Source organism: Dreissena polymorpha, chromosome 5 (assembly GCF_020536995.1).
Source record: "Dreissena polymorpha isolate Duluth1 chromosome 5, UMN_Dpol_1.0, whole genome shotgun sequence".
Lineage (NCBI taxonomy): Eukaryota > Metazoa > Mollusca > Bivalvia > Myida > Dreissenidae > Dreissena > Dreissena polymorpha.
Window position 1 is genome coordinate 46,464,519 of NC_068359.1, and position 54,203 is coordinate 46,518,721.

The 54,203-nt window shown below is 37.5% G+C and overlaps 1 protein-coding gene across 11 annotated transcripts; it reads right to left on the reverse strand.

Annotated features, from left to right (window-relative positions):
- Positions 1-1,604: 1,604 nt before the first annotated feature.
- LOC127880494 (uncharacterized) lies at positions 1,605-27,964 on the reverse strand. Of its 11 annotated transcripts, none has more exons than XR_008049555.1 (10): positions 24,038-27,963; positions 23,535-23,711; positions 20,934-22,994; positions 19,505-19,765; positions 17,276-17,444; positions 11,235-11,364; positions 9,160-9,372; positions 3,400-7,815; positions 3,084-3,173; positions 1,605-2,965 (listed from the first exon to the last, which is right to left on the reverse strand). XR_008049555.1 is itself a non-coding variant. In XM_052427786.1 (8 exons), the coding sequence occupies exons 1-8, from the start codon at positions 27,933-27,935 to the stop codon at positions 7,675-7,677; spliced, it is 6,954 nt and encodes a 2,317-aa protein (XP_052283746.1). In that variant the 5' UTR covers positions 27,936-27,964; the 3' UTR covers positions 1,605-7,674. The 11 variants fall into 11 exon arrangements, 2 of the variants coding, with proteins under 2 accessions (XP_052283746.1, XP_052283745.1); XR_008049554.1 differs by having other exon boundaries at positions 3,257-7,815; XR_008049548.1 differs by having other exon boundaries at positions 1,605-3,489; positions 3,520-7,815.
- Positions 27,965-54,203: the final 26,239 nt, after the last annotated feature.

Genomic DNA, 54,203 nt, shown 5'->3' on the forward strand with positions numbered 1-54,203 from the left:
TGGTGAATACAAGCCCTTGGCCCGTATTCACCAACCCATTCTTAGACTTAAGAACAAAGAATAGGCTCCCCAAAATAGGCATCAGATTGTCGGACACACTGGCAAAGTTATCGCCACAAAATGTTGTTTTAGAGCTGCAGTCAATGTAAAACACCCAAAAATATTATCAGTATGTATCTATATACAGTCTACCACTGGTGATTCTGCCATAAAAAAATTATTCTTCATGAAGAATGATTGGGGTGGTAAATGCCAAGTTTGACTTTGGAATAAAGGAGAATTTGAATATTCCAAGTTAAAGAGTATTCTTTATTCATAGACTTTAGTCTAAGAATTGTTTGGTGAATAGTGGCCCTGGTGGGTTAAACATGGCGAATACATAACTTATTCTGATAAGAAACAATGCATTCATGCTTTAACATTGTTTTGTTGAAATGTGTTGGGAAATATCTTGCTACAAGTTTGTGTCTACATACTTAACGACTGACCAAAGGACACACATCTACTGTGATTCAAGTATAGACACCTTTACTTTGTTGGAAGGGGGGATCATATTAATAAGTTGTTTTCTAAATATACAACTGAGGAGCTGCGCCATGAGCGCATGATACGCCCGTCGTTCGCCAATGAAGTAGTAAGGTAATAAATAACCCTTTGAATCATTTTTTTACTTCAGTTTATTTGTATTTGAATACATGGTTTATTTTATAAGTACATGAGCATGGAGCGCCGTCTCCTTGACATTCATACCATATCTTTTTTTGAGTATATGTATGCATTTCTTTAGAGGATATGGAGTTGAAGTAAACCTGTTATAGATATTTTGACCAATAATAAAAGAGAAATGTAGATGGGTAAGTGGTAGTGTACAATCGGAATAGAAAAAAGCTCACCTTGTTCAATTTTTCAGGGATACTAAAAAAAAAAAAAAAAAAATCCATCGAAGGATATTTGAGCTACAGTAGGACATTCAATGAAATCACGAAATTTTGACGAACAAAGTCCCATAACTCTGGAACGACAATTCAGAATTCCGTCAAAAACGAAAGGGGATCAGGGTTTATCAATATTAAGATTGTGTTAAAATTTGAAGAAAATCTGTCAAAGGATATTTGACGTAGCGTACGACATTAACAGACGGACGGACGGACGGCTACGGTAGGACATTCAATGAAATCACAAAATTTTGACGAACAAAGTCCCATAACTCTGGAACGACAATTCAGAATTCCGTCAAAAACGAAAGGGGATCAGGGTTTATCAATATTAAGATTGTGTTGAAATTTGAAAAAAATCCATCGAAGGATATTTGAGCTACAGTAGGACATTCAATGAAATCACGAAATTTTGACGAACAAAGTCCCATAACTCTGGAACGACAATTCAGAATTCCGTCAAAAACGAAAGGGGATCAGGGTTTATCAATATTAAGATTGTGTTAAAATTTGAAGAAAATCTGTCAAAGGATATTTGACGTAGCGTACGACATTAACAGACGGACGGACGGACGGACAGACGGACGGACGGACAGACGGACGGACGAACAGACGCGGGGTATACCATAATACGTCCCGTCATAGACGGGCGTATAAAAAGCAATAAGATTACCATTTCAAAACAATTTTTATTTTCTAACAAGTTAACAAATTATACAAAACAGAGATCAATTTACAGACTTTGGTTTCCCTAATACTGTTTACAGAAAACAAATTTAAATCTGGTATAAACAAAATGTTCAAAATAAAATCTGTATTTTTCAGAACACAAGATAACCATTATGTTGCATACAGAATTGAACAAACCAAATAACCACATTTAAACAACCCTTCAAAACTTGTGTAGCAAGAATAATTAGATAATTGCCCTAAATATAAACAAACTTTTTTTAAACGCAGGTATATTCCGACCGGCATAAATAGGCTGGCCATACAATAGTAACAGTAAATAAACAATAACTTTGCAAGTGTATTGTATGAAGCAGCGATGTTTTTCCTTCTTTATAATGTACTGAAAAAAGCACTTTTTGTGTGATTGCTTTATTTTGTGGTACATAAGCGCGCCTTATAGGTTAGATTTGTTAACATGGCAATCTGTTACCATTGGTACAACTTATTAGAAATAAAATATTTTTCTAACTCTGAATCCGAAAAATAATTCGGGTCGTGGCCATTTCAGACTGTTGGTTGAGAAGAGTAAAAGAACATCATTTTATTTTTGGCCTTATCCCACTACCGAATCGCAGCAGGCATTAAACATTGCCAAGTCTTCATGAACAAGAATAACTTTGGATGTTCAAAAATGTAACAAACTGCTAAAGCAGTAGAAACTCTTATTAATGACTAGAAACGATGCTTATTACTCTTCTGACTATGTGTTCAACATGGGCTGACACACATACAACAAAATTTATAAGAATAACACATGCTGAGTGCTTACATGTTACTTGAAATACCTCCTATTTAAGTTACTAATGGTAAACATTTTAATACAATTGATAAGCAGCATAACATATTAACACAATTGATAAAAGATGTATTATATATTTATAAATCTCACTACACACAAATATGTGTGTGTTTATGAATTGGCCACACAAGACTTTTGTTTAGATGTGTATTACAAAAGTATTGCATAATATGTACAAACCTCTGATTTGCAACGTAGAGGTCAATACATTCAATTATAAAGATATTTTTTAAAACATTGCATGCCTCTGTGACAAACACTTCTATCTCAGGAGGGTAGGTTTTTCTTTCACTCAAGACTATCCAGCCCAATGTGACCTTGACCTCTTGACTATGCAGCCCCATGTGACCTTGACCTCTAACTATCCAGCCCCTGTGACCTTGGCCTCTGACTATCCAGCCCCTGTGACCTTGACCTCTGACTATCCGACCCCTGTGACCTTGACCTCTGACTATCCAGCCCATGTGACCTTGACCTCTGACTATCCAGCCCCTGTGACCTTGACCTCTGACTATCCAGCCTATGTGACCTTGACCTCTGACTATCCAGTCCCTGTGACCTTGACCTGACTATCCAGCCCATGTGACCTTGACATCTGACTATCCAGCCGATGTGACCTTGACCTCTGACTCTCCAGCCCTTGTGACCTTGACCTCTGACTTTCCAGCCCCTGTGACCTTGACCTCTGACTATCCAGTCCCTGTGACCTTGACCTCTGACTATCCAGTCCCTGTGACCTTGACTATCCAGCCCCTATGACATTTACCTCTGACTATCAAGTCCCTGTGACCTTGACCTCTGACTATCCAGCCCATGTGAACTTGACCTCTGACTATCCAGCCCCTGTGACATTGACCTTAAACCATCCAGGCCCTGAGACCTTGACCTCTGACTATCCAACCCCTGTGACCTTGACTATCCAGCAACTGTGACCTTGACCTCTGACTATCCAGCCCCTGTGACCTTAACCTCTGACTAGTTAGCCCCTGTGACCTTGACCTCTGACTATCCAGCCCCTGTGACCTTGAGCTCTGACTATCCAGCCCTTGTGACCTTGAGCTCTGACTATCCAGCCCCTGTGACCTTGACCTCTTGACTATCTAGCCCCTGTGACCTTAACTTCTGACTATCCAGCCCCTGGGACATTAACCTCTGACTATCTAGCCCCTGGGACATTGACCTCATCCACACACGTTTCAACCAAGCTTCATGTTCATCAGGCAAAAAATGTAACCTTGGCGGAGTGATCACAAGCTATTTATAAAGCCATAAAAGGACAACTGATGGCCAAGTTTGTTTGCTTTTGAGAAAAATGTTTGGAACAATTTTAACATATGTCCTGCAATGTACACAATGTGAAGGCTAACTACAAACATGGCAGACAGACAAAAAGACACTTGGCTCGGATCGTTATTTTGAGGTTGCTGCAAAGATATCAACAGGTTCATACACAGCAAAATGCAAGAATGTTTTTTAAGAACATAACTATTCAGCTTTAGTCTGTCAGGGTCATTTACATTAATGTCTATAGACAATGTAATGGCATGAGTTTATATCATATTTATGTCATATTTCATAGTTTATGTTGACCCAAGGAAGGGTGATTATTTTTCTTTTTAACATCTTCTGGTGTACAAAGGAAGATTTCATAATGAAATGCACAACATAACTTGTCAAAGATGTGACATCTGCAGCATTTGCAACACAAAGTAACTTTGTTGACCCCTAACCTGTCACTGAAGACCATGTTGGTTTCCAATGATACACTGTCTAAACATAAATACGCAAGTGGAAGAGGTTTCGACAAGGAAATCCGGAAGCTAGCTTGTCACAAAAGTAAGGAAGAGTAGCTCACAACATGCCATAATATGTAGCAAGTTAAAACATTTGTTTTTACTCCTGATTCCTCTTTAACCCTTTACCACTTAGATACGTATTTTCAGGCATTTGTAGTCTCTCAGAAAGCAACATTTAATTAAAGACCTTTCTTACTAGATTCAAATGTTCAAGGCTTCATTTCCAATCCTTAGATACAGATGAGCAGCAAACAGCATAAAACCTGAACAGACTTCGAGTTACTCGCAGGCTGTTCTGGCTTTATGCTGTTTGTACATAATCATTTTCACTTGGCTTGTTATACAACATTGTGATTTCTGAGAAAACTATTCTTAAAAGTATTTTTAAGAATAGGTCTAGATCAAATATATGACCCTAGGGACATTGCCACTTTTGATCCTAGGGGCATGATTTGGATAAATTGTGCTGAGAACCAACAAGAAATATCTTTAAAAAAAATTGACATATCATAATTGCATCGCTGAATATTTTCATTTAACATATTTCTGGTCTAAACAAAATTCCACAGTCCAGGGTATATGCCAGATTCTTGAGTCAGATAGACTTCAGCCCTTATCAGCAATACAATAATGGTCTGTAGCTGTTAATGAGATAACATGCTGAGATTGACCCTTTGAGAAGGTTTACCCGAGAAAGTGATTTATTGCTGCTGACCACAAGTCTTCCAGATAACCCAAACACTTCACCTTGTTCACCCGATAGCGTCTATATTATATAACGATTATTTCACTGGCCGCGATTTGACCCTGATACTGGCGCTAGCAATCCTCTGAAAATAAAAGGTGCGTTGATGTCGAGAGTTGAGTGTAAAACTTTTCTATCTATCAAGCCTTTTCATTAGAGATACAATTGACCAGTCGCCAAAGTATCGATCGCTCGGCCCATATTTTTCGATCAGCCAATCAGATATTGATTTTTCACACACCCCTCAGCAACGCTTATCTGGCCGCCATTTTGTCCGACAAACAAAGCGTGTTGTACATATGGAATGGACGTAATTTTTAAGAGTTTACACAGATTTTATATCAAATGCATGATCATTACTGTTCGATCATTATTCAAAATTGTAGGTGCTATACGTACTTTATAAAAGGTTATTATTTTATCTTTATTTCTTGAACATATGAACGAGTAATGAGAAAACAAACACAATAGTTTAACCATACCAGGTGTGTGTTCTATAAAACGTGTTATACCGTTTGATGCACAATATTATTAAGCAGTTTGGGCAACATACCGGTAATAATTGCCACACGTGCTTATTAATCTCAGCGTTATTGTCGATGATTAATAAATAACAGTATGTTGCGTGGATCTCAGAATGAAGGAGCATTAAGGCATTGTGAGGTACTGTACACAAGAAAAGAAAACTATTTAATTACTTAAATGATTTCCAATTATATATTTATTTTCTGTGGATCATAAACAAGGGAAATCATTATAAATTGTTAACTAAAATATTGTTTTAACTAAAGTAAAAACAACAAAAAGGTGATTTCAACGCGGCTTAGCCAGCTTAAAGCGACTTCAAGTGTAAAATGTACGGCTTATAATACAACAACAACATTTCTAATACAACATATATTGATACAGGGAGAAATGTGAAAATTGCAATTAACATATAAGGGCCATCTTGTTATAAATAAGCAAATGCATAATATGCTAAATGCATTCAATTCGAATGTTCGTGAACAGCACCGTAATACCAACATTTCATCTTTTGATAGTGAAATGTAACAGGTTCGCATGAAACATTAATGAAATAAAATGCATATTAGACTATCTGTTAATGAAACCACGAAATTAGGCCTGTATTAAATTATGGTTACAATCAAAATTTAATTTATATCTAAATAAAAAAAATCGGTGTTTTTTTTTAAAATAACACAATAAAACAAAGATCTAATCATTTTTAATAAACAAAAAACCCATCATGATATGGATATGTCATTTGCATTTAATAAAAATATTTTCAAAATGATATATATGAATAGCCACCGGGTTCACTGTCAGACGATTGAATACAAGTGCAAAATCAATATGAAATAAATGCTCATTTTTACAACGGATTTTTAATCAACTCCCTATATAATATGTATAAGAAACGTTTCTGATAGTCAGTCTGCCGTTAACTCATTTTTTTTTATTACGCCATTTCTCTCTAAAGTATTTATGATTGTTTTAACGTTTTACAAACCAGTTTAGTTTAGTGTGCGGCTTTAATAATTTATATTATAGAAAAGAGCATAATACATCATTACAAATATAGAATTTCCCTCACGTAATCCGCTATAATTGCGATCTGCTTGTCGGAGTTTTCTAATCACTAGACCACGTGACTATGTGGGCGGAGCGATCGATAATTTGGCGACTGGTCAATTGTTTCATGCAGTAGAACAGTGTTACAAAGACGCGTCCATGTTTCCAATGTTCTGGTGGAATGTTCAAATCAGCCAATTGAATAAATGAAGTGTATTCATTTGTATCTAGCCGCGGGAAATTTTATTTGAATTTTATTGGACACTTGCAAAGGTCAGGTAAGGTGAAAAGCTGGCTTATACAGCTACGCCGAAAAAACACTACATATGACATATCAAACTTCTGTGCATTATGCTTTGTGAGGAGAATATTTTTAAGTTTAAGTGAAATATAGGTCTATATACATGTACCCTTATGGCAACTGGGCGGGGCAAGAGTTTAACCTAGGGGCATAATGTAACAAACCTTTGCAGAGGACTAGTAAACAGTGTTACACACCGAATATAAAAAAGTAAATCATAAGTTTCAGAGACATAATTTTGCTTATTGTATATAACAGTAAATATGAAGCAATAGAAAGGCTAAGTTGTAAAAGAGCCATAACTTTTTGTAATTTTTTCAAAGGATACTAAAAATGTCATATGCATAACTTCTTATCATAAGACACAATGCGTGCAAGTGTGAGTGTAGCAGGTTACAACCTTAAAGAGAAGACCTGAATACAAGTATAATTTGTGTCTACAGACAGACAGACTTCCATGTCTACCCCAATTATAATTGGGCCGTGCTCTGTGAAAAAGCTGTTTACTGCATGTGCATAAAGTGTTGTCCCAGATTAGCCTGTGCAGTCTGCACAAGCCAATCAGGGACGACACTTTCGGCCTAAACTATATTTTTGCCAAGAAGAGACTTTCTTGAAACGAAAAATATCAAACAAGCATTAAACCCCCTTTTCGCAGAGCACAGCCAATTATAGTTTTGGAACATTTCAAGGCAACAAAATAGCTTTTTAGTAATAAAATGCTCAAAATGCAACAATAATACACTAACTAGTCTGGCTGTCAAACAAACAGATCTGTTAATTATATGCATTTAAATGCCATAGACAAATTGCGTGTTGAGTCGAACTTGGTGCAGCAACTTAGCAACAGGAATATCCTGGTAACGTGCTATCTCCTTAGCAACTGTCACTGCAAGGCCAGGACTGGATAACCCAAGGCCACACTTTGGTATCTGAAAAGAAAACATGGAATTTGTGACACAATTTGTCTGAAGTCTTATCATGGAATTTATGAATTTTCTGTCTTCAGTATCACTATTGAGTTACCATATCTTTGTATGACCAATTAATATGCAAATATGAATTATATTAAACTATTTTTAGTACAATAAAATGAGATGAGCACTTAATTGTGGATAACCCGAATAATGACACAGCAGTATGAGTTTAAGTCACATAAATACTCAAAATCAATGAATATTTCGCAAAATATTTTGTAAATTAAAGTGAATCCATAAAAAATCAGTGTTCCATATAGCAATAGCCAAAATTTCAATGCGAGATGTGGTATGGTAACATTAATTTAAGGAGATACAAATTTCTTTCTTTTGGAACAATATATTCCATGTTAATTTCCTGCAACGGTATCTATTCATACAACACACGAACACTAACTTAGTACATGAACATGTGTTGAATGTATTGTCCCACAAAAAACAACATTTTGTATTTTGTTAATTCTATGATATCAGACCACATCAAGTGTTGAAGTTTTGGCTACATTGATTTTTTATGTGTAAACTTTATTTTTTGAATTATTGCATGAAATATTTCTTGATTTTGAGTGTGTATGAGGTTTCAACATTATTATCTTGTTTGAAACAAAATTTTTTAAAGACAACTTAACCATGACATTTGTCCGTAGGGCATGGATGCCAGACAATCTAAATCATAAATCATATTTCCTACCAAGGATGATAGCACTGGCTCTCAAATTTGGCTGAGATAGTATTATTACAATAATTTCATGATTTTAACTGCAGATGAGGTGAAAGCTCTGTATTTTTAACCTCAAAGGCAAAAAAACAAACGTCCACAATTAAGGGTACAATTTGACTGTTTTTCAAACTTGAACAGCATATATTGCCAAATTTTTTATGAAGCTTGAAGACCAAAGGAAATCTGCTGAACTTTTGTAAAGAAAGTGGGACTTTTAGGCGGTCAAACAACAGACCGACACAACATAAGCAAACCAATATACACTTTAATGGGGTTGGGTCGGAGGTAAGGCTGAAAAAATATTTAATGTAAAAAAATGCCATGCTCTGGGAAAACAGGCTTGATGCATGTGCTTTAAGTGTTGTCCCAGATTAGGGCATGCAGTCCACACAGGCTAATCAGGGATGACACTTTCCGCTTTATTGTATTTTTTCTTTACAGGAAGTCTCTGGTTAGTAAAAATCCAGTTTAAGCTGAAATTGTCACCCCTGACATTTAGCGGGGACAACACTTAATGTGACTTTACACACAGGTCAATTTAGCCATGTTTACACAGCGTTGCTCAAATAGTTACTCACTGTTCTGGGTACGAAATAGGGAGCGTCCGTTTCCAACAGAAGCCTGGTGATGGGTATCTTCATGGCAAGATCGTGGCTGGGTTTCGCCGAGGGGTAGGTCACAAGGGGAGTAACTCCGATGTAGAGGCAAGGGAAAGCATCCAACCATAGCTTGGCATTTTCATATGCACCCGTGAAACAGTGGCAATGGATTTTGTAATCTCGTGGGACAATCTAAAACGCAACATATGTAACATGTTAGTATATAATATAATCATAAACATGTTATTTCTAAATCTTTCTAATCTGTTAATACGATTTTTTATGTCGGATAATGTTTCAAATAAAAAACAGAATATCTTATATAATGGAGACGTTTGTTTGTTTGTGTGATAACCAAAACTAAGACAGTGCACATACTTATGCAGCCAACTGCCCAACTTGAATCAGAGGTAGGGAGAGAACACTTTACATGACCAATCTCCACACATATGACGTTACCAGGTCAGGGCACGAACCTGTGATCCTGAGTATTAAACCCACATACATACGTATTTTTACGCATTTGTAGTCCCATAGAAAGTTTAATTTAATTAAAGACCTTTCTTACTAGATTCAAGTTTTAAGGGCTTCATTTTCAAACCTTAGATGAGCAGCAAACAGCATAAAACCTGAACAAACTGCGAGTAACTCACTGGCTGTTCAGGTTTTATGCTGTTTGCACATAGCTTTTTCACTTTGCTTCTATCTGGGAAAGGGTTAAAGTCCAGCACTGGACCATCAGAACCAGCAGACAGGGTTCTCAATAAGAGCCGACCGCTGGCCAAATCGGCTGTTTGAAATCAGATTTTTGCCGGTTGAAAATCGCTCAGATTTGGAAAATTGGCAAATGACTTTTCGAAATTTGTGTTTTTTTGGTAATTTGGCTCCTATATGCTATTAAGCAAAGACGTCGCTTCATTATCTCCCTTAACGCATTACATCAACAACAATGAAAAGGCGCATATTGGAATCGGTAAAAGAAGTACAATATTTTGACTTTTTGTTCATCACATGTTGAGTTAAAATTTTATAAAAGTAATAAAGAGCTTTTTCCATTTGTCTTTTATTAGTCAAAAAAAGCTAAAATTCATAAAATGCACACAAAAATGCTAAAATTTAAGTGCCTGGTTAACCACTAAAATAGCCATAAAATGGCCCAAAATGCAGGAAATCAAGTGCTCAATTTTAAAATTTTCAGGGGGAACATGCCCCCTGGACACCCCTAAAAGGCCTGTTGGTTTCACATTTGGGCCTGTTGGCTCAAACATTATTGAGAACCCTGTACTATTATTGAGATAACTTTGATGGAACAAAGACTTTCCATATAGCCTCACTGAAATGCATTATAAAGTGACAATTAACACTGTTATGAACATTTTGGGTGAGTATATAATTAATGAATAGTGATTATGGTGGAACCTTAATGTTCTGACAGAATCCACTTTTTTACAATGTTTTCCTGATCACAGCAATGCCATCTTTAGGGGAGCAAAACAATTTAACAAGCAAATTTGTTGAATTGATATCCCCCGCCAAATCTTTTTTGTTTTGTTTATGGATGGGTGTATATTTGACACTCAGCTAGATAATGGAGAACAATTGTGGACAGTTATTACAAAATCCCTTGATGCATAGTAAATAAATAATTCATCAAATTTGTGACCTTTGACCTCAATGTGTGACCTTGACTTTAGCCCCTAGGATTATGGGCGTTGAATGTGGCAAGTTTCATGGCTCTGGCTCATGTGTTAATGGAGATTAAGCTCTAAGCTTATATTAAAAAGCATTTTTTCAAGATACAAAGGGCCATTACTCCATTATAAACAGATGGTGTACAATGCCATTTAATGTGCATCATCCTCTTATACATTTATATACTCATACCAAGTTTCAATGAAATCCGCCTAAGCATTTCCAAGATATGGCTCCGGACGGACAGACGGACGGAAATACAAAGCCAAAACAATATCCCTCCGCCTATGGCGGGGGATAACTATGCAGTTATTATGCTTTTAGAGATGTTACAGCTTGTGACTATCGCCCATCCAACCCACTTTCTTCATGATTTCAAGGCAGTCCATCTCTGCGTCCCTACAGTGGATGACCAGAGGCTTGCGCAGACTGATGGCCATCTCCAGCTGGCAGCGAAACACCTGCATCTGAACATCTTTGTGCTGGCAAAACCTGCATTGGACAGACATCAATCACATGATACAAAAAGACATCAATCATGCTATAGACAGACATCAATCCCATGCAATAGAAAGACATCAATCCCATGCTATAGACAGACATCAATCCCATGCTATAGACAGACATCAATCCCATGCTATACACAGACATCAATCCTATGCTATAGACAGACATCAATCCCATGCTATTGACAGACATCAATCCCATGCTATAGACAGACATCAATCCCATGCTATAGACAGACATCAATCCCATGCTATAGACATACATCAATCACATGCTATAGACAGACATAAATCCCATGCTATAGACAGACATCAATCCCATGCTATAGACAGACATCAATCCCTAGACAGACATCAATCCCTTGCTATAGACAGACATCAATCCCATGCTATAGACAGATATCAATCACATGTTATAGACAGACATCAATCACATGATACAACAAGAGATGTGTTCGTCAGAAACACAATGCCCCCTATTGCGCGGCTTTGAAAAAAAATAAAAAAAATTGGCCTTTGACCTTGAAGGATGACCTTAACCTTGAACTTCCACCACTCAAAATGTGCAGCTTCATGAGAACACCGCTTTGAAATTATTATTTTATTTACCTTTGACCTTGAAGGATGACCTTGACCTTAAACTTCCACCACTCAAAATGTGCAGCTTCATGAGATACACATGCACGCCGAATATCAAGTTGCTATCTTCAATATTGAACAAGAATATCAGTGAAACTGATGGATGCTCCCTGATAATGGGCTTTGTCAATCTATGTGTTAATAACCACCTTAAAAAAATCTTCTATTAGCCTCTGTGACCTTTACCTTGACCCAGTGACCTCAAACCTTATCAAAAGGTAGAGACCATGCAAGGTACCTACATGCCAAATATGAAAGAGATTGGTAAAGTATTGAAGGTGCTATGAGAAACTGTAACAAAAGTGTGATGGGAAAATCTATTATTAGCCTTGGTGACCTTGACCCTAGTGACCTCAAACCTCATCAAAAGGTAGAGGTCCATGCAAGGCACCTACATGCCAAATATGAAAGAGATTGGTAAAGTATTGAAGGTGCTATGAGAAACTGTAACAAAAGTGTGAAGGAAAAATATATTATTAGCCTCTGTGACCTTGACCCCAGTGACCTCAAACCTCATCAAAAGGTAGAGGTCCATGCAAGGTACCTACGTGCCAAATATGAAAGAGATTGGTAAAGTATTGAAGGTACTATGAAAAACTTTTTTTTTAAAGTGCGATGGAAAATTCTATTATTAGCCTCGGTGACCTTGACCCCAGTGAACTCAAACCTCATTAAAAGGTAGAGGTCCATGCAAGGTACCTACATGCCAAATATGATAGAGATCAGCAAAGTATTAAAGGTGCTATGAGAAACTGTAAAAAAAGTGTGACAGAAAAAGTATATTATTAGCCTCCGTGACCTTGACCCCAGTGACCTCAAACCTCATCAAAAGGTAGAGGTCCATGCAAGGTACCTACATGCCAAATATGAAAGAGATTGGTAAAGTATTGAAGGTGACATGAGAAACAGTAACCAAAGTGTGACGGAAAAAGTATATTATTATTTGCCTCGGTGACCTTGACCTTATCCCAGTGACCTCAAACCTCATCAAAAAATAGATGTCCATGCAAGGTACTACATGCCAAATATGAAAGAAATCGGTAAAGTTTTGAAGGTGCTATGAGAAACTGTAAACAAAGTGTGATGGAAAAAGTATATTATTAGCCTCGGTGACCTTGACCCCAGTGACCTCAAACCTCATCAAAAATTAGAGGTCCATGCAAGGCACCTACATGCCAAATATAAAAGAGATCAGACAAGTATTGAAGGTGCTATGAGAAACAGTTTATTATTAGCCTCGGTGACCTTGACCATCACCCCAGTGACCTCAAACCTCATCAAAAGGTAGAGGTCCACGCAAGGTACCTACATGCCAAATATGAAAGAGATCAGTAAAGTATTGAAGGAGCTATGAGAAACGGTAACAAAAGTGTGACGGAAAAAGTATATTTTTATTAGCCTCGGTGACCTTGACCCAGTGACCTCAAACCTCATCAAAAGGTAGAGGTCAATGCAAGGTACCTAGATGCCAAATATGAAAGAGATCCGTATTGAAGGTGCTATAGGAACGGTAACAAAAGTGTGACGGAAGGAAGGAAGTACGGAAGTAAGGAAGGAACTTCAAACTGGCAACTATATGCTATATTCAATATTGAAAAAGTTATGGCCAATGTGAGTGTTTTCGGACGGACAGACACCATATATTTGACATTTGACCTTGAAGGATGATCTTCACCTTCACCTTTCACCACTCAAAATGTTCAGCTCCATGAGATATACATGCATGCCAAATATCAAGTTGCTATCTTCAATAGTGAAAAAGTTATGGCCAATGTTAAAGTTTTTGGACGGACGGACAGACGCCATATATTAGACATTTGACCTTGAAGGATGATCTTCACCTTCACCTTTCACCACTCAAAATGTTCAGCTCCATGAGATATACATGCATGCCAAATATCAAGTTGCTATCTTCAATAGTGAAAATGTTATGGCCAATGTTAAAGTTTTTGGACGGACGGACAGACGCCATATATTAGACATTTGACCTTGAAGGATCACCTTGACCTTAACCTTTCACTACTCAAAATGTGCAGCTCCGTGAGATACACATGCATGCCAAATATCAAGTTGCTATCTTCAATATTGAAAAAGTTATGGCCATTAAAGTTTTCGGAGGGACGGACAGACTGACATACTGACGGACAGTTCAACTGCTATATGCCACCCTTACGGGGGCATAAAAAGACACCAATCCCATGCTATAGACAGACATCAATCCCATGCTATAGGAAGATATCAATCCCATACTATTGACAGACATCAAGCACATGATACGAAAAGACACCAATCCCATGCTATAGACAGACATCAATCCCATGCTATAGACAGACATCAATCACATGCTATAGACAGACATCAATCACATGTTATAGACAGACAGCAATCACATGCTATAGACAAACATCAATCACATGTTATAAACATACATCAATCACATGTTATAGACATACATCAATCACATGCTATAGACAAACATTAATTACATGCTATAGGCATACATCAATCACGTGTTATAGACATACATCAATCACATGCTATAGTTAGACATCAATGCCAGCTGTAGGCAGACATTATTCATATGCTAGACTGACATCAATCACATGCTAGAGACATATGTCAATCACATACTATAGACACACATCAATCACATGCTATAGACATACATCAATCACATGCTGTAAACAGACATAAATCATGTTATGTAGACAGATATCAATCACATACTATAGACTACAGTCACATGCCATAAAAAGACACCAATAATGACTTATGAAGGCTGTTCATTTGTCCTTTTATCATACCAAAGAACCTGTCATCAATATTAGCTGGTCAACCAAGTTTTATTACAGAGGACCAAGTTAATATTCAAAGACCTGCATATATGTGAATCTGAGCAAGCCCAGTTGAAAATTATCAGTGAAGGACTAGCTAGCTTGTTATTTCAATAAATGCAGTGTAGAGCAAACCAGCTGGAATCTGAACAAGAGCTGTCAGAGGACAGCACGCTCAACTATTTGAGTGCTTGACATTATAACGTAAGCCATAATGGGGAAATTGTTCATATTCAATAATTAATTCGACGATCTTTCAAACATTAAAAAAAGGAAAACAATTAATTTTTTAATTTTTTTTTTTGGGGGGGGGGGGGGGGGTTGAAAGGGGGTATAATGTGGGGTGTGGTCATTTATTAGACGATCTTTCAAAAATAAAAAAAAGGAAAACAAAAATCTTGGGGGGGGGGGGGTAAGGGGGGGGGGGGGATGAGACGGGGGTATAATGTGGGGTGGGATAATTTATTAGATGATGTTTTAAAAAAAAACTTTTTTTGCGGGGGGGGGAGGTTTGGGGAGGGGGGAAGGGATTCTGGGTAGGGGCGTGGGGTATCGTTTGGGTGGAATCCATTGTGGTATTCAGGTAAGTGTTGTTTTGTCAAAGTAATAATAAAATGTGATAATAAATAAAGAAGTTATGGCAATTTAAGCAAAATGTTCAATTATCTAAGTCTGCTCTTGTTTATAGGTATGGGTGATGTTGGTAAACAAGTATGCAACATATAAAAGCAATATGTCAAAGGATATAGGAAATATTTGGGGAAGTACGCAAACTTTAACATAGATTTATCAATAATATGCATATTCTAAGTATAAAAGGTGCAATAATTATGACAAAATGCTTGATAGAGTTGTCTGCTCTTGTTTATAGGTTGGGGTGATGTTGGTAAACAAGTATGCAAAATATGAAAGCAATATGTCAAGGGAAAATGACAAGAGCTGTCAGAAGACAGTGCGCTCGACTATTCCAGTGCTTCACAGTATAACGTAAACCATCATGGGGAAATTGTTCATATTCAATAACTTATTAAACGATCTTTCAAAAATAAAAAAGGAAGAAAAACAATTTTTCTTTAGGGGGGGGGGGGTAGGGGGGGGAGGGTAGGGGGGGGGGGTATAATGTGGGATGTGGTAATTTATTAGATGTTTAAAAAAAAAATTGGGGGGGGGGTGGGGGGTAGGGGGGTGGGAGGTGAGAGGGGGATATAATGTGGGGATAGGTAATTCATTAGATGATGCTTAAAAAAAATGGGGGGGGGGGGGGAGGGATGGGGGGTCAGGGGGGTGGGGGGTGAGAGGGGGCTATAATGTGGGGTATGGTAATTTATAAGGTGATGTTTAAAAAAAAATTGGGGGGGGTGGGGGGGGGTAGGGGGGTGGGGGGTGAGAGGGGGATATAATGTGGGGTGTGGTCATTTATTAGATGTTTAAAAAAAAATGGTGGGGGTGAGGTTGGGCGTGGGGTATTATTTGGGTGGAATCCATTGTGGTATTCAGGTAAGTGGTGTTTTGTCAAAGTTATAATAAAATGTGATCATAAATAAAGAAGTTATGGCAATTTAAGCAAAATTTTAAATTATCTAAGTGTAAAAGGGGCCATAATTATGTCAAAATGCTTGATACAGTGGTCTGCTCTTGTTTATAGGTTGGGGTGATGTTTGTAAACAAGTATGCAGCATATAAGAGCAATATGTCAAAGGATATAGGAAATATTTGGGGTAGTACGCAAACTTTAACATAGATTTATCAATAATATGCTGCATATTCTAAGTATAAAAGGGGCAATAGTTATGACAAAATGCTTGATAGAGTTGTATGCTCTTGTTTATAGGTTGGGGTGATGTTGGTAAACAAGAATGCAAAATATAAAAGCAATATGTCAAGGGACAATGAAAATAAATGGGGTAGTACAAAAACTTAAACATTTGCTGCATATTCTAAGTGGAAAAGGGGCCATAATTATGACAAAATGCTTGATAGAGTTGTCTGCTCTAGTTTATAGGTTGGGGTCGTTTTGGTAAACAAGTATGCAAAATATGAAAGCAATATGTCAAGGGACAATGAAAATAATTGGGGTAGTATGAAAACTTTAACATTTGCACGCTAAGGGCTTTGCACGCTGAGTAGGATAGCTCCACTATATATATTTCATACATAAAAGTCGAGCTAAAAATAAATCTGTTTCTATGGTTGTTGTTTATATGGTCTTGCAGTGAGGGTTTATAGGCATGTCTTTAGAAATATTTTTCATCACGTTGAGCCAAAACAGTTTTCAATCTTAATCTTAGTCTCAGCGTTTTCACACATTTCTTACATTTTATAAGGAACTAAATTGGGTAAACTACCTACAACCTGTTGAAGTCAATGTTTACACCAAGATAAGGCGTAACCAGGAAGCAGTATACTTCAAAACAAGCAACCTACGTTCCAGAGTAGTCCAGGCCGATTTCCCCGAGCGCTACACACTTCTCGTGCATCATACACTTGCGTAGCCCTGCTTCGGCCCCTGCAGTGAACGAGGTGGCCATCTTGGGATGGCAGCCCATTGCTATCCATACGTTGGACTCTGCAGCCACATCCAGCCATAATCCTCCTTCAAAACACAAGTATAGCGATGGTAAATTTTTATGAAGATATAAAAATGAACCACGCTTTGGGGAAAACGAGGCTAAATACATGTTCATAAAGTGTGGTCCCTGTGCAGTTCTAATCCGGGATGACACTTACTGCTTTTATATCCTTTCATGCAAAAAAAGTCTCTTCTTAATGAAAATCTAAATTAGGCGGGAAATATCATTCCTGGGTAGCCTGTGTGGACTGCACAGGCTAATCTGGGATGACACTTTATGCATATGCTTAAATCCCCTTTTTCCATGACTGAAGGCAATGTTAAAAGATTCAGCTTATATAAAGGTAAAAAATATTTTATTGGAAACTTTTAAAGTGACAGGAAAATAGTTCAGTACTGAACAATATACTTTTCAGTTTTATATCACTGGCCTTAATTTTTTATTATAAAGTGCTTCCTATATATACTTAAATTTGATGCTGAAATTTAAATAATTAAATAAAATCTACCAATTTCTATTTGAGGCATTGTAACTTTTGTTTGTACGTGGGACAATAAAAAAAGTCAATTTAAGAAATCTCATATTTTGAAAAAAAAATGGAAAAAAAAGTGTGACATGAAAGTAACAAAATTTGTTTTAGAACTTTCATAAAAATACTGTTCAAAAGGAGAAGTAGTAAGAGGGCAAGAAAGCACGCACTGACTAACGTAAGATGGACAACATGGTGTCATTAAACCTCACCATCAGCACTATGTGCTCAGGTGAGCTAAACAAGAGCTATCAGAGGACAGCGCGCTTGACTATTCAAGTGCTTGACAGTTTAACGTAAGCCATCATTGAGAAATTGTTCATATTCAATAATTTATTAGACGATTTTTCAACAATAAAAAAAAGAATAAATAATATTTTTTTGGGGGGGGGGGTAGGGGGTTAAGAGGGGGATATAATGTGGGGTGTGGTCATTTATTAGAGGATCTTTCGAAAATTAAAAAGGAACAAATTATTTTATTTTTTTGGGGGGGAAGGGGGGTAGGGGGGGGGGGTTGAGTAGCTGGTATAATGTGGGCTGTGGTCATTTATTAGATGATCTTTAAACAAGGGACAAAATTGTCACAAAACCAGGTTTTCATTGTGAAAAAAAAATCTGATAAAGGGAGAAAACTCAAACTGAACTTTTGAAATGAACAAACAAAATTAACCCCCTTTGTAAGTTTGTTTTAAAAAAAAATCTATTTTTAGTCGTGGCGACCTTGACATTGGAGATATTGACGTGATTCTTTCGTGCGACACACCGTCCCATGATGGTGAACAAATGTGCCAAATGATTTTAAAATCTCACAATGAATGACATAGTTATGGCCAGGACAAGCTCATTTATGGCCATTTTTGACTTTTGAACTCAAAGTGTGACCTTGACCTTGGAGATATCGACGTAATTATTTCGCGCGACACACCGTCCAATGATGGTGAACAAATGTGCCAAATGATTTTAAAATCTGACAATGAACGCCATAGTTATGGCCCGGACAAGCTTGTTCCGCCCGCCCGCCAGCCAGCCAGCCAGCCAGCCCGCATTCGCCAATCTAATAACCAGTTTTTTCCTTCAGAAAACCTGGTTAAAAATAAAAAAAGGAAAAAAAATATATAAAAAATTTGAAGGGGGGAGGTGGGGGGGGGGGGGGGCAGGGATTCTGGGTTGGGGCGTGGGGTATTGTTTGGGTGGAATCCATTGTGGTATTCAGTTAAGTGTTGTTTTGTCAAAGTCTTCATAAAATCAGATCATAAATTAAGAAGTTATGGCAATGTAAGCAAAATGTTAAATTATCTAACTACAAAAGGGGCAAAAATTCTGTCAAAATGCTTGATACAGTTGTCTGCTCTTGTAAATAGGTTGGGGTCATGTTGGTAAACAAGTATGCAAAATATTAAAGCAATATGTCAAGGGACATAAGAAATATTAAGGGAAGTACACATACTTTAACATTTGCAAGCTAACGCCAACGCAGACGCTGGGGTAAGTAGGATAGCTCCACCATATATATTTCATATATAATAGTCGAGCTAACAAAAAGTGACCACCTACCTCCTGGAGTGAAGGTTTGTGGGTTGCAGAACACGGCCACACATCCCTCAAACTGGTCGGGAAACAGCTCCGGATGCCTCTCCATGTAAGACTTCAGCGTGCGACCTTTGAAGTTCTCACGGCTGAACAAGAAGTCCAAATGACAGTGGGTGTCTATGTACTTCACGCCGTAGTTGTGGAAGTACTTGAAGTTCTTGATCCAGGTCGAATGGGTGCGGGTGCCCTGAGAATCACTGTCCGTGTCCCCTGGGGAGAAGATACCTGCAGGGATGAAAATAAGTGCCCGTTAGCCCAAGGTGATAAGATATAGGCTCAGGCAACAAAATTTGAAATGTTGGTAGTATGGGTGGGCAACTAGCTTAGTTAAAGCTTGAAACAATTCAGTTCAATTAAATAATTCAATTATCATTTCAATAATATTCCTTTATTTGAGCCATGGGAATGATTGGCTTCAGGCTCATAATAAGACATAATGCAGTGAAAGCATGTCCTGTCAGCAATCTTGTAGTTTAATTATCTACGTGTATTATTTTGATTAAAGAAAGTATGAAATGTGACACCACATGTACATGGTTCTGGACTTGTTAATGTTTAGCTGGGCTAATAAAATACTAAAGATGGTTACCCGTGCGGGCAACTTAACATAAACAAATAAATAAATAATAAAAAAATAAAATAAATATATATATATATATATATAAACAAGATGCGTTTGTGAAACACAATGTCCCCCTATATGACGTTTGACCTTGAAGGATGACCTTGACCTTGTGAAGGATGACTTTGACCTTGACCTTTCACCACTCAAAATGTGCAGCTCCATGAGATACAAATGCATGCCAAATATCAAGTTGCTATCTTCAATATTGCAAAAGTATTCATAAAAATAAGCGATTTGGGCCATATATATTTGACCTCTGACCTTGAAGGATGACCTTGACCTTTCACCACTCAAAATGTGCAGCTCCATGAAATGCACATGCATGCCAAATATCAAGTTGCTATCTTCAATATTGCAAAAGTATTTATAAAATAAGCGATTTGGGCCACATATATTTGACCTCTGACCTTGAAGGATGACCTTGACCTTTCACCACTCAAAATGTGCAGCTCCATGAGCTACACATGCATGCCAAATATCAAGTTGCTATCTTCAATTTTGCAAAAGTATTCATAAAATGAGCGATTTGGGCCACATATATTTGACCCCTGACCTTGAAGGATGACCTTGACCTTTCACCACTCAAAATGTGCAGCTTCATGAGATACACATGCATGCCAAATATGAAGTTTCTATCTTCAATATAGCAAAAGTTATTGCAAAATGTTAAAGTTGGCGCAAACAGACCAACAGACAGACCAACAGACAGGGCAAAAACAATATGTCCCCCACTACTATAGTGGGGGACATAAAAATCTATCCTTGTACCTGGTGAGCAGCCTTTAACCGGGGACATCGAGAATCTTCCAGATTGTCGCCCCGGCTTGTTCTCCCCCTTGTCCTCCCAGCTGTCAGAGTCGGGCTGCTCAGGCTTGCCTGTAAGTGCAGAGATCAAGGGTGGTGGACAGAAGCTCCAGAACGGACTGGATTTAGGTGGTGGCAGCAGCATCTGGGTGCAGGAAACTGGGACTGCTGGTTGCGCAGGCTGTGAACCTATCTGGTTTGCCTGTAGCTGTGATCCTGAATTAAAGCTGGTACCACTTTTACTGGTCTTCAAACTAACCTCTCCTTTGGGTTTCGACCTTGAATATTCTTGTGTATAAATTGGTTTTCTTGAGGAAGATGTCTGTCGAGTCCAACTGCTCTCTGAAGAAAATGATTTCAGAGTCTTTTGTTTCAACTTCATGGGTTGACGTCTAATTGTATCTGCTGCCGGCACATTAGTCTCATCATTATGAGAAGAGGAGCTCATCTTCAATTTCTTTTGTGCTTGCTCTATTCCATTGGGCTCTTGAGGGTAATTGGGTTCTTTAGGATAATTGGGTTCTTTAAAGTAATTGGGTTCTTTAGGGTAATTGGGTTCTTTAGGGTTATTGGGTCCTTCAGGGTATTTGGGTTCTTTAGGGTAATTGGGTTCTTTAGGGTAATTTGGTAACTTCCTGTTGGAATCCTCACCAAGGGAGTCCATGTCAAATGATTCAATGGAGGTGTCTGAACCGTCATCACTAGATCCATATTCTGCAAGTCTGGAAATGGAGGTTAACTGTATTTTTTTCGTTTTCTCCTCATTATTGGGAGGTAGATTATGATCATCCATGTGAGGAGAGCTCTTTACACCACTATGTTTATTGAAGTTCTGCTCAGTTGGAGAGCAGTACACATCCACACCTGCATGATTACTGAACAGTGGAGTTCTTTGCCTGCGATACTGCATTTGTCGACCTGTTAAAACGGATGCTTCAGACTCATTGACAGGCATTCTAAATGGCATCTGTGGACCATAGGGAAATCTTGCAAATGGGGGAGGACCATATGGAAATCCTGCAAATGGGGGAAGAACGCCTCTTGGTGGCAAATAATAAGCTGGTATAACATTCTTTTTAAATTCAGAATTATCCTCCATAGCATTTGCTGATCCTTGAAATCGCATGGCACCTCTATAAGGGCGATAGGGCGAGGGATACTGTGGGTATTGGCCTACACCTCTGCCAGCAGACATTGGCATGATTGGTGATTCTGTAGGACTTTTCTGGGCTATTGAGATTCCTGTGTTATCATCTCTGTGATCCAATCTTTGGCTGCCCGGAAAACAAGTTTCATTTTCATTTATACGTTGTTCTTCATTACTTACATTTGGTCTTGATTGTACTACACCTTTGGTGGTATTATGAATGCGCTCCATAAGTTTAGTTAATTTTTGCCCATTGTTATCATAAACAGGCTGACCGTTTTCATTCATTTGCATAACAAATCTTTCTGAGTTATCATCACTGCAGATATTTTGAACAGCAGCACCTCTTTGGACTCTAGAGAAATCTGAAAAGGCCAACGTCGGCATACGTTTGTCAGTTTGGATGTCAGACGCCAAAGAGACACCAGTTCCTTTCAAAATGCTACATCTATAGTCAACATCTTGTTCTTCCTCTTCAACGGAAGCTTGTCTCTTTCCCATCAAACAATCCCTTGCATGGGTAGAGTGAAAGCTGTCGTGATTAACGTCCTTCCCAGATTCACCATCATCCATTTCATCTTTCTTACTTTTCTGTCCTAATTCTTGAGAAACAGTTTCCTCCATGTGTGTCTTCAGTCTGTTGTCATTTAAGGCAATATGAACTTTTCTAAGAGCGGCCACAAGGTTTCTGTCAGTTTTTTCTGCCTCACGCAGGGTATTTTTAGCAGATTCCAGATGGCGGCCGGAGGAAGCTACACAACAAGGCAGGCCATGATAATTGTTTGTGGTATGTGATGCTTCTGGCGTATAGCTGCTGCCTTGGTTATAAGACCTGGCTGCTTCTTGGTACTTAATACTGTGCTGATGTTCAGAATAGCCTGAAACATAACAATTCTCAAACTAGTCATGCAGTAACGGTAAGGGTATACAACATGAATTTGCACCTGATTTGGCTGGATTAACAAATAAATTCTTTAAATTGTTTGAACTTAATGGGTTATTGAAAATTGATACACATTTCTTGATACACAAGACTTAGTGTGGTATATTAACTATTAAGGTGAAAAGAAGAAAGAACTCCCAATACTCTCTCTTGACAAACTGCTGAATTTATTCTTAGAAAAATATATTCTTAACCCTTTCCCCAATAAGAAGCAAAGTAAAAATGGCTTTTGCAACCAGCATAAAACCAGAACAGCCTGCGAGTAACTCACAGTCTGTTCAGGTTTTATGTTGGTCATCAGTAGTTAAGGGTTGAAAATGAAGCCTTTAAAATTAGTCTTTCACCTGAGACTATTTTCACCTGGGACTACTTTCACCTGGGACTACAGATCCGTCAAAAAGCGTATCTGAGTGGTACAGGGTTAAATAAGTGTTAACCACAAAACTCTTAGCAAGAATATTTCTATTCAAGTTACCTCGGATATGGTCTAGGTGATTCTGTGGTACTGTGTGCCCTGGGTATACAACAGTATAATGTGGTGGTATAATATTGCAAGAATCTTCACACCCACCTGACTCCTTCTCTGCTACTGGGGTGGAACAGAGAGGCTGACACTGCGCAAACCTTCCGCGCAATCCCTGATCATCATGGTCTGTAAATATACAAAGCCTCATCTTTTACACACACCCATAGTGCTAGCATGCATTGCTTTGTAAATTAAATCTTACAATACAAAAATAGTTCAGTATGATTCACTGCATAGTTTATTAAGTGCACTTATGCTGTTAATAAGTATGAGCATATTTAATTAATATGTAACTTGTTAATAATTTCATGCAAAACTATTTTAGTACAAATCAAAAGACAAACTATGAAAACAAGTGAAACTGTTAATGTTTTATCATTCATGCAAAACAATAGCTCTAACAAAGGATTCAGTAAAGACACAACAGCATGCGATTGTTTAAAGTTTATTACCTAAAGACTTGTATGACTGATATCCCATATCAACACTGTCTTCTTGCATGATGTGATGCAAACTTGGGGCAGTTCGGATCATGCAAGGTGGGTTCCCAACTGGACATGAACATGATCTCCACACGGAAAAATGAATATCTTCCGGCCTGCACCTACATATTACATCACTTGTTGCCCATCTTGCTTTTTCTTGATCTCTCATCTGACGTCTAATGTGACTTTCAGCAACACAAGGTATCGGTTCTGATGTCTCTATTTCACAACTAGGGACCTTTGAGTGGAGTATTGTAGAGGGTAATGTTCTCCTGGTTTCATGTGTTGCATTTTTCCCACAAGTTTTTAGACTTTTGTTTGTATAGTGTTCTGTATCAGGTGTATGGTTCTTATCATTAAAATCACTTTCTCTTCTTAAGTGCCGACGGTTCACATCCCTCTGAAAACTGTTATAATCTTTGGACCCTATTTCGACAGTTAAGTTGGGTGGCACTCTACAATCAATAGTGTCTTTAATCTTGTTTGAACGATTGTCATAGGCATTATCCATAACAGGTGACTCTGCCCACAGTTTATGTGGCTTATCTGCACCATTTGCCCACAGCTGTTCTGAACTACTATTCTTTGCCATTGGCAAATGTGCAGTGTCAGAACCAGATGACTTTTCCCATTGTTGATGAGCAGAATCATGATGATTCATCTTTGCAAGTGCCATATCAGATCCAGATGACTTTGCCCACTGCTGATGATGTGCCCCATCAGATCCAGATGACTTTGCCCACTGTTGATATGCCCCATCAGACTCAAATGACTTTGCCCACTGCTGGTGTGCCCCATGAGATTCAGACGACTTAGCCCACTGCTGATGAGCTCCATCAGATTCAGATGACTTTGCCCACTGCTGATGTGCCCCATCAAATTCAGATGACTTTGTCCATTGCTGATGTGCTCCAACAGATCCAGATGACTTTGTCCACTGCTGATGTGCCCCATCTGATCCTGATGACTTTGCCCACTGATGATGTACCCCATCAGATTCAGATGACTTTGCCCATTGCTGATGTGCCCCATCCCCATCAGATTCAGTTGACTTTGCCCACTGCTGATGTGACCCATCAGTTTCAGATGACTTTGTCCACTGCTGTTGTGCCCCATCTGATCCAGATGACTTTGCCCACTGCTGATGTGCCCCATCTGATCCAGATGACTTTGCCCACTGCTGATGTGACCTATCAGATTCAGATGACATTGCCCACTGCTGTTGTGCCCCATCTGATCCAGATGACTTTGCCCACTGCTGATGTGCCCCATCTGATCCAGATGACTTTGCCCACTGCTGATGTGCCATATCATGTAGAGAATAGTTTGCTGACTGCTGATTACTACCATGGTAACTTCTTTCCCTTGGTACCCAGTCCTGATACCACCCTTGCTGCCAATAATACATCTCCCAAGCCTGCTGCATTCTGTAATTACAATCCATCCAGTTTTGGTACGATGGGTGCCCATAGGGCGACTCAGTGTACCAAGGACCATAATAGTTATCGTAGTAGTCATAGCTGTTTTCATAATCTTCACCACTGATCTCATACAAATTTTTACTTTTCTTCTTGTTTTCATTTGGTAACTCCTTTTTCTTGTCAATAGATTTGCTGTTCTCAACTTCCACAACTTCATCAAGAGGTAGATCTGACACTTCAGTCTCGCTGGCTATATTCAAATAAACAGCTTCTGGTTGTGTTTGGTATGAACTCACAGAACTTGTTTCATCTGTACCTAAATCATCGAACCATGCACATATCTTTGTTGCAGATTTTTTGCTTAGATCATTTGAGCGGGAATCATTACTTTTAGCCTCACAAACTTCATTTGTTACCACATCTTTAGCTCCTGATTCTGCCACAAACGAGTCATTTTCATCCATTGGTGGTGGGGGTGGTAAATATGGGCACATAGGATCAGGATTAGCATCTGTACTAACATCAACACTGTCTACTGGTAAAGTATTACCAGCATGTATACTTGAACTATTCCCTTCAGACACAGTTATTATCTCCGGATGTGATTCAATATCATTACCAATGTTTCCATTGCTTGCTGATGCTTTGATAGCAAGTTGTTCATTTACATCTGGCTTTGGTGGCAGGTAAGGTTGGAGTTTAATTTTCAGATAAGTATTACCTTTAACACAATAGTCATGGTCTTCAGCTTGCTCAGTGATTATAGTTGCTTCGTTTGTTTCAATACTTGCATGCTCACTGTTTGCAGAGGTAGCATCAACTGTTATTTCTTTTATTTCTAATGTCCAATCTTCACTTTGCGGACCATTCCACGGCTTATTATCTTCACCCCTAATGTTAAGATTGTCAATTGGTCTAGTTCGAAAATGAGACTGCAATGCAGAGTTATTACAATTAGATTCGGCATATCCACTTTCAACTTCTGTCCATGGTATTGCCTGAAATCTTTGACTGTTATAATTTGGCCCAAACCGTTCTCTGTTACCAATGGTATAGTTTTTACTAGTTCCTCTTAAACACCTTGAGGCACTTCTGCCATAATAGATATGAGGTCCAAATACTTTAGAGCCCCTCTCTGAATCACAGCTGGTTTGGTCTAAAGCGGTGATAAACATACAAGTTGGTTGATCTCTGTCAGAATCATGAACCTCTTCCTCCACATTGCTCAAGCCTTGATCATTTAGTTCAAACATTCTTTCAAAGTCTTTGTATGGTGACTGACTCCGTTCATAACTGATTTCAAACAATGCATCACTTGGCTGCCAATCATCTGTTAAAGGATTCAGCATGGCATCTGGTTCTTCATCAACAAGAACTGCCTCAAGAGGAAGATCTAATTTATCAATATAGGATTTCATTTTGCTTTCTTTCACACATATGTTTTGGCTTATCAACAGCAACTCATTCAAACTGTATTTTTTTACCTTAGCCTTGGATTCACATACCAAATGTTCACCTGATAAGAATTGAGTTTCTTGAGCACATTTTTCAAACATTTTATTCTGCAAGGAAGATTCATCAACGTCACATTCTGTACCCTTTTCTACATCTGTTTCTTTTACCTCAACCACATTTTTATCAACCAAGAGTTGAATTTTGTCATCAATCTGTGTTTCATCAAACCAAACTTCTTTTTCAAGAGATTTGATGTTGTTTGTAAATGTTACAGAACTTTCTGACTTTCCTACTGATATGTTTTCTTCTTTCATAAGAATCTCTAAACACCCAGAGTTGGGCAAGATGTTGCCCATATTTGTGTTGTCTACATTATCATCTTCCTTGTTACTTTCAGAATTAACATAACACTTTTCATGTTGTAGTGACATTTCTATATCTGTTTCAAGAAATTCTTCATTGCCTCCGTTGTTCACAGAATTTTTTTTCTTGGCCGTCTCTTTGATTTCTTTAATAAAATCTTTATTAGGAATGGAAGGATGATTTACTGTGTCCTTAGCAACTTCAATTCTCTTGTTTGTTTGCAAGGATTTCTGTCTCCCACAGCTTTTAGGTGTACTTTGCATTTGTGGCAATAACATCGTACGATTGCATAGTCCTGATTCAATATTTATAATTCTTTGGTTTCCTGTTCTATTTTCAACTGGAGAGTCTTTGGTACATCTGTCCTTGATATCTAATATTGCATCACATTGCTTTTCAAGCCTATTTTCAGCTATACCACTTGCAATATTTCCTTTAACCCATGAATCTTTCATGTCCAAGTTTGCTGGATCTTCTGCATCATTGCCCTGTTGTTCAGATCTTATCTCAAAGCTCCAATCTTCAGTAAAATGAAACTTTGACGCTAATTGGGAGCTGCCTAATGCTGAAATACTTGAAACAGGTTTTTCAATACAATTCAAGTTTGAACATGAACTTTCTTTCATAACACAACTGTTTATATTATTATCGAAACTACTGCTTTTTTGACGCGATGAGACACTCTCATCCTTTTCACAGCTAGATGATTCATTGTTGTTCTCTTTACTCCTTGCATATTTTCTTCCTCTACTTCTTTTTACACCAAAGCGTGGACCTGGTGAATAAACACGTTTTGTCAAAAGTGTGCCAGATGAGACCCTTTGCGACTGAGACCTTGGTGAACTGTAAGGGGAGGTTACTCTGTGCTTATCATGAGGTTTCCAAGATCTTCTTTCCTTACATGAATGTGATATGGAGAGATCTGAACCAGTACATTTCGCAGTGTCATGTGTATCTTCAGTCTTTTGGTGACCCGTTATTTTTTCTCCAGCATCGGTTGTTTTCACCTCAATGCTCGCCTTAAAACTGTCCTTTTCACTTGATTTTGGGCATGTCTTTGATGGGAGACCGAGCTCTTTCACGGACTTACTGAAAATCCTACAGGTTCCAGGTGATGTACGTTTTCCCTTGTTGTGTTCCATTGGCCTAAATGGTTTTGCTTCTTAGCCCTCTGAAATCATTAATTATTATTTTTATGCAAAATGCAACATGGTGGTCGAAAAGACAGCTATCCAAGCAGTATCACTTTTGACCTTCAAGTTTTAACTTGACCTTGAAGTAGCAAGATTACATCATGGGCACTGAATATAAATCATCAATGTGATAAACAGTTTAAGCCAATTCTGCTAAAATAATAAAAGGACACATATAATCAATGGAATGGACATAAAATACAGGCTAAAACACTCTGGTCTGACCATGACCTTGACGTGGCATGACTGGCTTGTACCTGCTGCATGTGGTCAAAATGCTAAAACATTTGAGCCCATCATGAAAATCCTTCAAAGGCATTGGAAATAGTGTTAAAAGAGCAGCAACAAAATTGGGGCTTGAATATTTTACTTTAAAGTTTGATCCTGACCTCGAGTTGACTTGACTATAAAAATTTGCTGAATTTTACGTGAATTGCAAGCTTTGTTGCTGATACTGATATTTAAGAAGTACATGTAAACTAAATAATTTCAATCAGTCAAGCTTTTTACATATTGCAAGAGCCAGTAAATTCTTTCCAAACATGGCAAGCAACGTCGAAATGCTTTGGTTTTTAATTTAATTTCCAGGCTTAATTTGTTTTTAGTTTTTGTCAATCCATTCTTCAGATAAAATGAAAAAAACAACACCTTTTTTAAATATCTTTTGGACAAACACATTGTCATTATTATTGACACAAAAAGGTATTTTCCTATCAGTCTTATGTCAAGTGATGAAAATAAGATCATTAACACTTTGAACAAGAGCCTGACTGTATGATATGATTTTATATTAAGAAAACCAAACAAATAAATAGTTCTGAAATATTTCAGTTATTATGACACTAAACTTATCTAATACTTATCTACATGTACTTATCTTATTTTAAAGGGGCCTTTTCACAGATTTTTGCATTTTTTAACTTATTCATTAAATGCTTTATATCGATAAATGTAAACATTGGATCGTAAAAGCTCCAGTAAAAAAATCAAGAATAAACTTAAAAAAAGGAAAAGAACATTGCCCGGACCAGGTTTCGAAACAGTGACCCCTGGAGTCCTGCCAGAGTCCTGAAGTAAAAACGCTTAAGCCTACTGAGCTATTCCGCCGAGTACACATGCTGTACGTATTTTATACCTTATATAAGCAATCTTCGTAGTTTCACAAAATTTAACGACAAAAACAGAACTCTCCAAATTATTCAATCGTTTCGCGTTGCAACGCTTTATAATTTTTAGGTTTTAAAATCGTCAAAAGATGCATATAATGGCTCTATTAGACCATGGTAAATGTTCAGTATTACTGTTTCCTCACAAATATCATAACTAAAACAAAAATTTGCGAATCTGAAACAACTTTTTTCAATTTTGTCAATTTACCAAAGCGTGAAAAGATCCCTTTAATGCTCACCTATACTTTTGCCATATTTAACGGAACATTTGATATATGAGAGTTATGTATAAACTTTAAGCTTTACATTTTATAGTTATTTATTTTGAAGTTTCTGTTTAAGAAATTTGATTGCAAACCATATATTTCACAGATATAGATTTGTGTTAATTTTTTTTTTTAACTCATTAACTTCTATATCCATTGATGTGTTTCAATAATCATATAATTTGTATGCAGTGATTACAGTGTTTTTTTTTCCATTCAAAATCTGGTCCGGTAACAGGAATCATTCCCAATGGGAAAAAGTATATTTATTTTTCCCTAATGGGAGCTAAAAATTCCCAATGGAAGGTTAAAAAAAAAAAAAAAAAAAAAATTTTTCTAGATCTCAATATTTTGTTCATCTCCCATCCATATAAGTTCAACCTTAGTAAATATAATACTGGACACACTTGTATCCTCAATTTTTAAGCATTTTTTAGCAAAACAACAACACTAATTTTCCAACTTTAGTAAAAAAAAGCGAATTTTCCCAATCCAAATGGACCCAGTGTAGCGGTCCATTTTTTCCCCCGGCCAGTTTTTCCCCGGGGAAAATTTGGCCTAGGCCATTTTTTCCCCGGGGAAAGATTGGCCTAGGCCGTTTTTTCCCCCGGGGAAAAAATGGCCCAGGCCAATCTTCCCCCCCCTTGGCCAAATTCCCCCCCCCCTACTTAAAGAATTAATTGCAACATGACTCTTGGCCATTTTTTCTCCCCTTGGCAAATCTTTCCCCCCTCCCTTATTAAGAATTTATTGCAAAATGACTTCAATTTTTTCAATGCTTCTGTTATATTTGACGCTCAAAAAAGCAATATTTCAAGATACAAAGGCACATAACTCCGTTATTAACAGATGATGTACAATGCCATTTGGCTAGCATCATCCCCTTATCCATATATATATATACTCATACCAAGTTTCAATGAAATCCGCCCAAAGCACTTCCAAGATATGGCTCCGGACGGACAGACACTGCCAAAACAATCAGCGATTTTCCTCCTTCTTTATAAAGTACCGGTAAACGGTACTTTCCCAATCGAACGAAAATTCCCAAATTCCCAAAACGGTACTTTCCCAATCGAGCGAAAATTCCCAAATTCCCAATCGGCATCTGGAAAAATCCCAATCAGCGTCCGAATTTTTTCTCAAAACGATAGAAAGTTTCGTAAAAAAACCAACTTTCGGCGAGCGAACAAAGAAAATCGTATAGTTGTGTGTAACCACGCGCTCGATTAATTTCGGGTTTTATTATTCAGCGCATTCAATCAATAGAGTTGTTACTGTTTCCGGTTCTTTTGCCAGGCAGCCAGCGTACTGTTTTACGTCGGTTTGTAACCTTATCGTAGTTTGAAATGAGTCATAATAGCAAATATTATGCCAAAAAACCAATCGGAACCATCAATCACAGGACACATTGACAGCAATAATGATGCTGTGCAGGGAGGGATGCAAGCAACTGAGTGATGATTAAACATCAAAGATTGTTGAAATTTCACAAAAATGAAAGAGAGAGACATTGCTTTAAAAGAGATTAAAACAACTAGTAATTGATTTGGTGTGTTCTTTATAATATTTTGTTATTTATATAAACTTTATAACTTAATGGTCATTAAGGCATGCCTGCAAATGATTATTTAAATGGGTATTTTCAATTAAGTATGAACTGTATGATGTATTCAATAAGACCCAAACTTCACGACGCGATTTTCCCAATTTCAGGATTTCACGACTCGATTTTTCCCAATTTTGAGGTTTTCACGACTCAATTTTTCCCAATCGGACCGGTACGGGTACTTTTCCCAATTGGACAAGGAAAATCGCTGAAACAATATCCCTCCGCCTATCGCGGGAGATAATAAAAGATAAGGGGGTGGAGGCAGTTTTAGCAACTCTCAATCAAATTCTGTTGTTAAAACTACTTTGACATGGTAGGGGGGAAAAAAATGGCCAGGGGGGAAAAACTGGCCGAAAAGTGAAGAATAAATGTAAAAGATAAGTAAAATAAAAGATAGGAGTGTGTAGGCAGTTTTTGCAACTCTCAATCAAATTCTATTGTTAAAACTTTTACAAGGTAGGGGGGGAAAAACTGGCCAGGGGGGGAAAACTGGCCGAAATGTGTAGACAGAAAGATGTATTAAATAAAAATTAAGGGGGGAAGAATTTGACTAGAGGGGGAAGAATTGGCCTAGGCAACTTTTTCCCCGGAGAAAACATGGACTAGTACATTTTTTCCCCGGGGAAAAATTGGCCAGGGGGGAAGAAATGGCCTGTTACACCGGTCCCATTTCCAAAACAGTGCAAAAAATCACTGGATTATTGTCAGTCAGAACAATTGATTTTTTACGGATAATTTAAAACCATGATTGATTCTTATAATGATTTTAATAGTGTAGGAATCAAACATGGACAATTTTCGCTTGTTTGATTGCCTCCTACTGTGAGCATTTGTATCCCCCGACATCGAGTATCAAAAATTCTTTTCTCATCAGTGAAACGATACATAGGTCAATCTTGAGGGTCTTGGTGTTACCAAGGTGATTTTCAATACATTTTGCCATTAAACAAGAAATATGTCCCTCGGACATAGATGCACCACCTGCGTTATGTTACACATGCATGAGTTTTTAGTGCACGGTACTTATGTGCATTTGTTATTTTTAAAAATTACGTACAAAAATGAATACATGGCAATAATTTCACTAACAGGGCAGTATCTATAATAGTTTTTGCGCCGTGAACATCCATTCAATAAATCTACCTTCTTTTTGTAAGATGATACACTTTCAATTTTTCAAGATATGCTCCAGACAAAAAGCGTTTACAAACAAGTCCCATGATGGTCCTGAAATGCTCATCTTAGTTCCAAGAAAACCAGCTGTCCAAATTTTACATGGTGACCTAGTTTAAAAACAAGAAACCGTCAGAGACGGGTGATGCTCCCCAAATGTTTTTTTGTCACAATATTGCACTATATATTCAGATAAAAGGAAATGTCTTGAGGGGCATGACTTTGGACAAAATAATACGATGGATGGTTTAGCAACTTAAAAATTTCAAAGGGCCATAACTCTCTAAATAAATCATCTAACCAGAACCCACAAATAACATGCACATCTCCTCAAGGAAGTTAAGGTTCCCATAAAGCTTTATTGAACAGTACTTGGGGGACAAGAATTGCCCTATATGTATAGTTAATGGAAAATTTCAAAGGGCCATAACTCTGTGAAAAATCATCCCACCAGAACCGGCTGATAATATGCACATCTCTCCTTGGTAGTGAAGCTTCCCATAAAGTTTAATTGAATTCCGATCATTAATTGCTGAGAAATAGCCCGGACAAAAATTGTGCACGGACGGACACACACACGGACAGACGAAGCGGCGACTATATGCTCCCCCCAAAAAAAATTTGGGGGAGCATAAAAACAACATATTTGACCAGATTTTAACTTGTCCGAAGTATTATCAAGAAAAACAGGCACCCCATTTAGTTTCATCAAGATTGAGACATGAATGTGGCCTCTATAGTGATTATTTTTAGTTGGTCGCATAGCGACCAGCAAATGTTGTTACTCAATATTCAGGGCCCTCACACTACTTTGGGGGAAGGGGTCCAAGGCCTTTAGGAGGGGGAATTTTTGCGGCATTTCCCTTTTGGGGGGAATTTTTTACTTACTCTCTCATTATTTCATTTGAACATGTTTGCACTATATTCATTGCATTTTTCATAATTTAGTATGTTTGAAAAGATTAAATTGAAATAGAATTGAGATATAATAATCATGAGACACATCTTTCTATTAAAAAAAAATAATAATCATTTTTTTTTTTTTGGGGGGGGGGGGGGGGGAATTTTCCCCCCAAAAGGGGAAAAAAGTATACTTTTCAGGTGGGGGACTGCCGCCGAAATTCGGCGGCAGATTTCATAGATTGAGGGCCCTGATATTTCAAGTCTGTTTGGCTTATCTACGGAGAGCCTACTACCTGCCACATTAGCGCAAGAAAGAGTTGTTTAATTTATGCAACAGGTTTGAGTTCTCCAACTATATTCATTCACAAATGGAAACATTATATGAATTTCATGTTAAATGTAATAATTTCGAACGGAGCTTATATAGAAAAGAATCAATAAACAATGATTGTATTATACATGTCACGGAAGAGATTGTTTATGAATGATTCAGATTGTTTATGAATGATTCAGATTGTTTATGAATGATAAAAATAGTCCACTTTCTGCTGCGTCTTCATGACGCAGTATTTTTGCTCAGCCCATTCATAATCTGAGGCTATTAATAGATGCGGCTGCTGATAAACAAGGGAGAGTCCAATTGCATGGGTGATATACGCAATAGTATCAGGTTACGCTTGTTAATCTGAGGCTATTAATAGATTCGGGAAATCAAAGCAATTGTATAAGGTTACGCTTGTTTATATTCTCAATTAATAAAACGTTGAACATGAGTTCAGCAATAACATCAGGGATACAATAGGCAACAACAAAAATGCTTCATAATCGCTAAAACCGAATATAACAAACAATTAAATAAAACACGAATGATCTGTTTCGTAACCTCATTCATGCATATACAGCAGGGATTTCTTTTGTTCTCAACAGATAGCGGTGATCTATTGTATTTACGGGTGCTAACAACGCAATAGTAGAAGGTTTAGCTTGTTTATATTCACAGTTCTCAATTTATAAAACGTTGGACAGGAGTTCACCAATTACTACAGGTATACTACATGTATAGACAACCTCAAAAATGCTTTATAATTGCTAAAACCAAAAACGACTAAATAGAACATGAAATATATTTTTTAAATGAAGTCGGCATAAACGCTGACTTTGAAATAAGTTTGCAATTAACTTTTCTAAATAAATAAACAAGAAACCGTCGGAGAAGGGTGATGCTCCCCAAGTTTTTTTTTGTCATATGCACATCTCGTCTTGGAAGTGAAGCTTCCCATAAAGTTTCATTGAATTCCTATGATAAGTTGCTGAGAAATAGCTCGGTCAAGAATTCACTATATGTACAATCGAAAATTTCAAAGGGCCATAACTCTGTGAAAATTCATCCAACGATAACCGGCTGATAATATGCACATCTCCTCTTGGTAGTGAAGCTTCCCATAAAGTTTCATTGAATTCCGGTCATTAGTTGCTGAGAAATAGCCTGGACAAGAATTGCACTATATGTATAATGGAAAATTTCAAAGGGCCATAACTCTGTGAAAAATCATCCGACCAAAACCGGCTGATAATATGCACATCTCCTCTTGGTATCGAAGCTTCCCATAAAGTTTCATTGAATTCCGGTCATTAGTTGCTGAGAAATAGCCCGGACAATTGCACTATATGTACCGTTAATGGAAAATTTCAAAGGGCCATTACTCTGTAAAAAATCATCTGACCAGAACCCACTGATAATATGCACATCTCCTCTTGGTAGTGAAGCTTCCCATAAAGTTTCATTGAATTCCGGTCATTATTTGCTGAGAAATAGCCCGCACAAGAATTGCATTATATGTACAGTTAATGGAACATTTCAAAGGGCCATCACTGTGTGAAAAATCATCTGGCTAGAACCCGCTGATAATATGCACATCTCCTCTTGGTTGTGAAGCTTTCCATAAAGTTTAATTGAATTCAGGTCATTAGTTGCTGAGAAATAGCCAGGACAAGAATTGCACTATATGTACAGTTAATGGAAAATTTCAAAGGGCCATAACTCTGTGAAAAATCATCCGACCAGAACCGGCTGATAATATGCACATCTCCTCTTGTTAGTGAAGCTTCCCATAAAGTTAAATTGAATTCCGGTCATTAGTTGCTGAGAAATAGCCCAGACAAAAATTGTGCACGGACAGACACATGGAAACACGGACGGACAGACGAAGCGACGACTATATGCTCCCCCCAATTTTTTTTGGGGGAGCATAATAAAATGAAAACAAAAGTTTAACTATTGTGGGTTTTAATTCCCTTATAAGTTGCATATTCACTACATGAAATGTGTGTTGTCAGTGTCAAACCACACATTCAGCGTAAAAAGATAAAAAATATACTATGGGAGTGCACATCATATATGTGTCTTCACATGCCTTATTTTAAGTATATTTCTGCAATATTGAAATATATCGTACGTTAATGTTTGATTTAAACGCAGTTTTCTTTTGACACATTTAAATCACACTTTCATAGACGCGTCATGCGAAAAATGGGTCTTATGCGTTTCGACAAGCGTTTCTTAAACTCAACATGTGCATTTGCGCAGTCTGGTCAGAGGCTATGCTGTTCGCCATAAAATCTCTCAATATGTTATGGTCTCATTATAAAAAAAAAATTGGTCTCATTATGTATCTCCTGACCAGACTGAGAGATGAGCAGGCTGAGTGGGCTATATATATGTATATATGATGGGCGCATATGGAATAAGACCCACTTTCGCATGACAAGGGTCATTAAAAATCTCATTGCGAATTGTAAATAGCACATTTTAGCACAATGCTTTTCAATACAAAATTGAATTCAAAATAGCTAACTTGTAAATAAGGGCAGCCTATCCAGGCGTTCAGGAACGATTTAAAGACGTGTTGAAGGAGTACGGCAAACATTGTGGTTGGATAATTAAACGATTTTCTTCTTATCGTGACACTATACAATTTTGGTAATGATTGTTTTCTCATCTTGAAAGCAAAACTGAAATTCTGCGAAATAGATTTTAACGCGTAATTGTAACTGGGCCACAATTTGTGTCATTTGAACATTCAGAGAGTAGTCCGGAATTCCTTTCGCTGAACAGTGCTATATTCTTTGCGCTGAGCACAGACACAGTGATGTAGCCAAAGTTCAGAGGTTTTATCTTGAATCAGCCTATGAAATATTCAAAAATATTCATGCGTGTCTGCTGGCGTTATGTAAAAGTCATTAAGATGAAAAGCTGAGTAAAAAAAAAAAAAAAAAGCTATGCCGTAAAAGCGCATGAGTGCTCTATACCTATGTTTAGGTAAGAGTTGTTGACACCCTGTGAACTGCTAGGGTTACAAGTAATGCATAAACAAAAATGTACGGGTCAACAGGGCTGTCTTTATGACTACCTAATTCGTGAATAAAAAGTATTGCTCGCAGATTTATTCTTTATTTATTTTCATCAATGATCTTCTTGTATATTTTGAATTTGTATATGGTGTCAAAAATCAAAAGTTTTGTAAAGTGAATTTTCATCATGAAATTATATTCTTGGTGAGATAGGTATTCGATATTCCAACAATATTCATTTAATATGATGGTGAATGCAAATTGTCTTCATATTCAGTTCTCACTGCCATTGTCATTATACTTTCTATGCTTTCAGAACGTCCAAAAAAGGCCATGTTGTTTTTATTTTGTCTAAGTAATCTCTATGAAATAAATAGGATGATAAAAAGTGCACACATAGCTCGACCCGTGCGTTATGACACACTCTTCATAAATGTGAATGGCTTGTGTTCATTTCAAACTTGCGATTAATTTTTAAAATGAATTGCGTCTTAAATTATGCAATAGTGAACAACTTCAGTGCCTTCAGCGCTTTGATTTTCTTCTAAGATTTGATCTCTTGACATAGTTTTTACACTAAGATACAAACTAAGTCCAGCTATTTTAAAGTTAAATATTCTGACCCAGTCTAATTAAGATGAATGATACCGCTAAATATGGCATATGGGGAATGGAAACAATATTTTTCTAAAATTTGACCTGGTAACCTAGTTTTTGGAAGCAAATGACCCATAATCAAACTCTGTGTAGATATTGTCAGGAATATTATTTTGACCAAGTTTCATCAAGACTGAGTCATAAATGTGGTCTCTTGATTAATTACACATTTTTTCTAAGATTCAACCTGGTGACCTAGTTTTTCTAAGATTCAACCTGGTGACCTAGTTTTTCTAAGATTCAACCTGGTGACCTAGTTTTTCTAAGATTCAACCTGGTGACCTAGTTTTTCTAAGATTCAACCTGGTGACCTAGTTTTTCTAAGATGCAACCTGGTGACCTAGTTTTTCTAAGATTCAACCTGGTGACCTAGTTTTTCTAAGAGTCAACCTGGTAACCTAGTTTTTTAATGCACCTGACCAAGATTCAAACTCGGCCTCCACATCGTCTAAATAAGCATTGTGACTAAGTATTATCAAGATTGACTAGTAAATCCTGACTCTTAAGGGATAACAAGATTTTCCTAAGATCTGACTTCATTGCCTAGATTTTGGAAACATGTGACCCAAATTAAATTCTACATATTGGTAAGAAAAACATTCTGAATAAGTTTCTTCAAGATTTAGTCATAAATGAGGGCGCTACGGTGATTACAAGGTTTTTATCCCCACACTTTTTGAAAAGCATGGAAATATTGTGGTTATCTCCGCCATCTGTCCGTCCGTCTGTCCGTCCTGGCCACTATCTTCTCCTACACTATAAGCACTAGAACCTTGAAACTTACACACATGGTAGCCATGAGCATATGTGCGACCCTGCACTATTTGAAATTTTGATCTGACCCCTGGGTCAAAAGTTATGGGGTTGGTGTGGGGCTGGGTCAGAGATTTTCACTCATTTTTTTGTTATTTTACATTAACTTCTTCATTTCTACACTGATTTACTTCAAATTGATACTGAACATCTCTTATGACAATACAGTCAATCTCAACTTTAAGCATGGCCCCATTACCAACCCTGGGGCGCCCCGCCCACATAGACCACACCCACCTAAAATTGCCTTTTACTATAATTTCTACATTTCTACACGGATTCACTTCAAATTGATACTGAACTTCTCTTATGACAATACGGTCAATCTCAACTATGCATGGCCCCATTACCAACCCTGGGGCGCCCCACCCACATAGGCCAAACCCACCCGAAATTGCCTTTTACTATAACTTCTTCATTTCTACACCGATTCACTTCTAATTGATTCTGAACATCTCTTATGACAATACGGTCAATCTCAACTATGCATGGCCCCATTACCAACCCTGGGGCGCACCGCCCACATAGGCCACACCCACCCAAAATTGCCTTTTACTATAACTTCTTCATTTCTACACCGATTCACTTCTAATTGATACTGAACTTTTCTTATGACAAAACGGTCAATCTCAACTATGCATGGCCCCATTACCAACGCTGGGGCGCTCCTGGGTCAAACATGCGCGTGGGGATACGTGTTGGCCTGTGCCGCGCCATTTCTAGTTCCAAGATTGAATCTGGCGATTTAGTTTTAGAACATGCATGGCTCAGGTTTGAGCATTGCCTAGATATTGCCCAGATAAACAGTTTGACCTAGTTTCATCAAGATTGAGTCCTTAATGAGGCTTCTACAGTCAAAAAAAGGTTGTTACAGTAGATTTCGCTTAATTGAATAGCCCATTTGTCACGTCCAAATATTCAATTATCCGGAGCAGGCTTCCTGAAAAGGCCAGACCACCGGTCTTGTCCGGCAAAATTCTTTATGGTCCGGCGAAGTTTCTAATATCACTGGTCCTTGTGACCGGCCAAAAAAAAATATGACTAAATACTGAAAAGTCTAATACTTGCCAAAAGAACGTAAACACCCCATTAGAATCACTCTTTTCGTGAATTTCGAGCCTTTTTGTCATTAAGAACACTAGCGCGTCACTAGCTTTTAAAAGTGCTCTCCCTTTGTTTTGTTTTCGAAAACGTCAATTTCATTGGTTCGACATATTACTGTGACATATCAAAACAATCACTTCATAACCAAGAATGCACAGGATAGGAGACTTGTTGCAATCTGCAAGTTAAACGTGTATTAAACAAATTTCTTTTCAATCAAACTGTTTCTCCTGATATTCTTTATAAAGTAAGCCTTTTAATGTGAGGCCTTCTTGTCCCCAGACTTTTTCAACACTCAAGATTGTGAATAAATCTTATAAAATAGCCTATTTCATGCATCCGGTCCCTATAAAAATACATATTTTCCTTTGAGTCTGACTATAATTTAAAGCTGTTGTCCATCATACACAGTAATCACTAGAACAAGCAAGTGTTTTGTTTTACTTTATGAAGTATACTTATACACAGGCTGCGCATTGCAATAAATATGAGTTAAACTTTACTGAATTATTCAGTTATAAACTCATGCTGTTCGGTCAGGTGAATTTTTGTCCGAACAGGCAAACTTTTCCATCAGCCTGTCCGGTTGACAGGCCGTTTTTAAAACTTTTTAGGAAGCCTGCCGGAGTATTCAAGTATACGGAATCAGTTATATTTCCAATATTATCACTAACCGGGTGTAATCCTCCTGGAAATTGTGCTTTTCATGCATAATCAAAACATTGTTTTGTCACCTAAAGCGTTTAAAAAAAAAATATTTGAATTAAATATTGACTTCATTATAAATATAATATAAATGTTTTGTTAAATTTCCAAATGAGAATACAAATTTTGTAATCCAAAACACACTTTCTTGCTTTAAATAAAACTTCCACATGTATATCCTTTACCCCAAACAACAAGAATATCAGTGAAACTGATGGATGCTCCCCAAAGATGCACTTTGTCAATCTATGTGTAAATAACCACCTAAAAAAATCTTCTATTAGCCTCTGTGACCTTGACCTTGACCCTAGTGACCTCAAACCTCATCAAAAGGTAGAAGTCCCTGCAAGGTACCTACATGCCAAATATGAAAGAGATTGGTAAAGTATTGAAGGTGACATGAGAAACTGTAACAAAAATGTGACGCGAAAATCTATTATTAGCCTTGGTGACCTTGACCTTGACCCTAGTGCCCCCAAACCTCATCAAAAGGTAGAGGTCCATGCAAGGCACCTACAAGCCAAATATGAAAGAGATCGGTAAAGTATTGAAGGTGCTATGAGAAACTGTAACAAAAGTGTGAAACAAAAATATATTATTAGCCTCAGTGACCTTGACCTCAGTGACCTCAAACCTCATCAAAAGGTAGAGGTCCATGCAAGGTACCTACATGCCAAATATGAAAGAGATGGGTAAAGTATTGAAGGTACTATGAAAAACTGTAAAAAAAGTGTGACGGAAAATTCTATTATTAGCCTCGGTGACCTTGATCCCAGTGACCTCAAACCTCATAGAAAGGTAGAGGTCCATGCAAGTTACCTACATGCCAAATTTAATAGCGATCGGTAAAGTATTGAAGGTGCAATGAGAAACTGTCAAAGTGTGACAGAAAAATTATATTATAAGCCTCTGTGACCTTGACCCCAGCAACTTCAAACCTCATCAAAAGGTAGAGGTCCATGCAAGTTACCTACATGCCAAATATGAAAGAGGTCGGTAAAGTATTGAAGGTGACATGAGAAACGGTATCAAAAGTGACACGGAAAAAGCATATTATTAGCCTCGGTGACCTTGACCCAGTGACCTCAAACCTCATCAAAAGGTAGAGTTCCATGCAAGGTACCTACATGCCAAATATGAAAGAGATCGGTAAAGTATTGAAGGTGCTATGAAAAACTGTAAACAAAGTGTGATGGAAAAAGAATTTTATTAGCCTCGGTGACATTGACCTTGACCCCAGTGACCTCAAACCTCATCAAAAGGTAGAGGTCCATGCAAGGTACCTACATGCCAAATATGAAAGAGATCAGTAAAGTATTGAAGGTGCTATGAGAAACGGTAACAAAAGTGTGACGGAAAAAGTATATTATTATTAGCCTCGGTGACCTTGACCCAGTGACCTCAAACCTCATCAAAAGGTAGAGGTCAATGCAAGTTACCTACATGCCAATTATGAAAAAGATTGGTAAAGTATTGAAGGTGCTATGAGAAACGGTAACAAAAGTGTGACGAAAGGAAGGAAGTACGGAAGTAAGGAAGAAACTTCAAACTGGCAACTATATGCTCCTCGAAAATTTTCAGGGAGCATTAAAAGCTAGTGAAAACTATGCGGCAATGTACAATAACACGCCCTACGGTGCGTGTAATGATTTTTCCCATATTCATTTTATTGCTTACCCAACGCTAACGCTAGCAACATCTATTGCTCATGTATTGTTCTGGTAAAAAGCGCGCGAAAATTAGCGTGGGTGTATAAACACTGTTGAAGGAAAACTTTGTAGCAAGAAGAATGCTGTATCTTTGACGTTACACTCTTTCAGGTAGTTTAGTATTGAAACAGATAATGTACTGTGTACTGATTTACCGGAAAATCTGGTCAATACTGGATTTAATTTTGGTTATTGTGAAAAAATGATCAGCAGTGTTATGACTGCGATGTTTTGACAAATGTGCGCGTTTTCGATTGTTCAACATCATGTTTAGATATGATTTACTGTGACGCAGTTGTGTAGGTTTATATACATAAACTGAGAATATAGTGTAACATTCCATCACCTATTGCAAACTGTTGAGCAAGACACGTCAACAGTTTGTTTCTAATCACAACACACTCTTTAATTGTTACTAAGCGACAAAAAACTGTTGAAGTGTGTTACTCGACAGTTTGCATTCGAAAGTTCGCACCTGACTGCACACCGGAGCCTCCAGTGTTTGCACTGTCTTTTCTTGCATACTACACCTGTTAGTCACTTAACGCTTGACAGACGCTGCATTCATGCATGGTGTGAAATGAAAACAAAGGCAGTCAATTGAGCGTGCCTGTCAAAATCGTTGATACGATGCGTATCCTTGAAGATTTATGACATTCTTTGCTGGATTATAGTGTGGATTATAGTGTGCAATAGAAAATTGGCTATTCAATTAACCAAAATACGCCATATTTCCTATCAGAATATGTGGAGTTTTCACAACGGGAAGAGATGCAAATGGTTTGGTGTTTTCAACTTCTATTCAACTAACCGAATTATTTGATTATCCGATATTCAATTAAGTGGAATCTACTGTATAAGATTTCATAATATGACCCAGTGTTTTTTTTTAAAATTGGGTCTGGTCCGTAATCGGCGCCATTAGCAATGGAAAAAGTATATATTTTTCCTAAATTGGAGCTAAAAATTCCCAATGGAAGGTTTCCATAAAAAAATATTTTGTTCATCTCCCATCCATATAAGCTCAACCTTAGTAAATATAATACTAAAAACATTTGTATTCTCAATTTTAAGCTCTTTTTATTTTCAGCAAAACCACAAAACACAGCAAATTTTCACAATCTAAAGGGACCCGGCCCCATTCCCAAAATGGCCAAAAAAACACTGTGACCTAGTTTATGGACGCACCATGAAGCACATTTGAACTCCCAATTGATATTCTCCAGATAAACGTTTTGACCTTTACCATCAATAAGTCGTAAAAGTGGCTTGTAGTCTGGTAACACGGTTTGACTTGGCAGGGGTTTTTCTGCCTATTTTGGGAAAAGGAGTCTGACCAAATTGGGAATTTTTTATCGACAAAATTGTCCATTCTGGGAATTTTTGCTTCGATGAAACAAATCATTTTGGGAAAACATTGTGAATTTATCATGCTTAAATAAGTCAGAGGTTAAACAAATAAATGTGTTTTTATTTGTTATTTTGACTTTAACTGCAGGTAAGCATCAGATGAGTAAGTTTTGTTTGTGTGAATGTGCTGTGAAATGTGGAGCACAGCAGGTTCATGGTGCTGAATCCTCGCTCAACCACATTAGTGCTTGTTGGTATTATACACATCAGCTGGACGAGTTGGAACATTAATAATTTAATAATCATAAGTCATAAGACACTTCTTTCTAAAAAAAAAATTTTTTTTTTTGGAAATTGGTAATTTTTTATATAATTTCGGTTTGGGATCAGGTCCGTTTGCATTGGGAATGCCTCCGTTTTCCGCAGGCGCAGACAGTGCTGAAAAACCCCTGCCTGGTGACCTAGTTTTAGGATGCATGAGCTCCAGATTTGAACTTGGTCTAGATTTTGTTATGATGAACATTCTCACCAAATTTCAAGATTGAGTCATAAATGAAGCCTCTAGGTTTTTCTAAGAATTGACATTGTGATCTTGATTGTGGACACAAATTTAATACCTACATTTGAACTAAGCCTAGATATTTTCAAGATAAACATTCTCAGCGGGTTTCATCAACCTTGGATGAAAAATGTGGCCTCTAGTGCAATAACAGGCTTAAAAGTTGATGCCACAGCGTTTTTTTACCATTTTGGGAATGGGGTCGGGTCCTTTTGGATTGGGAAAAATTGCTAAAATTGGGAAATCAATATTGCTGTCATTTTGCTAACAAATACTTTTAAACTGTTTTAAAATAAATTTACTAAGGTTCAACTTATAGAGCTTGATGGTACATGTAAGTAAACTTAAAAATACCAATGGTACATTTAAGAAGTGCTCAATTGGTCATTGCCAGCTCGGGTACTACTTACATGTACCCTGAGTACAGGTTAGTATACTTACGTGTACCCCGGGTACGGTTAATATACTTAAACTTACCTGGCCGATATTAGACTGTACCCGAGTTTTATTCCCGCCAAAAATCAGATGTAGTTAAATGCGCTACTGATTACCGTAATTACGAAACAAACTCCTATTTTTAAAAACTGCATCAATATCCTTCTTGGGTATGAGTTTCGAAAATATAGAGGCCATTTAACAGAAAATTGACATAAATATGAACATAATTATTTTTTTCAAGCCGACGACAGATTTAGCGTTAAAATTCCCGAGGACGTTTTAGTATATCTACTGTACCCAGGGTACATGTAAGTAGTAACCAGGCCGACAATAACCAACCGAGCTTATGTAGTACCCTAGTCCATTTAAACGAACTGCCAGAGCCTTTGATAATTTTTGTTATGGCGGCTCTGGCAGTCCATATGCACCGCTTCATAAACATGGGACAAATTGAGGAAAATAATGAATAAACTTCATAAACATGTTAAATTTACCTGAATGGCAACCTACGGATGTTATCCTTTGCATGCACCCTATAAAAACACGACGATGTTTCAACACACTTTCCTCGCTGACATGTTTTATGTTTAAATTTGAAACAGTGTATTCTGTATTGAATAACACATCGTTATCACCTTTGTAGGTTCCAACACATAACCCAACATGCAAAATATTGGTGTACTGCGACCTAACCAATATTGGGTCAATTTTCCAATATGGCATAAACAGCGTGCGAAAGCAAAACTAAGTCAATAAAAAGCAATTATTTATTGTTTTAATGGTACCATTCGTATGAGTTTGTGGTTAAGACAGGTAAACGTTGATAAGATCTTGCAGTTTCAGTGTTCCTTAACCATTGCATTGTTGATTAAATGTTGCACCCATGGGCAAGAGCCGGCGCATTGCAACTATCAGCTTACCATTGGGTTATAAAGCTGAGAGTTGAGTTATTGCAACTAGTAGTACCCAAGCCGACAATTACCAATCAAACCTAAGTATGTCCATTATCTTTGAGCTAGGGACACAGTAAAATAAATGATAAAATTACAGTCAGGACTTGTTCGGAAGGACTGCACAGTTACACGAGCACTTGGCCATAAACTAGTCTTATTTATAAGACGTGCAAAGAATTTAGAGATACTTTTTATACAGGCTAAATTCTTTGCAACGTCTTATCGTGGAAAAGTTAAAAATGTGTCGGAAACCAGAAAGTTTAAATTTTCATTGATTTGCGTAAAATTGCAAAATTACATTACCAACTCATTCAGTTTTAGTTCAGAAGTCCATTTCACGTCAAATATCGTTGAATTGAAGTTGGAAAGGCATAAATTCTTCAGTTAAACTTCTGCTTAAATCGCAAACCAATCACTGACCTGTAGCCATGTCATGAAACTGATTTGAATATGAAACGATCAGAAGAAGGCATTACGGTGTAACGTGTACGCGTAATTTTATTTAACATGAGCTTTTAACACCGACTTTTACCTAACTAGATCTAGTATGCAAATCTTGTCTACTTAATAAGCGTATGTTCAAAACATATATGGTGCAGTTTCTATTCACTGTTCTTAGTTTCAGAAAGTTTTTATGCATGTCTTTTTCGCACCTCTGTCTGTGTTGTTTTATTTACTTACATCCTACGTTACATAGGACAGTATACTGTATGATCTGTATCAAAATTATTTGTGTACAGTATAAAAATAAAAGATGTAATTTATTTCAGAACTTTTTAATTGTCAATTTAAAACAAACAAAAAAACTTTGCTAAATTAATCCAGAAAAGTATAACATCGGTTTACTATGTAACGCTCTGCACCACAACAGACGAACGCAAACTGTATTTTACGCTGTTTATTCTCCCACTTTAAACCAGATGCTTTACATCGAGGTCGTGTTATCGATTTATGGTGGACGAACCAGTTATCGAACACCTAAGAAATAACGTTAAATTACCTTAAAATTGAAACACTTAAAATGACAAAAACATTTTGTTTTAACAAATGACTAACAGTTCAATCATTGAATGATTTATCTATTAAAGTTTTCCAGCAAACTACCTTCAAAAATTCATAACAGTGATTCCCTGATTATTTTCACCTCTAGCAGACAAAACAAAATGGCGGCTGATGTAAACATGACCTATTACCCGACGCTTCATAAATACTACTCCAGTATATACAAAGTCACATAACTATCACGTGACCCAGACTTGGCGAAAAAGCTGCGTCTGCTTCAATCAAAATTGCAAACGGAAATATGCTTTTTGGTGTGTACAGTCGTCGAAATTCGCACTAGCCCGACAGCAAAAAACTAGTATTTTTTCTTTCGGGCTTGTAGGAAATCCAATATTACAAGCCCGACGTGCTTGTAAAATTCAGAAAACAAAAAACGAGTTCCACTTTCATTTTCAATATTTATAAATAAAGTTTTAAGCAGCTTATATCAACTGCCGCTTATGTATTTAACACATTGCGCACATGTGCTGGCAATCAGCCGAAGCACATGGTTTTGTGGTTCCCGGATTACTATTATGAAAATAAATGTTTTGCGTTGCGTTCGGTACACAGAGGGTGTAATGGCCGAACAGTTATTGAAATACGTTGCGGGGGCGAAACCTGGAAAGCGAGCGCCAACTCAAGTTTCTATTTTCTGGTGGTTTGCTCTCTCTTTTGCGTGGGTATATGGGATACTGTTCTGCTAATTTGTACCTAAACTGTATGTATATATTTATAATATTGATTAGATTGAAATCGTGTGTGAAAGTAATTTATTCTTGTTTCAGGATACAAAAGAGTCTGGATCAGATGAGGAAAGTGACTTGGAGGTCGATGAGGATGAAATAAATCAGAGAGTTTTAATGTATTCTCAAGATTGTTGAATAAATGAATGCTTCTTTTGATGTTTTATGTTATTTTTATCTGCATTTTAATAAAAAAATGTTTGGGAAGTAAAAGCTGACTCGGGCTAGTACAAATTCCCATATTACTAGCCCGACTTGCTTGTAGATTTAAATCTGAATTTCGATGACTGTGTGTAAATGCACGTTTTGATAAATGCATTCAAAAAGTAATAGCAAAAAACACACAAAATGGTGTAAATAACAATAAATGCATTCCTTTAACCTGTTTTCGGCGCATTTGTTTCAAGCTAAGTAGGCAAGTAGGTCATGGACTTCTTGTGCGACCATTTGTTTATCAATGTGACGTCATGCGCACTTTTACGCATGTGCATACAGAACCAAAACAAAACGTCCGATAATAGGTGCGAGCGAATCGGGAGATATTGAAAAATTGAATAGTGATTGGATTTAAATTGATCAGGCGTGCAAAATTCAAAGTATCAATACATAATTTCTACGGAACATTATCAAGAAATGAATTATCTACACAGGTATGTAAATATTATTGCAATCCGTTGATATTAAGTGTCTTATATTGGGGCTTGAATGTTGCGCACAAAATCCTTGCGCAACAATAGACAAAGAACGAAAAATTCCCACCATTAATTGGTCTTTCCCCCTTTGTACGCTCGAAATATTACCCATATAAAAAGTAGTTTAATATTTAAGAGCGTCAAAAATTTGGACTAGCCATAAACATGCTCAGTCTGAGTTTGTGATAGAAAAAGTTGGATACACATCGCGAAAATATATGATAATAATACAAATTTGTAGATTAATACAGTTTCATACTTGTCTCATGATAGAAGATTATTGCGAGACTAAAAGAAAGAAATATGTTCAAAATTTAATATATTATTACCAGTAACGGTTTTGCTGAAGTTTGTTTGCTCGCCTTTTTTTCTATTTCATTTCGCAAAACGAGCAGACATATTTCGCGCGCACGTGTCAATAACAATGGGCGAGTAACTCTGTCAATCTAGGTGTGATAACACTAAATTGTAAAATTAAGGAGCTCCATTAGGGGATCGAACTCCCGACCTCCGGAGTTATAGTCAGACACTCTAAACACGTCGCTGAAAAGCTAGCTCAACAGCAAGGCTGTTGGAAGAGCCCTTAAATCACTACACTCCTCCCCCTCTTAATGTTTCAAATACAGGCATGACCGCTACAGCATGCCACATTAACACTCTGCTTTAGTGTCGACCGCTTCACAAGCGGCTCCTTAAAGCCATTAGGCAGCCCACACCCACGTTCTGAATCACAGTTCGTGTTTGCCTCGTCGCCATTATTGTGAACATACGGAGCTCCAATGGGGGATCGAACCCACGACATCCGGAGTGGTAGTAATTAAGACAGATCTAACCACGACGTCGCTGAAAAGCTAGCTCAACAGCAAGGCTGTTGGAAGTGACCTTAAATCACTATAACACTTATTTATCCCATAAAATCACGGTCGTTAATCACGGGTTCCAGCTCTTCTTGAGATGCATTAATTATTAAGATAATGCTACTAACGAGGTTGCGCTACTGACCGGATGTTTTAAAATTTCACGGAGCAATCCATAAAGTGAGTATGTTATAGGCGTTGATTGTTTCAGCATACAAAATTTAGCTTCAGTGTAAAAATCGGCCAATATAATGCGATTAATCGATGATCACTTCATATTCACGTGACGAAACATACATTAGCAACCCTTTTGAGAAATATGAGGAATTTTATAAGGTTTGACGCAATGGAGTTTTTAAAGGCCGATTGATATATTTGCCTTTGTGACGAGAAAATATACACCCAATTAAATCACTATCGACATCAAACGATGCTTTCAAAATACGTAAGCTGCTGCATTTACAAAAATATAAGGCTAGCTTCTCGTCGATCTTATAGATACTTGTGCAGTATGCACCCCTTTTTGGGATGCATTAATAAATGAGCCAATGCAACTTCCGAAGTGGCGCTCAGGTCCGGATGTTTTGAAATTTAATGGAATATAATGTTACAGGGTGAATATGTTTGATATGATTTTCAAAAAATCTCGCATTATTTTTATAATTCGGCCAATGTACTGCGATTCGCCGATTATAAATTCGAGCATTAATATGGATCTCAAAAAGATGTGGCGCGCGTGATTATTGGCCTTGAAGAAGCTAATATTTGTGTAAATGCAGCGAAAAATTGCTTTTTTTCCCCAAAATCGCTGGATCTAATGCCAATGAAGAATAGGAGGCGGTGACAATGTATAAAACGTGATTTGACAATCGCATCACAATAAACGCGTCGCTTTTCTTTAATTCCATTTATAATGTTCCCTTTTCATTTTTTTTCAACGTTAAAACGTAAACCAAAATCTATACAAAACATGTATGGCATATAAACCAAAATATGTCATACTCAATAAGTCCAATAACTAAATAGTATAATCCCTACATTCTCAAAATGTGTATGTACACCAACTTTGTGCAAAGAGTAAACTAGTTCACAATACAAGATGTTTCTTCTGCTTCAAAAAGTTATTTTCCAGTTTAGTAGTATATTCAATGACAGAAATCTTCAATATCTTTTTGCAACACATATTTTTTCATAATTATGTTAACGTAATTTTTAAAGCATATTTTCTTATGATCGAATTAAAAAGGATAGAACCTTCAACCTGGAATACCACACACAAGTTTATGGTCGGCACACAAAAATAAGGATCAGTCCGGTTAAAGGAAACAAACAACGTTGTATTTTACGCCATGCGTTATTGGTAGAAAACAGTTATTACACCAAGAAATTCTTTTCTTCTATGCAAAGACGCATGATAGCCTTACACTTTCTTTGATATACTTGCATATATTAAATATATGCGAGTATATCAAAGAAATTGTAATGCTATCCTGCATTTACATCGTGATTTTACGGTGCTAAAAAAATAAATGAAAAACTAGGCGTAAGCATTCTTGAGTTATCATCCGGAAACCATTTTACTATTTCGAGTCACCGTGACTATGACCTTTGACCCTTTTGATCTGAAAATCAATAGGGGTTATCTAACAGCCATGATCAATGTACCTATGAAGTTTCATGATCCTAGGCGTAAGCATTCTTGAGTTATCATCCGGAAACCATTTTACTGTTTCGAGTCACTGTGACCTTGAACTTTGACCTAGTTACCTGAAAATCAATAGGGGTCATCTGTCAGTCATGATCAATGTACCATGAAGTTTCATGATTCTAGGCCTAAGCGTTCTTGAGTTATTATCCGGAAACCATTTGGTGGACGGACCGACCGACCGACGGACCGACATGTGCAAAACAATATAGCCCATCTTGTTCGAAGGGGGGCATACAAATTAACATTATCTGTCAAATCAATGTCAAGTGATGATATAAGTGTGATAAGACTGTCAAATCATACATAGTACATCGGCGCCAACTTCTATTCTTAGCGTCAAATCCTTAGCATTAGATCCATCTCTTCTGAAAGAATGCAAAAGTATTTATTAGACAAGCAGTAGCGGTAAGCTTATGCTTGTGTTGATGCTGTGTATGTTGTAAGCAATCGTTTGATGTTGCAAGCGATTTAATTGCGTGTAAATTTGCACGTCAAGCAAAAAAACGCCGCTATGTCACGTCTTATAAAGGCCCTTTAGTTTCTAAATCTGTTGTAATTGTATGTTTCTGTGCATTTGTGGATGAATTAATCCTCGCTGAATCGCACTATATTTGCCTATTTGTTCACTATTGCGGACTACATTTGTATATATTGAAATAAAATTATACATAATCTACTTGTAATGTTGCTTTATTTATAATTATTAATGTATAGACCCTTAAAGGGATGGTTTAAAACACAAGACCAAAAAAGGGATAGATTTTACACACGTTTATTTACTACAGCTATCAAAGCGCAACTAACTGAATGGACTACAAACATATATCATACCGCCAGCTTCTATTGGCTGAGGCGGTGCTTATCATGCATGCATCGCTGATCATTACACTACTCATCCTGTCATGCATGCATCGCTGACCATTACACTACTCATCCTTATCATGCATGCATCGCTTACCATTACACTACTCATCCTTATCATGCATGCATCGCTGACCATTACACTACTCATCCTTATCATGCATGCATCGCTGACCATTACACTACTCATCCTTATCATGCATGCATCGCTGACCATTACACTATTCATCCTTATCATGCATGCATCGCTTACCATTACACTACTCATCCTGTCATGCATGCATCGCTTACCATTACACTACTTATCCTTATCATGCATGCATCGCTGACCATTACACTACTCATCCTTATCATGCATGCATCGCTGACCATTACACTACTCATCCTTATCATGCATGCATCGCTTACCATTACACTACTCATCCTGTCATGCATGCATCGCTTACCATTACACTACTTATCCTTATCATGCATGCATCGCTGACCATTACACTACTCATCCTTATCATGCATGCATCGCTGACCATTACACTACTCATCCTTATCATGCATGCATCGCTGACCATTACACTACTCATCCTGTCATGCATGCATCGCTGACCATTACACTACTCATCATTATCATGCATGCATCGCTGACCATTACACTACTCATCCTTATCATGCATGCATCGCTGACCATTACACTACTCATCCTTATCATGCATGCATCGCTGACCATTACACTACTCATCCTTATCATGCATGCATCGCTGACCATTACACTACTCATCCTTATCATGAATGCATCGCTGACCATTACACTACTCATCCTTATCATGCATGCATCGCTGACCATTACACTATTCATCCTTATCATGCATGCATCGCTGATCATTACACTACTCATCCTGTCATGCATGCATCGCTGACCATTACACTACTCATCCTTATCATGCATGCATCGCTGATCATTACACTATTCATCCTTATCATGCATGCATCGCTGATCATTACACTACTCATCCTGTCATGCATGCATCGCTTACCATAACACTACTCATCCTTATCATGCATGCATCGCTGATCATTACACTACTCATCCTTATCATGCATGCATCGCTGACCATTACACTATTCATCCTTATCATGCATGCATCGCTGATCATTACACTACTCATCCTGTCATGCATGCATCGCTGACCATTACACTATTCATCCTTATCATGCATGCATCGCTGACCATTACACTATTCATCCTTATCATGCATGCATCGCTGATCATTACACTACTCATCCTGTCATGCATGCATCGCTGACCATTACACTACTCATCCTTATCATGCATGCATCGCTGATCATTACACTACTCATCCTTATCATGCATGCATCGCTGATCATTACACTACTCATCCTTATCATGCATGCATCGCTGACCATTACACTACTCATCCTGTCATGCATGCATCGCTGACCATTACACTATTCATCCTTATCATGCATGCATCGCTGACCATTACACTATTCATCCTTATCATGCATGCATCGCTGACCATTACACTACTCATCCTGTCAAGCATGCATCGCTGACCATTACATCCATTCTTTCTTTTAATATTGAAGTTTAACAAATTGCACATATACATATAGTGATACATGATATACATTCTTAGTTTGCTTAATTAAACATTATTTCAAATTTCAGATGATTACATAATTTATCAAAACGTGGAGTTATACGATAATTATCATATACGGCCATGAATTGCTTTATTTTCTATTCATTAAATTGTAATTTAACGACCTTCAAATAAGAAGATTATACATACAAACTATCAGTCATGACAACAATAACTGACAAACAAACGGTTCAAGCAAGCTAATTGTTCAAAATGTCATTTCCACCCTAACTTCCTGGGAAAATGTTCATCTACCAGGCGTTCCTAATTCACAAATGTTTGTAAACGTGACAAATATCTGATTGGAAATGCCATGCCATTCCTCCCTAAATGAATGGGGAAATGTTACGAAAGTTTATGGACGTAGTCTTACTACATGTATGTAATGCGGACTTACTCATTGACCGGAGTGCGTACGGTTGTTTTCTCTGATAACGCGTGTCATAAACCCATCTATGCCCAGTGGACTCTCCCATCATTCTAAATTGGATCAATTTATTTCCAAAATAAGGGGTGTCAAGTATATTTATTTCTATATTTAGAATATTCCATAAAGAAATTCATTCAAGCAAACAGCGCAGACCCAGATGAGACGCCGCATTATTTTTTTCAGGACGCTAGGCATAAATGGGTTAATGTCAAGTTAACTTTGACATTATTACGGGGTTGATTTCCTCTGTAGAGGATAGTATAGCAGCATTTCTCTAATTATCATTTTATAGATCTAATTATCATCATTGTTAATTTCAGATCTTGATCATTGTCGATGGAATTAAAGATCCTGAACAAATAGTTGATACTTATTTATGATCAAGATTGTGAAGACGACACCATGCCTGTAGTGAAGTGTCCGTTCCCTAATTGTTTTTACACAACAGACGTTCTAGATCCGGCCATCGTTGCGGCACTCATAACTACCCACAGCGCCGTACACACATTGGAACCTGCCAAAACAGCCAGAGTTGAGAAAGTCAAGCGTCCTACAGTTACCGCCGCTGGATCCAGCGAGGACTGGGCTTACTTTGTTTCACGCTGGAATGATTATGTTGCTGCCACCAAATTTGATGGTCGATATAAAGTGATCCAGTTGTAAGAATGCTGCGATGAACCTCTTTGAAGAGACTTAACAAGAACAACAGGTGGCAAACTAACTGACAAATCGGTTGACGATGTATTGGCAGCAATTCGTAAGCTAGCAGTGCGTGAAGAAAACACAATGGTGGCAAGAGTGACACTCCACAACATGAGACAAGATCGCGATGAATCTGTCCGCAACTTTGGTGCACGCCTGAGAGGACAGGCTGACATTTGTAAATTTGTGATTGACTGCAACAAGTGTGCTGCCAAAGTTAATTACCCTGAAGCAATCATGCGTG

Coding starts and splice junctions, on each gene's coding strand:
- LOC127880494 (XM_052427785.1), bottom strand. CDS start 27,935: ATGAAAGAAAGTTCATGTTCAAACTTGAATTGTATTGAAAAACCTGTT. Junction 19,766..20,933: donor GGTTAAAGGCTGCTCACCAG/GTACAAGGATAG, acceptor TCATCCCTGCAG/GTATCTTCTCCCCAGGGGAC. Junction 11,365..17,275: donor GGCCTGGACTACTCTGGAAC/GTAGGTTGCTTG, acceptor TGTCCAATGCAG/GTTTTGCCAGCACAAAGATG.